The sequence below is a fragment of the Terrapene carolina genome, unplaced genomic scaffold (genome assembly GCF_002925995.2).
Source record: "Terrapene carolina triunguis isolate 2854851 unplaced genomic scaffold, T_m_triunguis-2.0 Scaffold66, whole genome shotgun sequence".
NCBI lineage: Eukaryota > Metazoa > Chordata > Testudines > Emydidae > Terrapene > Terrapene triunguis.
This window is the reverse complement of record NW_020664417.1, coordinates 26,700,249-26,772,337: the sequence shown is the minus strand read 5'-3', so window position 1 is coordinate 26,772,337 and position 72,089 is coordinate 26,700,249. Positions and strand designations below refer to the sequence as shown.

Genomic DNA, 72,089 nt, shown 5'->3' with positions numbered 1-72,089 from the left:
TGTCAAGCAACTAAGGTGGTCACCGTGAAGGTGAACACATTTGGAATTAAAGCTAATGTGTCACGCTTTGAAAGAAAGTTGTACTTGAGCACAGCTTTCTGAAAACTCAATCAGCAGGATGCAGCATGCGTTTTAAACTGTAAATTACATTTTTTTTAAAATAATGGCTTTTGGATACTGCTACCATCTTGTGGCACTGTAGGAGCCCAGTGTCAGATCACAAATCATTTTCTATCCTCCTTCAAAAAGTTCCAGCTGTCAGAAAAAAACTGTATTATCAGCGTTTATGTGAGTTCATTGTGACCTACCAAGGAAAAATGAAAACTGAGTTAATCTTAGGTATTGGTGCTGAAATTTGGGCAAAATGTTGAAGCTGGTGAGCATAACAGCTGCCCTTCATTCAGGATAAATGTAAAGAAATAGTTAATCTCCTTTTGAAGTAAGATAGCTGAAACAATAGATGCCACTACCCCAAACCCAGGCCCCGTGCAAGGCTGGTCAGAAATTGAGCTCTGTGGGTGGAGGGGTTTCACTGGGGGCTGAATGCAAATGCAGAAATCTGGGTATTGTTTTTACTGGAGGTGGGTGGGTAGGGGTATGTGTAGGGGGGAGGGGACGGGAAAGGGAGTGCAGATGCAGCCAGAAACATCACAGAAGCAGAAAGCTCATGACAGTCAGAGAAGCACTTGTAGTGTGACCCCGACAGAAAGGTGAGACAGAGCTTTTTGGGTAGAGTGCTGGCTGGAAAAAGAGGCTTGGAATGTTGAGTGAGGAAACTGTCTCCTGTTTGTTTCCTACTGTGTTCAGGGAAGCAGGACTTTGTATGTTCTTGGTAGATAAACAGGATTGCATCAAAGCAATATCTGGGTCTATCATCAACCTCTCCTCCTAATGGCAACAACCTGCAACACCCTGAATATTGGCTATCCACTTGTGTCAGAAGAGATAACACCCTTCTAGCCAGATGTACAGGGTGTGGGAACTAGGGGTACTGGGGTACGGTAACATCCCCTGGGTTGAAGTAGTAATAACCAAATCATGGTTTCCACTTTCCACACCCACGCTATAAAAATGGTTTCAGCACCCCTGCAGTTGCATGCTTTCTCTCCCTGAATATGGGAGACTAAAGGACATTAGGCATAGAAATAAGTATAAGCTAACCTTTTTAGAAAGACTTTTTTTTGGAGGCGGGGGGGGGGAGGTAGTGGCAGAAGGTCTAGCTCCTAAGAGGATTCCACAGAAGGACAAATTAATTTACCAAGTTAGCTAAAAGTTACTTTGGTGTTTTCTCCCACAGAGCCTGGTTGGTTGGGGCTTTTCATCACAGAAACATGACTGTAGTTAAATTAATTTTAGTAGGCCTTTCTCTGGCAATGATTGTCTCCTGCAGAGATCCCATCTGTGTTGGGCATGGACCAGCTGCTGGTTTTGAATTGCATATCCTCAGCCAAGCAAAGGGAGATGTTTGTTATTGGATTAGAGGTGACCACTATTTGTCTAAAACAGCTCTAGTAATTTTAATCTTCAAAGGGTCCAAACATCACTAAAAACATGAGCATATGGATCTGAATTGTCTGTCAATTATTTGTATTCTGATAAGGCTTAGCACATTGTGGGTGCTAACATCCCGTCCTCCCCTGACCCCCACAGCGACCCTATCCCAAGAGTTTATAATCTGTAGGGGGAAGAGAAGATTTGACTGCTAGGATCCAGAAGCTGGAGGGTTAATTCCCTTCCCCCCACCCCCACCTTCTAAGTGATGCCACTATATCAAACCCTCTGCCAAGATAAGGATTACAGTGAAGAGATATGGAAATTGTTAAAAATATGGACAGGGTTAGTTATTTTTCACCATAAAGGATAAAACATGCAGTAACTTGTTTAAGTGCTGCTGTTGCATTGTGAGTGATAGCCTACGTTTTCCTGTATTTCTCAAATGGATGTTCCATTTATGAATATGAATGTACAGTTTTCCTAGTTTTATGTGGCTACTTATAAATTCAAAATTAGTTATTGTTATGCTTTCCACTTGTCTGGTTTGGCAGTTTTTAAAAGTTCTCCATGTTTCCTTGTCTCACACTTAAAAAACCTACGCATCTACTCCTGGACAGCAAGTTCTAGAGCATTAAGGAAATTTGTCTTCTGTTTATCTCCTCTTCATCTGCAGTGAGTACCACATATAGAGCAACTCGCCACTATAGCACCAGAATCAGTAGCATGTTTATTGCATGTTCTACCATCCTCATCTGGGCCAATAGTGAGGTTTGAATCCAGAATCTTAATACTAAAAGCCTAAACCTCCATCACTTGTGTTATAGGACTAAATCCCACAGCTGCCAAGCAAGAACAAATTCATAAGCCTATTATATGGACTAGCCTCCAGCAGGGGACAAGTACCCTCTCCCCCTACCCCCTGATTACAGTAGGAGGCAGTGATATCCAGTGGTTAGGACATAAGGGCACTGGACTAGGGCTCAGGAGACCAGGGTTTTACTCCTGGCCCTGCTGCTAACTTGCAGCAAGTCATTTCACCTTTGTGTCCCCTCCCATATGATAGTAAGTAAAGCAGGCTGGCCACAAGGGAAGAAGAATCCTTGAGGGCTTCAGCTCACTATTTCCTACCTGCATCCAGAGATGTGCCCAGGACTGGCAGAGTTACATGCCACCCCTTACTTAAGGCTGTGGCTAAATTCCACCGTCTAGCCCTAAGGAAATAAAAAGTTGGTGTACTGGTTTCTAATTAGGACCCAATCCTGCTCTTACTGACTCCAATGGTGCAGGAGTGGGCCTTAAATTTGAATAGAACTCTGACGTGTGTTCTATAAAAGTCTTTGTTCTAGAAGCTTGTAATACTGCTTCTCATGGGATCTCCAGGGAATGGGGACACTTTTCTCTGGATCACTTCAAACTATCTGAGTGACGTATGAAAATTCAAACAACCAAAAAGCCTCCATCAAATTCTAAACCACTATCTTGAGCAGCTTCAATCACCAGCATAAAACCTGTGCAGCAGACAGGTGTTTATAAGGAGAGATTATTTTAATGCACACCGAAGCACAGCTTGATCAAAACAATCCCTATGTAAAACTGTCCTCCAAAGCAGAAAAATGTTAAACTTCTACTAAATTCCCAGTCTTAACTAAAAGGCAACAGAAAAAGATACTTTTCACACATTTTGTAATGGGACTTCAAAACATGCCTGCCAAATATCTGTGAAAGTGTTCATATAAAGCTTTCCTTCTGCACTAATTTTTCTTATGTATAAGGCGAGGCTTAATATAGAGTTTTCAGCTAAAATTCACCACCAGCATCCCAACACTTGAGTTTAAATACCGTAAAACAAATCCATTGTTTACATGCTCCAATTTTGGAGAGCGACAAAGAACTTATGCTGAACAAGCCAATTGGCATAGAGTTGCCAGCTGCTTGGCAGAACCTACTAAATCCTTAAGTAGCTTGCAAAGTATTATCTTTATTTGAATAAAGATTAAGGCAAAATCATCCCTCCCATGAAGAAAAAATAATTGTGGGAGGAAAAAAATGTGCTTAGGAAACTATAACCCACTGTCAACTTGTCACATCAGGCAGATGGGAAGGGCATTCCTGGCCTGCAAAAGCAGTGGGGGCATAGCTCTCTAGATGCATGAAATGACATGCCACAGTCTTCAGAATTTCCCTGCAAATCTGGATTATTTAGTCCACCAGGGCCCCCTCCCATACTGGCAGCACAGTTCACCTAATTTAAAAAAAAAAAATGTTTTCCCTGCAAAACCTGTTGCCCTTTTCAAATGTCTCTCTTTGGGTGATGCTTTGGGCTGGGACCCAATGGTGACAGAGTAAGAAAAAGTTTAGCGTGGGAGTTGGCCAGTACTGCAAGAAGCACTATGAACTAGGACAATTCTGAAGGCTTGCTAGGGAATGTTGCCATATATTGTAGTGCAGCAGGACACTGATTCCATTCACTCTGATCTTGCAGAACGCCAACCATGTGCTATGTCATAGTTCAAGGCTGTGTTTTTGAGCCCTCTTCCATTCTCGTTAAATACACCCTCTTAGGAGTCAGGCCTCTTGTCTCCACCTGTCCTGGATGGAAATATGCAAATCTCCCACTTTCAGCCCGTCTTCCACAAACCCTTTATACCAGCTGTGATAGCACAGCAAGGCCAACTGGATTCCATGACAGCCAGCTTCCCTTTGAGAACTGTGACCAGTAGGTGAATACAGTCACTCAAAATAGCCTTTTCAAAACCAAGTGTAGCTTAACCTCAACAGTAGGATCAAAGTGTAGTAAGAGACTATTTTAACGTAACAGTCTCCACGCATATCTATCTTACCTAAAACTTAGATAGGTCTAGCTTCTTCCAGGCACCCCCACATCTGGGGACTTCTTCCCTGCAGCCCCTGTCTCTTTCCCCTGTTCTTCAGGGGCTCTCTGTTTATCAGTCCCAATGTTCTTTGTTTGAGTTTCCTACCGGAAGTACAAGCTCCAGGGTCCCCTACCAAGCAGTCTATCTCCACAGAGTCAGAGGTAAACGTCAAAGGGACTAATGCCTGCATTGCCCCATTCACCAATACTTAAAGGGACAATATGAAGCTATTGTCTCCTTTCCTGAAGATGCATAATAACTCCTACTGGAATTAACCCCTGGTAGTCAGATAGCAAATAAAGGTGTACATATAATATTCATAAAATATTTACAGGTGTTTCCCATGTCCTTCACACGTTGCTCATGCAGGAGCCCACAGGAACTTTCTGAGGAACAGTTGCCATATTTTCTCCAATGGTAAAATAGGTTGAAGGAGAAGAGGGAACTCTTTCCATGCTAGACAGTGAGGTGGAGGAGCTATGGGAGAGTGCTATTTACCCAAGCCAGGGAAAGGAGTCAGAGTTGCATTCATCTCACTTTCCCTTTATTTTAATCTCTGGTTGTGCCTATTCTTCACCCAGCTTTGTGGGAACTGAAGTAGAATTCCTGCTTTTCTTTCCCCTCTACACACATTGCACAAGGGAAGAGGTTATGCGGGCCTAAATCAGTGTCTGTTATTTCAGTGTTTACCATGTTCAGCTACATGAAGCAATAATGAATTCCACAATGGGGTTGAGCTGCAATTAAAGTGGAAGGTGGTATAACTCCTTCCCAGAACAAAAAACTTATCATTGTAGAGTGATAAAGCTATGAAAATAGACCTATATATCATATCCACATAACACATCAAATGAGAAATCACTTTGCTAGACAATGCTGACCGTGTCATGTCTATGGGATCCCTCTCATTTTACAGGCTACCGTGAATTACAGATACTTGCACTGAAGGAGTGTAATCCTGGCCCTCATGAAATCAATGGGAGTTTTGTCATTAACTTCAATGGAGCCAGGATTTCACCCCAAGTCCTGGTTAAACATCAGACAAAGTAATTTGCCATTTTGGAGTCAGAATGCTGTATATAGCCTTCTTAGAGTTTTTCTGTGTATTTTATAGATTACCTATTTAAAAGATCTCATTTGTGAATTAATAGTGTACAAAATGTCCATCAAGCATGGCTTTTGGCAAGATTTGACTCACTAGGAAGGGAACTTTAGATACTTTACAACTTAGCTTGATTTTAATTTGAGGATGGACATGAGCACTTCATTGCCGGTCGGTTAGGTTTTTTGACAAAGGCATTTCAGCCATTCTTGCAATATGATATTTTAGTTTAGTTAGTGATCCTGTCGGTTATAATTCTGTATAAACTGCTTCATTTTTCTCAAATTCAACTTAACTGAAATGTTGTCATCTCTTCAAAAGCCATGCAGTGATGTGGGTCAATCACAGAGCTGGGAGCCAGGATGCCTGCATGCTACTCCTACCTCTATACACTTGTAGCACTTTACAAAACATAATTTAGGTAAAGAGTTAGTAAATATATTCCTATTTCACAGAGGGGGAGATGGAGGCCCAGCAAGGTTAGAAGTTTATTAATTAAATTACATGTAGCTATACACAATATACTACTGCTTATTTATATGATCAGAGCCTTAGTAATGGACTAGGACCCCATTATGCCTGACACTGTACACACTCAGACCAAAGACAGTATGTGCACTCCAAATAAGAATTTTACAAAGGTGTAGTACACAGTATGCTTTCATTAAATAAATTGTTTTTACATTAACATTTAGTATAAAACAATACACATTTTGTGAAGAGCACGAAAAACAACAACTTTGCAGTTTAACATAAGTACACTTTTACAATCAACTACAACACTGTGATCAGCCACCAAGCATTGTATTAATTTTATTTAAAAGAAAGTGGAATCCATTTGTCACACAGCAATTGTCTAGTGCACCTTCAAACTGAATTGCTTTTGAAAACAATTAAAATTGACATTTGAGTCAATTGATGGTATTCATAATTTCAGTTGACATTTCATTTTTACATCTGTAAAAAAGCTCAAGTCAGACTCTGAATTTTAATTCTGGATTAACAAGAAAATTGTAAAAGAGATATTAGAAATAGGATTTAAATATAAATGTCCCTACTGATGCAAAAAAAAAAAAAAAAAGTAAGTTTTGCTGATTAAACAAAAAGCACTAGTAGTTTAACAGAATTGTTAAAAAGTGAGATTTTTTTTCCAGATGGCAGCATCAGTATCTTGTTAACTTAGGTTATAAAAGGAAGTGTAACCTACAGAACTGATTGAATAGTCAAAAGACAGAAGGGTCTAGGACCATATCCAGATAATATAGGGAGAAGCAACAGGCAAGCATAAGAAAATCTACATGGTGCTAAGAATAATAGCAAAGATGGTAGTCCCCCACTTACATGGTTAACACTTTTTGTTTTTGCAAATGTATATATGCCGTTCATTTTAAACTTCATGTATTTCTAAGAATTGCCACACCAAGACCAATGTGGATAGAAGTAGAGAAATAAAGTTGAATATATTCTGCAAGATAGTGATAGGTGAACCCAAATTGATGGACAAATACATTTTTGAAAATAGCTGCAGTGATATATTCTCTCCCTTTTCCCCCACCCAAAAAAACCCCCAACATTATTTCTTCGGGATCCTACTCTTTTATATTATAATATCAAGTATACATATAATGTAGGACAGCAAGCAAGTCACTTAAATATATTTAAGGCAAGATTTTCACCTGGTGTAAATCAGCACAGCCCAATGAATATCCATGGACCCATACTGATTTGTGCCAGCTGAAGAACTAACCCTTAGTCCAGTAGTGACACTTAAAAGTAGTGACACTTAAATTTAAATACTAAATTATACGACAGACTCACAAACCATTTTGTGCTAGTCCAACGTTTAAGGTGAGAGCATAGCAAATACCAATTTAATTTGTGCTTGAAATTTAAGATTAAAGTGTCTTGGAATGAAGTGAACAAAAACTGGATTATTTATATATTAAAAACATTCATCCTGATGGTCCATCATCCTGAAAAAACTTTTCCTAGGAAGTAAAGCTGCAAGAGGTATAGCTAGATAGACCAGTTTAACACATGGGCTAGATGTTTCTGATAAAATTATCAGTAAGGAAATGTATAGTAACACTGACATTTCAATGTTTATAATTAGGATTCGCAGTTAATGCCCCACTGAGATAAGTGTGGGAATTCAAACATTTCATACCGTTGTTTAAATTTGACTAGCTGCAGACTTGACAAGATACCAGTGCATCCGTTTGCACTTCCATGCAATTTCCACTGTTCTTTCAAATGAAAGATTAGATTTTGCAGAACCCCAGAAATCTAGGAGAAGCCCTGTCCTTAAAATATGCAAGTTATTCCTCCATCACTATTCAAGCACCAAGAAAGTAGTGGGCCCTGTACAAGGGAAAAAATTAAGACAGTCCCTATAGAGAGATAGGAATGACTTAAAAATAAATAAATAAAAAATAAAGAACCTCTTCAGTTTGCTCTGAATAATAAAACAAACAATCATATGGTTGTAGTTTTTTAAAAAAAGGTATCCAATAGCTTCACTCTTTGTGTAAATCATTTGTCAGGACTGGCATACTGTTATGGGAAATGGGCATGAGAGATAGCATAACCACTGGATACCTCCAATTTGCCTTAATCACACTAATTTGTAAATGCAGCAGATGGACTGGAATTTGAAATAGAGCAGGTAAACACAGGCCATGTCAGTACAAGGCTCTTCATGGTTTGCCAATCTCCCTCAACCATGCCCTACAGGTTCTACTCCAAAGAGATGAGATTAGTTTAGTCTCCAAACCCATTCAGACCTTGGGCTTTCTGCTGAGGCTTATGACTGACCACTTACTAGGAATCAGACTGAAAAACCTCCAACTAACTTCACATAGGCTACTGAGGGGCACTTGCATGGTAAAGAGTTGGGGTCACTACTAATCTGTCAGATTAGAACTGCTACCTGGAAGTGGTGGTAATGCGATAAACAGCCTCTCTCTGAACCATCCAGTCTGCGAATCAAACTTCTGTAATGCTGTTCTCCTCTTTCATTATAATCATTTCAGAAAAATATCACCACCATGCCTGAGTTCCAATAACTGACATCTGAAGGACATCCAAGAATCCCAAACATAAACGGAGAGAAACCTATTCTGAAGTGGAGGAGAAATCTGACTATTGCTGAGGGAAAGAGAGGAGCTAAATTACAAAATAATCAAAGTTAACAAATCTTATTTTTAGGGCTAGATTGTGCTCCTATTCCTTGCTCAATCAACCCAGGTCTTGGGTGTGGTGTGGAGGGCAACTCCTACTCTCCAGATACTGCCACTATGGGGTGTGGGCAGAGATTTGACTCTGTGCTGCGCCCCCTTCACAGTTGCTGAGGAGTGAAGTGAGCTGCATGCTAAGGGTTGTAATTACTTACTTCCCTTCCCGCTGGAGCAAGAGGGGAGTAGGGGCAAAATTGTGACAGTCACAATTCCTTCCTGGGGCTGCCCAGTCATTCACTGCCTCTTATGCAGGGTCCAGGATGAACCTACAGGATCAAGAAGGTCTTTATTCCTACTTGTCTGTCTGGTTCAGAAAGCAAGATGTATCTGGAGATTGTGGTCAGCAGAGGCAACTCAGTGTTCAAAGAAATAAATGTTCTGTAAATTCTATTTTAGGGGAAACATAACTCTACATCAGTGACTTCTAAGATTAATAAGCAAAGTGTATCTCTGTCCTGTTTGTTAGTTTTTAATATCTGTTTATTGTTTCCAATGCCAGCAAGAAATATTGGGCCAGTTCCTCACCTGGCTTAAACCTATGTATGACATTGAGATCAATGAAGCGTTGCTGATTTCTACCAGCTGAGGAACTGGCTCATTACTGCTATGAAACAAGCTCTAAATGTAGAAGTGTTTAGAAATGTTGTGTGTTCCTAGCGACATAACTTGTACATTGTGAGTGAGGCTGGGATTAATAACTGGGCAAGCATGAGGTTAGAGACTGACGGGAAGACTGGGCCAGACGTTCAATGATTGTCCCCTCGTAGGTGTTTAGATACCCACCTCTCTCTCTCTCTCTCTCTCTATATATATATACACACACACACACACACACACACACACACACATATATATGTCAGAGCGTATATAAATTTATTGGGCTCCTACATTGGGTACTTAGAAGTGGCCACATTTCCAGATGTGCTGAGCACATAGATACAACTCTCCTTGGTTTTACTGGAAAGTCTCAGCATATCTGAAAATCTTAGACCATTTATTTAGGTGTGTATATTAGGATTTTGGTGCCTCACTTCAGGCAAAGTTTTGTGTGTGGGTCAAACTATATGTGGGTGGCTATATGAACAGACAGCAATGCAGAAATAGCAGAGACCCTGCATAGCAGGTTCTGCCTACAGTGATGAACAGAAAAGCATGAGACTTTCATCTTGACATGTCCTGCATTTCTGTGCCCTTTGAAAACAGACATTATACACTTTAATTTTGTTTAAAATCAGAAGATATGTTCGTTCATTAAGTAAATTCAGACAGCAGTGTGGCTCAGGAATCCAGGCTTGCACAATTTTTTGATTTTTCACTGGAAAACAAATTTCATCCCCAAACTGTTCTTTATTCCTTTTCCAAATATATTTTCCACAGGGGGAAAAACCCCTATTTTCTGACCAGCTGTTGTCCTAAGGGTCTCAGGAAGCTGCCTGAAGCCTGAGGTTAGAACAATATAATTCTACACATCCCTGCCACAGGCCATGGAGAAGATCTCTGCAACATCATTGGAAGGGGGGAGGGAATTGTGGGCGCAATGGAGATACAATCATACGCTTCCACACACTTCCTGATGACTTTTAGCCTTAAACCCCATGTTCAGACAAGCAACACATGCTGCTGTTCCTTAGGGTCTGGATTAGTTGCTGTAGCCCAGCTACAGAGTAGCCTGGAAGGTTGGGGCTGTGGATTCCATCCCTCTGTCCCTGGAAACTTCTGCATGAAGCAAAGCCCTTTCAGGCAGCATTTGCTCCCTTCAATTGTTTGGTTACTGGGGGGGAGTCTCACTCTATTATTATCACTACAAAAGTTTTTTTCCCCTCTCCTGCTGATAATAGCTCATCTTAATTAATTAGCCTCTTAGGCCTGGTCTACACTAACACCCCAATTCGATCTAAGGTACGCAACTTCAGCTACGTGAATAACGTAGCTGAAGTCGACATACCTTAGTTCGAATTTACCGCGGTTCAGACGCGGTCCACACACGGCAGGCAGGCTCCCCCGTCGACTCCGCGGTACTCCTCTCGCTGACGTGGAGTACCGCAGTCGACGGCGAGCACTTCCTGGTTCGAATTATCGCGTCCACACCAGACGCGATAAATCGAACCCGGAAGTTCGATTGCCAGCCGTCGAACTACCGCGGTAGTGTAGACAAGCCCTTAGAGTGGGCAACTCCCACCTTTTCATGTTCTCTGTATGTATATATATCTCCTCACTATATGTTCCATTCTATGCAGCCGATGAAGTGGGCTGTAGCCCACGAAAGCTTATACTCAAATAAATGTTAGTCTCTAAGGTGCCACAAGTACTCCTTTTCTTTTTGCAGATACAGACTAACACGGCTGCTACTCTGAAATCACTCTATTTTGAAATTGTACATGCAAATCGAGTCATAATACAATCACATGCAATTTGCACTCTAGCAAAACCTGTTTGACAACATATAAATTACCATGAATTTTTAGTATAACCAATTACAAAATGTTACTGTGACAGCCACAGCTTTGATATGGAATGTGCTGCATGAAAAAGTCTGACTATTCAGAAAATGCACAATACTTGGTGCCTGTCAACAAATGTTTAACTGTATATGTAATTTGGCAACAAACTTACATTTCTTACACTGAAGGTATTGCTCCAGTTCCAGAATAAATTGTTTGCATAGTTCCTCACAATTCTACTTCAACTGAGTAGATTTTAGAAAATATTTCAAGAATGATGCCCAAGGTACTAATATTTGCATAATTTAAATGGAACTGTAAACTACTTCTTTCAGTTAAACAAAACAAGATCATCAATAAACATTGTTGACTATTTCAACAACAAAAAGCTTTTACATTCAAAACTATAAAGTGAATAGCAGATACATTTTTTATGTAAACTGACACGTTAACAGACAACGTCTTAACAATACAAAACAACCCCCCTCCCCAACAAACCTTGTTTCAGTGATGCTATGGTTACTTTGTTGACAGATTGTTTTGCATATCAGCCCTAATACACCAGAACACACAATATATTAAAACAAGTGTACTGCCTTGCAAAGTAAAATATTAAGACCCAGAATTAACATTCCCTTTATCCTCCAACCTGCAAAGATGAATTAAAACTTATCCTGATTCAATGATAGTTTATAGACCAATGCACTAAAACAGAACATTATAAAAATTATTTGAAACCCTTTGAAGGCCAGTTTTTGTTCCTACAATCATCCAGAAAGACAACACTGGCATCTTCCAATATATTTAAAAATATATATATTCCACGCTATCTTTTACTTGTTTCAGGACTGAAACAAATTCTGCTGAATTTTCTCAGTTGGCATAAAAAAAACGAGAATTATGAATATTCGCCAGTCTCTTGTCAGAGTGAAGATCTATTAATCAGCTCAGAAAATGTCAGAGATTGCAGTCTTCTTAGAGTGTTTTTATTAACCAGTAGCACCATCTGCTGGTCCAAGCAATCCCTTCAAATTTTAGAAAACGCTGTGGAGAGTGACCCAGCCAAAATGACGCAAAATGCTACGGAGAGTAACAGGTAGTTTTTCAATCCCTATATAGTCAAAGAAAGAGAAGAAAAATGTAATATCGCTTGTTTATAAAGCAGCATTTAAAAAAAAGAGGGGGGAGTTAAATGAAGGTGAAGTTGGGTTGTTTACAGTAGATTTCATGAATAAGTGAGTTTTCTGAAATGGCATTTATCAGAAACAAATTTTAAGTGAAGACTCATAGAAAGTGAATCCCAAATTCATATAACATTAGTGCTTATAACAGAAGAGTTACTGTCTTCCAGTCAGGGAACCAAACATGATTGATGTGTCCATTCTAACCCAGCCAAACATTGCTTAAATAACGCCTATGAAGTTAATGGGAGTCTTTCCGTTGACTTCAAAGGGAACTGGCCTGGGTTCATAAAGATTGTTCACAAAGCAGCTCACTGTTAGTAATCTACACAGCCATATATGTTTTTATATGGGAATTAGTCACAAAAACTATTCAGCAAATAACTTTGAATATTTTTGAGAAATTTCATTCTACTCAAGGACAATTCTCAAACAGCAAAAGAGGCAAAATTAGTTGAATAGATTCTTACACATTAAGTGGGCAACTTGAGTTCTAATCCTGGTTTGGACACTGACTTGCTGTGTGATGTTGGGTCCGCCAACCTCCCTGAGCCTCACTTTTCTCATATATATATATATATATATATATATCTCAGACAATGATATTTACCAACTTTTCTTAAAGTTAAGCATGTGCTTATGGGTATATGCACATGGCAATACAAGGCCTGTGGCATGGTCGTGGCTGGCCCAGGTTAGCGGACTTGGGTTCACAGGGCTCAAAAATTGCAGTGTAGATGTTCGGGCTTGGTCTGGAGCCTGGGCTCTGAAACCCTGCAAGGGGGTGGCTTTCAAAGCCTCGCTGCTAGCCCAAGCAATTTTTAGCCTCACCACCTGAGCCCTGTGAGTCTGGGTCAACTGATTTTGGGCTGCAGGTTTTTATTGCAGTGTGGATGTACCTGTAAGCACATGCTTAAGTATGTGAGTACCTGTAGTCCTATTGAAGTCAATGACATTTTCATGTACTTGCATGATCTTATGTGCCAGTACCTTTAAGGATCTGGGCCTTAGGCCCTTTTTCAGCAAAAGCACTTAACTCTCATTGATTTTAATGGGAATTAGGTGCATAATCCCTCATATGCGTCTATGTGCCAATCCACTAGACAATGTGACTCATGGGACAGTGGCACCACCAGCTCTAGAAGTTTATTCAAATTTCACAAGGGTGACTTTTAAAATGAAAATGGCTTTTCAATCCCCCCCCCCCCCCGCAAAAAAAAAAAAATCAAAGCTCTTCAGTTTTATGTAAATTTCAAAAACTAAAAGCAAGCAACTGTTCAACTGGGGGGGAGGGGAAACTTATGACAAATATTTCATCCAGCTCTAATTATAGTGGTAGAATTAAGTAATCTCTCTAAACATCAGAGACTAATTTTAGCAGTATTCCCCTTTTAATCTTTCAAAATGTAGAACTTTTAAAGTATATAATTTTAAAAATTACAGCCAAGTATATTGTCTACTCATGAGACTTCCAAAATCATCTTTCAGACATCCAAAAATAGTACTCCATTAATCTAAAACATGTTATAGTACGTTGGTCCATGTCAATCTAAAACATGTTTAATATCCAAAAGGCTTTTTGTTATATTCTTAACTAATCCATTTGTTCTTGGGCTCTTGCCTCCTGATCCTGCTAAAAGTCCTTCATGCTATCTCACTGCTTTTTATACAGATATGGAATTCAAGTTTTAATTCTTCTAAAGTGAATGAAAGCTCCTCACAGTCACATCAAACTTTTTCTTAGCAAAAATACTCTGGCATGACAACGGTCCTATTGCTCCATCTTGTGACAGGTGCAGAAGTCTCATGGTGACAGCATTGTACCATGTATCCTCAAGTCTCAGGTTTCACATGCAATTCTTGAAGTCAGATACAGGTAAAAAGTTAGGACACCGTTGGACTTACCTTTATTTCTTTAAATACCAGGACTCCCCACATAGCAGCTACAAAGCCAGGGCCCTAAAGAACAAAGTTAGCTTTGTTAATATATATAGCATTTCTTAAAAATGGGCAGTTTTCTCAATACTTAATTCAGACCTTTTCTTCCTGTGTAATGCAACTGTAAATGCTCATAAACAAAACAAACATTGTTGTAAAGATTTCAAAGGAAAGGTCAGTAAATCCTGCAGGAGGAAGAAAAGGGGGAGGAAATCTGAGGAGACGGTATGATCTGGACCTAAATTAGACTGCAGAGACTGAATCTTGAACCTGCCACTATATTCATTCTTGATATTCTCCAACTAGTAAATCTCACCTCAGATTTTCATTTGCAGTCCAGGTTGGAGGACTCAGGCTTCTGCACACGATCTTAGCAGTTAGCATGGTTCTTCCTAATACTTACTTCATTATTACAACTAACTAGTTGAACAAAGGTTTCAGAAACAACAACGAGTCTGGTGGCACCTTAAAGACTAACAGATTTATTTGTATATGTTACATCTGAAGAAGTGAGGTTTTTACCCATGAAAGCTTAAGCCCAAATAAATCTGTTAGTCTTTAAGGTGCCACCAGACTCCTTGTTGTTTTTGTAGATACAGACTAACACGACTACCCCCTGATACTTGACACCATGAAAGGTTTCAGAGTGGTAGCCGTATTAGTCTGTATCAGCAAAAACAATGAGGAGTCCTTGTGGCACCTTAGAGACTAACACATTTATTTGGGCATAAACTTTTGTGGGCTAGAACCCACTTCATCGGAAGCATGAAGTGAAAAATACAGGAGCAGGTATGATTCTATGATTCTCTAGGCAAAAGAATAAATGGACACAAATCTGACATCAGGAGTCATAACATTCAAATACCAGTAGGAGAACACTTCAATTTCTCTGGTCACTCAATAACAGACCTAAAAGTGGCAATTCTTCAACAAAAATACTTAAAAAACAGACTCCAACATGAAGCTGCAGAACTGGAATTAATTTGCAAACTGGATACCATCAGATTAGGCCTGAATAAAGACTGGGAGTGGTTGGGTCATTACAAAACCTAAACTTAATTTCCCCAATACTAATTTCTCCCTACTGTTACTCACACCTTCTTGTCAACTGTCTGTAATGGGTCACTCTTTTACCACTTCAAAAGTTATTTTTCCTCCCTTGGTATCCTGCTGTTAATTGATTTATCTTGTTAGACTGACCTCACACTTGGTAAAGCAACCCCCATCCTTTCATATATTTATACCTGCTCCTGTATTTTTCACTTCATGCATCCAATGAAGTGGGTTTGAGCCCATGAAAGCTTATGCCCAAATAAATGTGTTAGTCTCTAAGGTGCCACAAGGACTCCTCGTTGTTTTTTTTAGTTGAACAAAGTTTGCCTTAAACACTTGTCGTGAAAGTGAAAGACTAAAAATACACTCTCTTTTATTTAGCAATAATCTGGATAATCCACAAGGGGTCAGGCCAGGTGGACAGGTCATAAAACTACCATTTATCAATGACGTTATACTACAGTTTTCCTAGCTGACAGCAAACTTAGTGATAATGAAGAGCACCTGGAAATACCATTCTTTTCCCAGTGAAAGCTATTATGACTTCCAATGCCTGAAGGAAAGAATTATTAAATACACACCAAGAAATCACCATACTATGAACAGAAAGATGTCACTTAAAATACACAGCAATGAATGAGTTCTCATGTTACACTTAATACATGCAAGGTGAATAAAGGGGGAAAAAGTGTCAATAACAAGTGTAGGACAGTGAGCTGTCTGGAAACCCAGACGTCAACCCCTCTAAAATGGAGTAGAGAGGCTGATTCAAACTAAAAGAAGTGCATCTCATCCGAAGCTAAAATCATGATTGACACCACAAGACTACAGTTTCTCTATACAAAAAGAAACCTACATTAACAGCATAAGCTCATTTGCTGCATCATCTCTTACACTGACACAGAGTACCTGGCAAAGTGGCCCTTTATCTAGTGGAGGATAAAACTTACCCAGCTACAAAAGACTAGCTGCTCATATGTACTGTATCATATATGTAAATAAAATAGGCAAAATTGGTCAATTGCTGCTCATCTCAGTTACACAAATAGTACCATTAATCTTTTTAACAAAGAGCATGTTTTAGGTATTGAAAACACACAAAAGGATTAGTATCTGAATTCATAACTTTATGCAAAATAAATACTAAAGACAGAAAATATCACAAATTGTGAGGAATACAGTGAAAAGTGTAACTGCCAAGAAGAAATCATGTAACTGACTGATCAGTGTCTCCTCCTCCGCCCCCTGTGCCTCATCTACAGAGGATGAGGGTCTATTACAGAGACTGACTCTCTTACTTAAAAAATTACTACTGCTTTTAGCTCTGGAGGCCACTAGTTCAACCCTTGATGCCTCCCAAGATGGTTGTTGTCATAATTATACGTTCCTAAAAGCCAAAGGCAAGGGGGGAGACACAGAACTAGGGGTCCTAAGAAAAGTTTACAGACTGGCTGTACAGCTCAAAGTTGCAAATTATACCCCAAAAGGGAAAAGAAAACCCTCATTTTAAATAATAATGACACAATGAACAACGTTTTTAAAAAAGGTACTCACAGCAGTAATTATTGGAAAGCTGACCACCGCACTGAGGTAGTGATTAGCTATGAACCAGCAACAATTGGCTATTGCCCAAAGTACACCAGCAACAAATCCTAGAAACAACAAATTCCAATCAGAAAACTATCTACAACAAAATATAGGCCACCTACAGCAGGCAGTGAAAGACATCACAATTTACTGCATACAAATGTAAAACAGAATCTGAATAGTATGTTGACGATTGATTATCTAAATCTAACCTTACAGGATAAAATCATCCTTTTCAAGAGAAATGGCCATGGAATGGTAACTCCACAGGGAGTGTTTGTGGGTGAGCAGTTAGGTGGTGTCACAATTCAGGGAAACTGCATCTGTATTTCCCCTCAGTAGTACAGCAAGGGCACCCATTGTCAGGCTTCCAGCTTCCCAACCATTGCTCTTGGATGGATCTGTGTGTGTGTCTCTCTCTCTTCTTACTGGGGAATTTCCAGGCGGCACAGTTCCCTGCCTACACTCTATTATTCCCAGCACAGACAGGCTGCCCCAGGACACCTGCTTCTTTCTCTTCAGAGATGGGTAACAGGTGTAATTGTTACAGTTACAGGGTACCACACAGTACTTTCTATGCACGCTTACTTTGTTCTTAAGGTAAAAAGCATTACAGAGAAAACATATTAAAAACAATAAAAACCCACACACATGCTAATAAGTTTACCAATGCTAACATGGATTCTGGAGAGAGCAGTTCTTCAATCTGCCTCCCAAGGGGATTCCTTGTGGTTATAAGTTCAGCTCAGAGCAAATACCCAGGAGTCCTGTCCATTTGCTGGATCAGAAAGAAGGCCCTGAGTCAGTTTAAAACCAGGCTATCAATCAAAAACCTTTTTCCTGCCTGTTGGTTCCTTCAAAGGGTTGATAATGGAGAAAGTATATTAGCATCCCCCTCCCTACTAGAGAAGGTACATACAATAACATATACAGAATCACATTTTTAATATAACATACCCCAAAGGTATTAAACCTAATTCAAAAAGGTTTAACTTTATTTATTTAAGTTTATCTTAATTCCATAAGATATGTTCAGGATATTAGAGGATATTGTCAGTCTGTCACAGCTAGCCCAGTCCTGGGTGGAGATATGGCTTGATCTCATTGTGCAGATTTTCTAAGATCAACAGTAGGATTTGACTGAAACAGTCAGGACTGATGTAAATGTATTTAGAATATTTTTCATAATACAATGTTTGCATTTAATATTGATCGTGACATTTGGTATCTTAAATGTTTCTGTTACTCCACATAAAGACAAAATATGAATTACAATATGTGCCTTAATGTTACTAGCAAAAGTAAATATTGATAGGGTGGGCTGGAAAGAGAAGAACTTCTGCTGAAATCAAAAGAATCATTCTTTCAGACTCTAGTCTTTGTCCCAGGCAGATTTAATTATTATACTTTTGTTCACATAGGGGGTGGGGAGAGGTTCTCTGCCTGAATTTCTGTAAGTGTTCTTTGCTGTAAGTGTTAAGAGAACAAAATATTTTTTTCTAAATGGTAATAACATAGTAAAATAATGCATTATTACCAAAGTGAAAGAGCACACATATGGAGTAATTAATTGCTTTACTATTATACTGCTGTTTAGGAAATTGGGTTTTGCATTCATATGTGGGTCTGGGAAATGTTTAACCTGGATTTTTATTTGTTCATTTTGCTTTGTTCAATGGGTGTTATTCATAGCATTAAATTAGAAAAAATAATCAGTTAATCACTGATCATTTACTATCAGGACAAGAGTTTGAGGTCAAAGTGTCTTTTGGTTTAAGATTATTTAAACTATATGGGTGTCACAAAAATCCTGCTTAGATATTGAGGTCTGGAAAAATAAAGGTAATCCAAATATGCTCACCACTACTGAATTTACAACTTCTATTGATTCAATTTCTGTTTATTTTTCTTACATTTGCAGTGACACTGCTTCACCATCTGGCCTTTTGCAAAGAGAATATATTTTTTTCTCCTCACTCCTTCCCCACAGAAGTACTAAAATTTTCAAAGGTTAGTACAATATGTAGGTCTCTGTTATAATTTTCTGGGCAATGTGTTCTTAGTTCTGGCAAAGTGTCAATTTCAGAACATCTTTAACATGCAACATCACATTTCAAATTGGACCACAATTTTTCATTGTCTCCCAACCTTTTCACATGTGCTCTTTCAAAAGATACCAAAAGTCAAGAGAACGTACTTCCAAGATTAACTATAATCCCAAGAGTATGATTTGGAATAATTATAGTAGTACAGTTGAAATTATTACAGGAAGTAACTTAAATTAATACCTATTTTATTGAATAGTCATACCTGGTATTATGGCTTCAGGGTAAACTTTAGGTTTATTTTTCATGACTGCACAGTAGATCAAAAAATATATGGTACTTGTGAGAAAGATTCCACTAAAGTGTGCAAAGACATAGTCTAAATCTGAAACAGAAATGGCACAGAGGTAAAGATATAAACTATATATAAACACAGTAACTATAAATATTTTTACTAAACTTATTCTATGCTGTTTCATACATAGTGTGCATAAATCCAAAAATGCACAAGGCACTACTACTAACAACTTGAAGTTTCGTCATCTTCCATCCATTTTAAATAAAACAAAAATAAGAAAAACAAAGGAAGGGAGCTTGTTGCATTATCCATGTGACACAACCATGACTGCAAATATTACTATAGATGGAGTTGCTCAATCATGCAAGTTAAATTATGTAAGGGACTTCCACTGCATTGACTATGCCATAAAATCATATAAACTTAGGATTAGAAGGGACCTCAAGAGTGTGGATCACAGTAGAGCCTAAAAGTGGGATCTGGGGGCCGAAACCTCACACTTAAGCACCAAGGTTTTTGACTCAAGAAGAAAAGGAATCCCTTGTTTTTGTTCTAATGCTGCACTCCTGAGCTTGTTGCACTATCTTCTAGGTCGGTGGGGGACAAACTATGGCCCACGGGCCACATCCGGCCCGCAGGACGCTTCCATCTGGTCCCCGAGCTCCTGCCAGAGAGTGGGGTCAGGACAGGCTTGGGAGGAGCCAGCCCAACTCCCCGGCAGTGCGGTGATGAAGAATGCAGGAGCCAAGTGGCTTGTTGTCCACCTGCCTAATTAGAGACTTTGGTTCATTATTACTGCAGCACTGTGAGGAGGAAAATTTATGAAGGCTCCACTCCGACAAGAAATTGCAAGAGAATGACAGTGGTACAATACACTTGCATGAATTGTTGGAAGATAGAGGAGAAGCAGATAGGGCTGCAAAGTAGGGAGTAGTTAACCCTGGGGAAGGATGGCTTGAAATGCTCCTTACAACTCCGTTAGTAGGCACTAAATCAGTCCCTCTCTCCTGCTTGGGCTGGGCTCATGCCCTCAACCTACTCACTTCTGATGCTGTGCTGGCCAGGCTGGAGGAGCATGGAATAGTAAGCCCTTGTATTCTCTCACACCCACCCCAGGTGGAATTAATGCCACTGGAAGCCTGCAACCGAGAGAGAAAACTGAGCTTCTTTTGTTTGGCTGCAGCTGAATGCATTTCCACTCTTAAAGCAGGGGGTCTCTATATTTTCCCATAATTTATAATTACCCCCATTAAGTATGGGGACAATTAATATAAACATCATATAAATATATTTTCTGCACAGTAAAAGCAGAGCATGAGCTGAAAAATGGATGAAGAAACCAAACATTTATATTATTAGGCTCCTTACGTATTTGGAATATTGCCTACCAATGCAGCAGTGAAAATCTATATGGCCTCACAAGAAAAATAAGTAGAAAATGTGACAAAATTTCAAAATGCTTCAAAGAAAAAACATTTTGTTGTGAATGAAATTGTGCCTAAACATCAGTGAAGTTTGGCATTCACTGGGCCTAATCGGCCATTCGAGTGATTGCATCCAGTTTGCACAGTTGTAAGTGACTACAAACGGGGCAAGGTAGTGGAGAATCATGTGCACCGACTCCTGTGTCACCACAGAACACCAGGAGGCATGGCAAAAATCACCAAATCTATTTACAAAATTAATAGGATATACAGTAGTTATAAGGTGAAATAAAAATGGCTCATTGGCCTTTACCAAATTGACTTGCTCCTGTGTATACCGTTCCCTTTCTTCTACCATGGTCCTTGATGTAGAGCACTGGCACAAAGCTGGAACCATAGAATATTCCAGCTACTACTGCTAGGGTACAGCCTCTTAAAAAAAAAAAAAAAGAGAGAGAGAGAGAGAGAAAGAAAGAAATAAAGAAATAAAGGAAGCCTTTATTAATCAGTAGACTAGATAATATACTTAAGACATAACAGGTCTAGAATGATACTATGTAAAACATTCTGCACATGCAAATTGCTAGTAATGATATAGAAATTACACCTTCTGTCACATTATTTTTATATTACAGTAGTGCCTAGAGGCCCTATCCAGGGCCCCACTGAGCTAGATGCTGTACATGCATGTAACAAAGAGACAGCCCCTGCCCTAAAGAGTGTACAATCAAGGTTAATGACAAGACACAACAATGAACTTTACTAAGATATGGTGGTAGCTATGAACATTTAGAACCACTATACAGGGTGACCCACTAAAGAGCATAAAAGAAGCAGGTAAAAGTCTCAAGAGTCATAGACTTTAAGGTCAGAAGGGACCATCATGATCATCTAATCTGACCTCCTGCACATTGCAGGCCACAGAACCTCACCCACCCACTCCTGAAATAGACCCCTACCCTCTGGCTGAGTTACTGAAGTCCTCAAATCATGGTTTAAAGACTTCAAGCTACAGAGAATTCACCATTTACACTGGTTCAAACCTGCGAGCGATCCTTGCCGCATGCTACAGAGGAAGGTGAAAAACCCCCAGGGTCTCTTGCCAATCTGATCCGGGGGAAAATTCCTTCCCAATCCAAAATATGGCGGTCAGTTAGACCCTGAGCATGTGGACAAGACCTACCAGAAAGATACCTGGGAAAGAATTCTCGGTAGTAACTCAGAGCCCTCCCCATATAGTGTCCTGTCTCCAGCCGTTGGGGATTTTTGCTATTGCCAGTCACTGATGGGCCACATGCCATCGTAGGCAGTCTCATTATTCCATCCCCTCCATAAACTTATCAAACTCAGTCTTGAAGCCAGTTAGGTTTTTCACCTCCACTGCTTCCCATGGAAGGCTGTTCCAGAACTTCACTCCTCTGATGGTTAGAAACCTTTGCCCAATTTCAAGCCTAAACTAAGTCTGTGTCAAGAGAAAATAAACACAGTCCTGCACTCAAACTGACCACAGCATCCTGTGTTTCTGTAATCTCTACATATGATGGCATAAACACACATTGGGGCAATTGAAAAGTCACTGAAAATCTATTTTAAGTAATCTCCACAAGACAGTATAGATAATTTGTAATTGTAATTAATATTGCGGCCAGTAAGAGACAGCACATTGAAGAATTAGAAGAACAAACACTGTTATCCAGTTAAAATGTACCTAAGTAGTTTTGCAGTTATACCTCTTCATTATAGTACTAACATTTATAAAAATTATCATTCGTTACAGTGTGACAATGTGCTTCATACAGTACAGAACACAGAAGTTCCTTTACTATTTTGTAGCAACTTCAAGAAACCCAGGTCAACTAGCCAGAATGAAGAAAAGAAATGGTAACTACTTACATTACTCTTTTTCGTACTGGAGAAAGACTGTCTACCCAGGAAGCATCAGAATAGGTATTTTCAGAATTGTTGACTGACTGTTGACAACAGTTACAATTTTAGTGTCAAATGTTTTGGAAACATCCAAAAAAAAGTGCATGTTTTAAAACAGAACAGTCACACATCGGGGAAAAAAATCTGAAAGAAAGTCAGGAGACATGGGTTTACAGATAGGCCCAAGCCAAAAAGATTGGCTCAGGATTTCAAATGCTTCAGGGTGTCTGACTCTGGGGCTTAACTCAACACATTGTAGAGAGAGAATCCAAGTACAAATTTGGATTTCAAAACATGTTTTCCCTTAAATTTGGTGAGTGCTACAATCCAGAGATTTTGTTTATTCTCTGTTTCCAGTGTTGTTGTTGACTGTGCGTGTCCTTTGCCATCACTAGTATCATTTCATATCCATAACTATTTCTGCTTATTTTTGCCTTCCCGTGCACACACTGAATCTATAATACAAGCAGATTCTATGCCACTCTCTGCTTCCTTTGCTCCACCCACAAATCCCCTGCTGAAGATTCCCTTGATAAGGAGGGATCCCAGAGGGCATAGTTGGCTCCTATACCTCCCACCCTGTAGTCCCCAGTTCATGCAGCATAGTGAGGGGGAGATTGACTGAAGTGTGCTGCTGTGCTCCAGTTATCCTTGCCTGGTTCATGCTCCCTAAGGGACAATAGCCATCTGGCACCAGTCTCAGATCTCTAACCTGTGCCAAGGGCAGGGTCAAGAAACAGGGAGTCATAATTACCTGCCTGCTAGCTTCCCCACTCTGCTGTGCAGCAGGGAATCTGGCTGCCAAGACACATTGTTTGCTTCCTTTTATCTAATGTTCTACTTTTACAGCTCAGTTTTAGTTCCAAAAGCTGTAATTAAAATTATTTCCCCTTTCTGACATGTGGGGATAGTCTCAATCATTTATTAAACCTGTGTGGTAATGGAAAAGGATTTGTGAACCTATACAACATGCCAAGCCAGTAACAACCAGACTGTTGCGAAAAGCTGTTTCTGTTGCTAAATGCTATTGATCTTACAAGACCCATAAATTGAAGTTCATATAAATAGGCATCTCCATTTGACCATGCATGTTGACAAATCTGGGTAACATCAAGTAATTGCTTTTCTTTTTATGCTGATGCACATTTTCAGTGAAGTAAAACAATAGTCAGAGTACTTACCCTCTCTCTCAGTAATGGGGTGGCTTCTAACAAAGTTGAAGAACTTTGAACTTCACTTTTTACAAAAAGAAATATGATAGTGCTGTGAAGAGAAAAGTACATTAACATGTACCAAACATGAGTTCATGACAACATAACATTTAATACCCCAGAGCAAAAACAAAGTAGTTGAAGGCATAATCCTCATTTTCATTTTGTTCCTTATTTTTCATCCTTTGTTTGACAATGTCATACTTTAGTATATCTTGAAATGAACTCTTAGCTATCTTGATTAATCTTATTAATTAATTTAGACACAAGTATATAATCTGATCAAATCTACTTTTAAAAATGTAGTACAGTCCTTATAGTTACCTCTTGTCATATTAATAGGATGTAAATGTCACTGTTCTGATATATCATCGCATTATTTTTCTAAAGACAGTTGTCATAGCCCAGTACTGCATTTTCAAACTATAGCAGATGTACACTGGGATATCCTAAGGGAAATTCTATATACACCCTCCATGAGGTGGGAGTGAGGGGTAAGGAGAGGAGAAAATGAATGAGACCTTCTTTCCAAAAAGCAAAAGCATACTACATTTACCAGAATTAGTGTTTCGAGAAGGTAACTAAACTGTTCACAATAAGGATGTTTTTAACACACCTTTACATTTACAGCTTCTGTGCAGCAGACTTAACAGCTTACTGCACTTCATTTGGCCTAGGACATAAACTGAGAATAGAAATTCTAGGTCCATTTTCTCAAGCAGCACTCTGATTTGTTTTGTTTTTTATAGTCTTGCATGTTTTTCAGTAAAATTCAACTGAAAATGTTAGGCCCCTGCTCAGAAGCCTAGTTCTGTGATTGGTAGGAGTAAGATTTAAACAGGAGTAATTACCAACATATTTAACTTTCAAATTTGATCAGGTAAATATGTGCAATCAGGATTGGCAGGGTTTGTTTTTTAATGCCAAGGAATGGCGCGCGTCCCCATCATGCATGGTTCTTCCCCCTCCTGAGAGGATAGGAAGGAATATTGGGAAGGGGGGGATGTCAGTCTCCTCCATGAAGACCAGGAAAAAACACATTGTTCCCCCTCCAGGCCTATGAAGCTTAGATGAAATGCTTAAACTGTGAGTTCCATCCTCTCTAAGGACATGGCTACACTTGCAGATGTAAAGCGCTTTGACAGCCTTTGTAGAGAGCAGTAGGGAAAGCGCAGCAATCTGTCCACACTGAGAACTGCAAGCGCACTGGCGTGGCCACATTAGCAGCTCTTACAACAGCAACAGAGAGCAGTGCATTGTGGTGGCTATCCCAGCATGCAAGTGGCTGCAACGTGCTTTTCAAATGGGGGGGTGGGGTGGAGTGTGACAGGGAGTGTGTTGTGTGTATGTGGGGGGAGAGAGAGTGGGTTTTTGGGGGGCTGAGAGCATGTCAGCATGCTGTCTTGTAAGTTCACACAGCAGCAGACCCACCCCTTCCCCCCGCCTCTCTCTCTCTCTCTCTCTCTCTCACACACAGCATTCCACAGTAATGGTTGCTTTGTCTCGGAGCAGATAAGCATGCCAGATGTCAGAAACGGAGCTTTCAAAGGGCATATCCGCATTCCTGCAGTTACAAAACAATGACAAGAGTGGCCACTTGACTTAAGGGGATTATGGGACGTTTCCGGAGGCTGATCAGAGTGCAGTAATACAACACCTCATTCACACTGATGCCCAGGCATTTCAGCCAGTGCACACCAAGCATTAATTTTCTTGCCGAGGTGGAGTACCAGGAGCGCTCTAGCCCTGGAGTCAGAGTGCTCTATGTGCCTTGCCAGTGTGGACGGGTAGTGAGCTACGGTGCCCGGGGCTGCTTTAATGCGCTCTAACTTGCAAGTGTAGCCAAGCCCTAAGTGTCTGGAAAGTGTCTTGCATAGAATAGCTGCTCCCATATATAAATAAAGAATTGGACGCCTTGTAGGGGCTCCTGGAGGATGCCATGGTTGGGGAATTCTGGCAGTATGGCTTCAGAGCTTTGCTGTTGGGGATTGCAGAGCCTCTGGGAGAAAGAGATGGTGTGCATGGCCCTGGATTCAGCTGAATCTATGGAGTCTGCCAGGTTTGAGGAATGGTTTTGTGGCCTAGTCTATGGAAAGGGGCAAAGAAGAAGCAAACTCCACCTCTGTGAAGGATTGATGAGAGACAAATTCCACCAGGAGATCATAGCTTTTTCCAGGGAAGGCTTTTCCCAACAATTTTCAAAGTGAAACATTTGAGTAATTTAACTATGACAATCAATCAATCTACATTTGCGATGGTATTTAACATGTTCATTGGCATAAAAATGTGCTTCTCCATTTATGAAGACCTATTTTGCCATTGAATTGGAATTAACATTTGTCTAATTCTGAAAATATTTCTCTGTCTCACTGGATAGGACAACTTAATAAGTTTTAAATGAACTGCATTTGCAAAATTCATTCAACTAACAGACATCCTCTCCTATTAAATCAATACCTCAGTAATTAAATCAAAGAAGTTGTTTATTATTAGGAAGAATATTTACCTTAACACTGAAAGTCCAGCTCCGATATAATTTAAGATGGGTTTTGATACTTCTTCTGGGTCAATTCCAAACCAGCCGAACCTGGAATATTTAACCACAATTTTATTTGATTCCATTTATATGTATTAAATTTTAAATTAGAGTCCAGCCTTGGAAATCCTTACTAATGCAAGTAGTCCCACTGAAGTCCAGATTATCAGGACTGGGCTCATGCTTAGTGAAGTTTTGCCAAAAGGCATGTTTATGTAAATGTCCAGGCTAAAAGAAATTAATTTAACCATGTATAACTATGATGATAAAGAAAACAATGAAAATGAAAACAGCATTTGACTTGGACATGAAAAATATGATTTTAATTAATCAGATGAGTGAGCATTTAGGGTCTTTTGCAAAGAAGATCCAATAAACATTTTCTTCTTATTGAGAATCTCACAAATAAGGGAGCAGAATAGATTACAATTAAGCTGAATATTTCATGGGGAGAAAAAAATCTTTTCTATTTCATATATCTTTTGCATTCATGTTGAGTGTTTTCATTTGAGTTGTTAATGAAGAAATGACAGCATTCACATTGTGTAGTTTAAAGCTTAAATGCAGTTACCTTGAGCTTGCCCAGCCAGTTAGCAAATTAAAAGAAGCCCAGATTAAGAGTCCAAGACCTAAACCAATGGTTTTAACAATGGGGACAACTGTAATGTTACCTGCAATATAGAAAAACACAAAAGCAAAATTATTTTATTGCCAAAATATTTTGGTTTTAAAATTGAGCGCTCATATTTGTACTTTGAATTTCAATATGGTTTATAAGATCAGATCCTTTGAACAACATCAGTCAATATGCAGTACATGATGTTGTTGTTAAATATTTAACAAATGCACACACACAAACACACTTTCTTCAATTCATCATCCACAATTTTGAAAGCTATTCTTGGTGTGAATTTGGTGCTTACAAAAGGAAGGTGCTGAAGGCATTGTGTGTAAAGTCTTCAATGCACCCCAACCCTACAAGAATGCCTGGTACTCTGGTCCTAAATCTCTCTCTCAAGAAGAAAATGCCATTTATGTCTAACCGTGCAATAATCATGTTTTAGGAATAGGAAGAGACCAGTATTCTTGAGTTTTTATATTTTCCCATATACTTACTAAACTAAAAATTTCTGTATTCTGCAAAGAGTTTCCCTGTCATTAAAGTGGGTTAAGTTGGTTCTACTCTGCATTTTCACAGACTCAAGTTTGAATTCAAAGTACTGGGTGCTACGTGAAATGTCACCAACTAGGTTTTAATTCACATAACCTGGGGTGTTTTTGCTTCCACCAATGGCATGAAGACACATCAAGACAATTCAGAGATATTTCTGTCCCTAAGGAGAAGAATCTGTCTGTCTTATGCAGTGATGGTTCCTATTAAAGAGCCCTGCACTGGACTACAGCTAAGACTGTCTAGTCATTTCATGCTTTTTTTTTTTTTTTGGATGTTTCTTTAAAGTTTAATTTATATCAATCCAATATGAGGACAAAATTAGGAAATACACAGTTAAGGTGACCAGATGTCCCCATTTTATAGGGACAGTCCCGATATTTGGGGCTTTTTCTTATATAAGCTCCTATTACTCCCCCACCCTCTGTCCCGATTTTTCACACTTGTTATCTGGTCACCCTATCACAATGCTTATCACCCAGCAGCTCCCACTGGCTTCAGTGGGAGCTGCTGGCTGCTCAGCACTCTTGAAAATCAGGCCACTTATTTAGAAGCTTAACTTTGGGCTTTTGAAAAACTTGGGCCAATAGGTTTCTTATAGCTATTTAAAATGTAAGCATTCAGCCATACGGCTAAAGTAACTTTAGCATCTTCTGTTTCTTCAGCCCTTCTAAAACATGGATATTATTTGGTACCTGTATTACTTTAGGTTTTTAAATAAGGCTGGTGAAGACCACTATCAATGCTAAAATTGTAAAATATCATGTTCACAGTAATACATACAATAATGGCAGAGATCCAACAGTGTAGTAAATAACAAAGATCCATTTAGTATATCAAATATTTCAATGTTATCATCTCTGCCTCCTCTGAGGAATTAGCTTTATTGTGTCTCTGAAGAAGTAGGATCTGTTCCCCATTACCTGTAGCCCATACACTACCCCCAACCATAGCAAGAGGCCAAAACCTAGGGCTATTCTGAATAAGGTTCACCACCAATGATACTATCCATATTGCAGCACAGAGAATCCACTGGAAGAACATTCCTGGAGGGGAAAACAGACAAATAAATGAATATGTAACCATCAATAGTTTTTAAAAAAGAAGATTTCTTTCAAGTACTGTATGTGTGAGCCTGTTGTTTCTTGTTCATATAATATATATCTCAGATGAAATTATACAGATACAATTGAAATCTGGTCACATATTTTAGAGAACTATCCCTTATGAAGTTTATGTAGCCACGTTACAATATTTTTAAAAGGTTATATTTTGGGGCAAGATGTTAGCAGTCAACCAGTCATTTATTTCTGGGTTCTCACATTCTCCGTACACTTGCTAACTACACTTGCTTGAACAGAATTAATACAGCCCAGATCCTCAGGTGCATATGAGCTCTGCTTAGCTCTTGAAGACGATGGACTTGAGTTACTCTCCCTCCCTTCCACTCCCAACCATGAACATGTTAGAACAGCCTAGAAATTACTCTAACTTGCACTGTGTGGGACAGTCCTGGAACTGTTCCAGTAACAAAGGATGGCCAGATTGCTGTACACTCTGGCCAAACTTCCTCTCACTCCCAGCAGATCCTGTACTTAAAGGGGCCAGGAGTGGGTGAAATATTTGCTGGCTTTATGCCCCTCCTCCCACAGGACTTCCCTTACACAAGGGAAATCCTTGGCTGAATATTTAAGCCAGCTTTTTTGTCCCCTTTGCAGTGCTGGATTAGCACAAAAAGAGGAGAAAACAGAGGCTAGGATCCATCCTCTAATGCAGATATGGTTACAGAAAAGTAATTTGGGATAAGCCTTTTTTGATCACGGGATTCTGGTAACCAATGAATAATAATATGTCTTCACATATACCTAGATACAACATGACCCCGTATAAAGCAAGTGAAGTGCTGTGGCAAAATCATAAATCATAAGGGGTTGTTTTGTGTTATCAGATTGCCAAGACAGAAGTACTCAAGTTTCTACTTTTGATTGCTTTTAATGTTATCTACAATAACGTGACTCAAGGGATGGAGATATTTAATAGATCACCAGCTATAAAGGGTAAATAATACACACTTCAGTGTGTATTTGAGAATCTGCAAACTGCGGGGGACTGAAAGGCACTTCACTTTTTGCTTTTCCATCTTGCAGCATCTTGTAGTATACTCTCTCTCTCCTAAGTGGATGGCAAGACATAAGAAGGGCTTAAAGTTTTTCCACTTCCTTGAGTTTTTATTATTGCTTTTACAAAACTAATTGTTGTGAGGAAAAAATGCTGTACTTCTTCCACCTCTCTCTATAGCTTAAGGCTGTGCTGGGTCTAATGCTGATATAGCTGGGACGTTTCAGTAACCAGCAGATTCCATATTCTCACTGAAAGTGTGTAAAACTTAAACACTGTTCTTACAAGTGGTAAAACTATTAAAAAAACAAAACCAGATTGTTTACCATCACCAGTATCAAATTTCTTAACAGGTACAAAGTTTGTCCCAAATAAAAAGACAGCTATTGCAGAAGAGGTAAAGCCGATAGTGAGATCTGTTCCATTGCTGTTGACGGAACTGTTATTTGCTGTCCAGCTGTTCATTTCTGTTCTGAAAATGCTTCTTGTTGTGGTGCTGTTTTAATGAAGATCCTTTCAGACAGCTTCTGGAAACAGAGACCAGAATTAAATAAATATATGTAATTGGATCATAGCAGTCCTAATGGGGTATGATTTTTAGTAATGTGGGGGTTTAAAAGGTCCTGCTTTCTACTTCCCAAAAGCTGAAAACAATTGTAAGGAATAATGTAGCCTAATGAGCTACCACCATAAAATTTAGATAAGGAAGAAACTAAAGGAATACACATTAAATATCTCATCTCAAAAGCAACTTCAAGCAGAAGAGCATATGGAGATATAAAACATGAGTAGTTAGAGAACAGACACAGCCATAATACAGAATTATGAATACTCAAATGTATCCAGCTTAAGGGAAGGCCTGTGCTTCTTTATGGACAGGTGCTAATATTGGAATGTTGGAATGATCCTAGCTCCAGAATGTTGCTATGGGAGACTGCCTGGAACCAAGCAGGCTGATGTCTTTTGGGTTCGCATGACAGCAAGTATTAGGCAATTCAATGCAATCATCTTCCTCTGGTGGAGGAAGTCTTGGCAGTGAGACTCTAGTCATACCACATTGCCTAGAAACCAGAATGGAGGGGAAGGTGGGCAGCAGGGCCGGCTCCAGGCACCAGCTTAACAAGCAGGTGCTTGGGGCGGCCAAGGGAGAGGGGCGGCATGTGCGGCAATTCGGGGGCGGCAGGTCCCTCACTCCCTCTAGGAGCGAAGGACCTGCCGCCGAACTGCCGCCGCTTCCCTTCAAAGGGGGAAAACAGTGTGTGCTCTTTTGAACTTCACTATGGTGTATAAAGGAGCCCTGAAATGTTGCTTTTATTATGCCAGAGGAAAAATGTGTGTGTGGGAAACAAGAGAGTTCTGCTTGTTTCTGACATTTAAAATTGTTATATTGTGTGCCCTGGAAGACTATGTATGACTTGAGAAGTATTTGCACTACACCACAAGTACAAAAGAAAGTGAAACCTCTGATTAACTGCAAGGGGAAGTTATTTTTATTCAGACTGTTTAAAACTCCCTGTTTTCCTTAAAATCCATTTGCCTAAAGCACTTAGGAGACCAGCTCATTTTAAGATTGAACACTCTTACTTCAGTTAAGGTTTGAAAAAGTTTCCAATAGTCATCCAAAGAGTCTTCCAACAACAATTACAGGAACAAAAAAGAGACTCCAATTTTGATATATACAAATTCCACGTAATTTTATGTACTTTCTTTCTTACAAAATATTTGTTGCAATGCTCTTTTTTCTAATAAATCCTGAGCTATCAACCTAACTCACATGAGCAACTTCACAATAGGTGCATCCAGGAACCAAATTCACCTGGCAAGAGGCTCTAATTCCAAAATCGGATCTTACTATGTCTCCCTCACATCTGATCCAACCAGCGTTTAAATGAGAACTAGCTAGCTGTGGCTCAATCAAGACAAGGACAACGTAATGTTGCTAGGCTGGGGGCAGCAGCCAGAAGCATTGGCAAAACTCATATTGGCATTTCTCACAGCAGGAATGTGACCTCCATTTAGAAAACAGGAACACAACTTGAAGTTGATATTGGATCCTTGGTTGATTTGCTCCCTCCCTTTAGTCGGCTGCAGCCCAGGTGCGTTAACCTCCCAAACACACTGCAAAGCTCATCTTTTCTCTCTTGATTGAGGCAGGTGTGAGTTGACAGGGATATATTTACAGGCAGCCCTTTGTTTATGATTATATTGATTTCTAATTTATGAGATGGACACCCAGAGCTATTCATGAGCACCTACAGAGATATTTGGGAAAAAAAAATCAGAGGAAGAAATACATAAAGAATACTAGTTCTACAGAAATATGGATACAAGCTGTAAATTCGGTTTTCAAACACCCAAACATTCAAGGGTGCTTGGATCCGGATTTCAGTTCAGATCCAATTTCTGATTCTATTTTTAACTACTTAAAAAAAATGCCTCTTGCCCTTGAGATGACATCCCATAGCATTTAGGTTAGCCATATATGTGTTTTATTTATATATTATATACCAGCTCCTGGGTCTAGCCTCTGTTTGCTTGGAACAGCTCAGGAGAAGGATTGCAAAAGTGGATATAAACCACCTTCGTTCTTCCAGATGTTGGGACAACAGCAGCACTGCAGTGCAGACAGCTGCTACAGTCTCTGTAGCAGTCTTCTTTTACTCTTCAGAAGAAGGGGAAATCTGGGATGTCCAGTTGAACCTGCTTTAAGCCTGCTTTGTATTGCCAGTAGCAAGGCTGATGATCTGACAGCATTGGCAAGATCCTCAGCTGGTATAAATTAGCACAGGCCCATTGATGTCAGTGGAGTTTTGCTGATTTATACAAGCTGAAAATCGGGCCCTATATTTTCATTATATTTCCTTAGAAAATAGCCCACAGTTGAGTTAATTTTCAGGCCAGGTATAAAGAAAAGGACAGGTTATGATTATCGTTTATATAGCACTTGGCTATGCTTTTTGTAGACAAGTATGAAGACAAGGATCCTACCCCAAAGAACTTTCATCTCAAGATGGATGAAGGATGCTGTTAAGACTTCAGAGAAATTGTGGCTTGCTCTGGAGTATGGAGCTTTGTTAATAAAACAGGTATTTGTAGAGACCACATGCCATATTGACAGTTCATTCCCTCTGTAATCTCTTCATTGAAGAGGGTATTTTCACTGTGATTATCATAGAATCCTTTCACATCAAAGAAGTATTACAATGAAACTTAAATGTGAGTCTGAGATTTGATTACTTGCTAAGGAAAGGTCTCTTATGCTTTCCTTTCTAAATTAAATGTTTTTGAAAGATGATTGTTCAGACTAAGTTGTCAAAAAGTTGTACTTAAATTACATAGAAAAAATAGTTGTTTGCTGTGTTGTTGTAGCTGTCTTGGTCCCAAAATATTTGAGAGACGAGGTAGGTTGGCCCAGTAAAAGACAATGCCTCACTTACTTTTTTCTCTCATAGAAAAAATATGCAGTTCAATTCACCAAGGGCCAGATTTTACCTCCCTTACTCATGCTGAGTAGTACCTTATTCCATGATGTCAAGAGAACTACACTCAGAGTAAAGGACTTCCCAACTAGAATACAGATGGCAGAATCTGGCCAGAAATAAGTAATCTCAAATACAATCACAAATGAAACAACAGCACATGTAATTTATTTTTTCACATATTCATCTACAAATATTGTGCAGCTCTTCAAAAATGTAACTCAAGTGTTAACTGAGAACTCAAACTCTTTGTTATCCTTTCCCCCTTTCAAACAAAAGCAGCATGGATGATAGTCCATTTAATAATTACAATTTTAATGGATTTGTTTCCACAGTCAGCGTTCTTGTACAGAGGACCTAGGGTGAAATTGTGTCTTGTTGGAAGTGGGCTCAGCTCTTGAGACTTCAGTGTAGCCTCGCTCATTTACATCAGCAGATATTTCACCCCTTTCATCTCATTCACTCCAGAAGCATTAACTAGGTGAATTACCATACTCAAAGGAGTATTAACATACCCACAGAAGCATTATAGGTACAGTACATCCTCTCCTTTGGGCTTTCATTCACTTCATTCATTGCCTTTACATGGTTATATCATTAAAATTATTGAAATTATTTAAAATTGTTTAATTTAAATGGCAGGAGCTTACTTTGATTTTAATGAAGTGATAATAGGGGTTTACCTATTTACTCTATCAATCCAACTGCTGCATTTAGTTTCATTTCTCTCTGCCCATTTTATTTTTGAAATTAACATCTCCTTTACTTTGTGCTTTATAAATGTTTCCCCCCTTACTATTCTACTTTTACTAGTGTATCTCTTTGCTCACATTACAAAATCCTAGGCACACAAATGGGTTTTCCTTAGTGACTTTACTTACAATTGTTTCTTTGCAGTTCCGACTTCCTGCACTGACTTGCTCTGCAGAAACTGCCGGTGCCCAGCTCCAGTTCCTGCTCCTCCTCATGTGATCAAGGCTCCCACCCACCCGTCCTTCTCTTTCATTCATTTATTATTTTTTGGGCACATTTGATACTGAAGGGAACTTGACATACTATATGTGTGTGGAGGGGAAGGGATAACTCCCAAACTGCAAATAAAGCAGAAGAGCCTTCTGATTCTGACCTCTACTCCACCTTCTTCCCTTTTGTGGCTCCGCTGTATCAGCAGCTACTTCATGTCATGTGCTTGGGTCTGATCACGAGTCCAGGGCACTGACAGGAGCAGGAGGAGGAGCAAGGGCTGCAGTAGCTAAGGCAGTTTGGGTGCAGTGTTTGAAAAGTGCAGGCTTAATTTAACTCTATGTTTTTTGGATTTCTAATACTTAAAGCTTTCTTAAAAAAAACAAAAAAAAAACAAAAAAAAAAACAACCCAAAACGTCAAAGGCTTTGAAAAGAAATAGGCACTCACACCACTGATATGTGCCTGCAGGAGCTGCAGCTTTAACTAGATCTTAATTACGTTTTTTGAGTGGTGATATATATACACACCTATCACACTCAAAAGAACATTATTGAGGTTGCAGTCAATTGCTCAGAATTTAGGAAATGCCAGAATGAAGGTTGCCTGTGCAACCTTTATTCACCCCCCCTTTGTGCCTGTGCATTACAATACTGCCCTTAATTACATGATTACATACAATTTTTTTCCTGCATCATTCAGTGCATAAGATGTAGGGTGCTCACTTCATGAGCTGCCATTCAATATTTGGTTTTCTCCTTATTGTTCAATGAGTGGCCTCAAGCCTTATTTACTGCACACTATTCAAACCCTGCTCTGGAAACAGAATTGTTAACTTCCTCACAAGTGTTTCTGTAACGCTTATCACTATAGTATCTGAATGCTTCACAAACATCAATATTTGTCACATCACTCCTTTGAGGTCGGGGGTGATATTATCCCCATTTTACAGATGTGGAACTGAGGCACACAAAGATTAAGATAAAAAGTTTCACGTACTTTTTGGTGCTCAATTTGAAATGCCTAGGACCTGATTTTTCAGAGGATTTAGCATTTTTATACCACTTCATAAATTCAAAGCACCACTCTAATCTATTTCGTACGCAGTAATGAGCGCTCAGCAGTTCTGCAAATCTAGTCCCAGGTGAGTCAAGCTTGACAACCCAAAAATGAGGAACACACAGTTAGTGATCACATGTGAAAATTTTGGTTTAAATGACTTGCCCAGTATCACTCTGTTGTGGGAGCAGGGATATAATCCAGTTCTCCTGGATGGAATTTCCTGGCTGGGATCTTGTGGAAAAAACTAGTGACTGATCATGTAATTAGAGACTGACTGTATCATAATGTACAAGGGGACAGAATTAAGGTTGTGCCTTAATTCTGGCATTTTCAATTTCCCCCTTCTCTTTCCCTTGACTCCCACCCCAAACTTCTGCCACACTCTCCCTCTGCTCCTATCCATTCCTGCCCCCACATTCCACTTTGCTGCTTAACCACTTTTGTCTCCTGTCTTCAAGTTTAAAGTATACAGTATCTTCAACTTACTTGTTTCTTCACTTATTATTTTTCAAATTAAGGTTCAATAATATTAGTGTGTGAGGTGCTTTTTAAATTATCTTATATTTTCAAAATAAAACAGCAAAGCTAGTGCCTGAAATAATTTCTTAGAAGTTGAGGTATTCATGAGCAAAATCTTGCTTGCTTTATTTATTATGGATGTTCTATGGGTTGTGGGTTGCCTGAGGATGACATGGATATGGTACACAAGCTTGCCATGGTGTACAGATATATCTCTAGACAAATGCAACCAAGAACTGTGTCACAAAACTTCAGGTAATTTAAATTCACTCACCTTTTGGAAAACTGTGGGGTTGTACCAACTAGAGGAATTTTTAAGCAAAAGTAAATAGGAATGGAGGAGAACATTTAAATAGAAACAAAACTCACTGCACTAATAACTGGCTGAATTCCCACTTGTAGTTTTGGGATATGGTATTTATAGTGAGTGATATAGCCTTTGATCTAATAGTATTTGCATTGTCACGTTGGATTCCACAGTGAAGTCATAATCCTGGCCTTGATCCTGCTCTACTCAAATAATTGGAGGCTGCAAAGTTTTCCACAAATCTTTGAAGATGTTTGCTTGTGTGTACCTTCCTCTCACCCCCTTGCAAGAAATCAGTTGAGATTCCTCCCCAAGTCACCCATACCCTTAAAATCCTCATGGACAAGAGCCAGCTGTGTGGAGATCCGGTGCCTCTACACTGGTGTTGGAACCCCAGCACACTCAACCCACTCCATAGTAATCTGGCTGTAATAGAGGAGCCATGCCATGAGGTGTCCCTTGGTTGTGACTGCCCTTACTGTTTCCTATCCGGATTGGATCCATGGAAAGGTAGTTTATCACTGTATCAACTCCTTTGGTTAATCTTTGAGAATACTTGGTGGATGATTGCATTTTCCAGCCTCCCACCCTCTTCCCCACCGCATGCCCAACTCCTAATCCTTGCTCCAACACAGACTGACCCTGGGAAATCCATCTATGTGATCACATGAAAGGATTAGGGGGATAGTGCAGTGATGTTGGCTGATTTTATAGATATACCTACACACTTCCTTCGTGGGATAGGTGAAATCCACTTGGGAGGGGCCTCCATGCACAGGTCTGGGTGAGGCTATCTGGATCCTTGTTTGGGATATTAGAATGTGATGCACAGGGAATGGCAGAGTTGTGACAAAGGCATCATTATAACATTGCTGCAGATTGAAGCAGAAAGAGAGCATGCTGTGAACAAACCTTTTGCCAGATACAAATATCTTTAAAAATTTGTAAAATAATTAGGGAAAACTATTTTTAAAATATCAAACAAATGTAAAAATAATATGTTGTACCTTTGGGCTGAGTGGTTAGTCCATATCTGAGGCCTTGCTGGGCTGTTTCCATTAGAAGGAAAAATTGATAATAGGAGTCAGGTATTTCTTTAATGCAAACTCTGCTCCCTCTCAGGCCCATGCTCATGACTGCTTTTCTGGCTTTCTTTTGGCTCTCTCTACCCAGCAACCAATCAATGGCTCAGCTCCTGCATTTGCAATCAGGCCCTAGAAAATCCCCTTGGTCAATATGGCTCAACTTCTAATTGGCCCTGCATGCAGCCTAGTGCCTTAGGTTTCTATTGTCTCCTCCTATCTTATGCCATAAAGGAGATCTATTGCATCTTTCATTTAGCCTGAATGAAGGGTGATTAGCATGCCCATCAGCTTCAACAATGCGAAACCAGCCTAACTTTCTTCTTTGACAGGGTTACTAGCCTAGTGGCTTGGGGAAAAGCTGTAGATGTGATATATCTTGATTTTTACTAAGGCTTTTGACCCAGTCCCACATGACATTCTCATAAGCAAACTAGGGAAATGTGGGCTAAATGAAATTACTGTAAGATGGGTGCACAATGGATTGAAAGACCATACTCAAAGAGTACTTATCAATGGTTTACTCTCATACTGGGGGAATGTATCTGGTGGGAACGTGCATGCTTCTGTCCTGGGTCTAGTATTAGTCAATATTTTCATTAATGACTTGGTTAATAGAGTGGAGAGTATGGAGTGGAGAGTACGCTTATTAAACTTGTGGCTGGCACCAAGCTGGGAGGGGTTGCTAGCACTTTTGAGGACAAGATTATAGTTCAAAATGACCATGACAAATTGGAGAACTGGTCTAAAATCAGCAAGGTGAAATTCAGTAATGACAAGTGCAAAGGAAGGAAAAGCCAAATGCACAACTACAAAAAGGGGAATAACTGGCTTGGCAGTGGTACTGCAGTAAAGGATCTGGGAATTATAGTGGATCACAAATTGAATGAGTCAACAATGTGATGCAGCTGTGAAAAAGGCAAATATTCTGGGGTGTATTAACAGGAGTGTTCTATGTAAGACATGGGATGTAATTGTCCTGCTCTTTTTGGCACTGATGAGGCCTGAGCTGGAGTACTTTGTCCTATTCTGGCAACAGACTTACAAAAAGATGTGGAAAAATTGGAGAGAGTCCAAAACAACAAAAAATGATTAAAGGTTTAGAAAATCTGACCTCTGAGGAAAGGTCAAAAAAACTGGGCATGTTTAGTCTTGAGAAAAGGAGACTCGGGGGAACCTGGTAAGTCTTCATATATGTTAAAGGCTGTTTATAAAGAGGACAGTGAGCAACTGTTCTCCATGTTCCAAGAAGGTAGGATACAAAGTAATGGGCTTAATCTGCAGCAAGGGGGAGTTAAATTAGATATTAGGAAAACCTTCAGAGGGTTTGCTTACAGCGCTGCAGTAGTTGCAGCTGCACTGCTGTAGTATTTAGTGAAGATGCTACGTATGATGATGGGAGAGTTTCTCCCATGGGCGAAGGTACTCCATCTCCCCAAGAGGCAGTAGCTAGGTGGATGGGAGAAGCCCTTCTGTCGACATTGTGCTGTCTACACTGGGGGTTAGGTCGGTATAACTATGTTGCTCAGGGATGTGGGTTTTCCACATGCTTGAGCGACATACTTATAATGACATAAGTTTGTAGTGTTCACCAGGACTAACGCTAAGGATAATTAAGAACTGAAACAGGCTTCCAAGGGAGGTTTTGCAATCCCCATTGTTGGATGTTTCTAAGACCAGGTTAGACAAATACCTGTTAGGGATGGTCTAGGCTGATTTTGTCCCGCCTCAGCATGGGGGGTGGGGGGGTGAACTAGATTACTTCTCGAGGTCCCTTCCAGTGCTACATTTCTATGTTTCTGTGAGTACCTATAAATCAAAGACATGCTTGATGGCAGTCATTAACATCTAATAGCAAACAATATAAAAATTACCAAAAACCTAGAATATTGGTAAATCCAGCCTCTTTCTGAAGTGAAGTGAGACAGTATGTGAAAGCAAACTGTCATAATCAGTAACTGTTATAACATTATAATTCGTTTGCATTATGGTACCACCTAGAGACCCCAATTAAGTTTGGGGCCCCCCTCCTGTTAGTAAAACTCAGAGTAAGAGACAGCCATCGTAGTACAAGTATATTTTAAAATGATCATATATTATATTGAATAGTTTTCTAAATACAACTGGCCCCCTGTGAGGTAGTATACAAAGCCTGCAATGGGGTCAGGAAAGTGCTTAAGGTGCGGCTATGGGCTCAGGATCCCTGCCCCACCACACCTACAAGCCATGTCAGGCCTGCAGGAAGGGCCTTAAGAAGGAGAAACCCTGCTTAGCTGGCAGCAACCATGGTTTCAGCTTGTGGTATACAGTGTGGCTCAGAATAGGGACTATGTGCACAACCATTGCCTGTCTTAGTCCCCTGGGGGAAAGAAGGCCAGACACTGAACTGATATTCCAGAACTCTTACCAGTAACTTGCCTGTGGGTGCTGAAATGTGCTGCGCCGTGCTGAGGGCCCGCTGAGGGAAGGGAGTTCCACAGCGGGCTTGCGGTGGTTATTTTTGTCTAATTTTTGATAACCCCAGAAAGGGTAGAGTCCCATGGGGCCCAGATGGAAGACGGAGTCTCCCACATCTGAAACTGTGCTGTTGGCCATTAGATGCCAAAGAGAGGGTGAGTACAGGGACTTGTTGCACCCCACAGGGTAGGGTTGCCAACTCTGAAGATATTCAGGGAGATTTTCCCCCCCAACATGACATAATGTCATTTTCTTAAAATATCCTATTAAAATCGCCCAGATTGCTTTCAATAGTCACTGGGAGATCGATGCCAGTTCCTGGAGACTCCAGACCAATCCTGGAGGGTTGGCAACCGTGCCACCGGGACAGTGTGGGAGGCCAAATCCATTACCCTCATCCCCCCTCAAAGTCAATACTGAAATCAGTGGCCACTATAATGTACTAAGGGCCCAACCCTCAGTTACTATCTCTTATCTGCTTCACATTCCACTTCTGCAGCATTTGAGAACAGAATATAACTCTGAGGAAAAACAGTGACCAATTTCTTCTCTCCTCCCCCATCTTCTCTTCTCCCCTCTATCAGGTGAGGTACGCTGAGGTCATTTTACTGGCCCAGCCGTCAAACATGCTGCTGAGATTATTGTGATAGTGTCGTTGGGGTGTGGTGGGGAGGTACTGACATTTAGAAATAGCATTGCCTGGAGAGGATCCTGTTGTTTAGCAGTGATATTTAGAAAATATTGGTGGCTGGGATCCCAGTTGAACCTGAGCACCAGAAACAGAGTGCAGATTTTCAAAGAATGAGTACTACTTTGAAAATCCCCCAGTTTGTTTGAGTGCCAAAATCAGGTGCTCTGCAGAGGATTTCAGCACCCTCAAGGAGGCCTTTTACAAATCCCTCTGTAAGGATATTACCCAGACCAATTAAAGCCTAGACTGTTAGTCAGCATTTTTGGTCATGAAGCAAACATTTTCCCTTTATCTTTTTAGAGTATTGTTTCCAGATGGCAGTTCCAATCAATCTCTTTAGAAATACAGCATAAACCTTCAGAAGTAAAATGTTTAATACTTCAAAGCACAAATCTACATCATCCTTAGTAATGACATACAGCTTTTCCAGCTAATAGGTCCTCAGAACCATACAAAACTGTAAGGCATAGTTAGGAGGTGGTAAATCAGTCAATTTCACCACAGTGTATGTGTGTGACACTTAGGGAGATGAAGTGGATGATGTCTCTATGGAAACAATTTAGCTGCAGTAGTGTATCCAAGAGGAACAATAGGCCACACTATAATGTTCAAATACTGTGCTGTGTGAAGGAGATAGATCTGTCTTTCCAGAGGCAGTGTTTTCCTTTTTCATTATTTTAATAATTATATTTAATGCAAAATGGTAAAAATCTTTAACATTGAACTACCTAGATATAATGCCAATCCTCACATAATGAGAACCCCTACACAAAACCAATATGTTGCACACTAGCCCACATCCTCTCCAGATGTCCAAGGTAAAAGATAGACTTTCAAGTGTCTTCCCACCTACCATCACCACTGGAACAGGTCCAAAAATGGGGAATTTTATTTGCAAATTGTTGCAAAAAAATTTATCACTAGTTTTTGTCTGAAAAATTCTGACCAGCTCTAATTCCTCTAATTCCTCAAGCCTCTTTCTTGTTTAGATTGATCCTCAGCCAGCCCCTTCTCCCCCAACCTCACTGGGTTATTTGTTCCCTGTAGCTATCATGACAGACATGATGAAATTGTGGAGCTGCGTGTCATCTGTGTATTGAATACATTACAGCCCATGTCTTCTCTCTAATCCTCCCAATGGCTTTCTATACCTCTGCCTTGTATAGAAAGGAATTTGGGGTCCTGTAATAATGTGGGTTAACTAACACACTGCAGACGCTAAGGCAGATTCCTCACAAGCACGTATTATTAGTCACAGTATACCCTAAGGCCTAGCTTACCCTCAAACCAGGGAGGGAAGGGTTTCCAAAAGATGTAAATGGTAATTAAAAGTTATATCTGAATTTTCTGTCTGTCTCATCCATGTCCAGCAAGCAGGTTAAAATGTGTGGGGGAGAGGAGAGGGGGAAGCTAATAACGACATGACCCCAAATGAAAGTTGAAACCTTAGCTCACATCACTATTTTCTGGGAATAATCATAACTGAATGTTTTGGGCTCCCTCTGCTGGTTCTACAGCAGCACTTCCCTAAAACAGCATTCCCAGGGATGTGCTGACACCACAGAGGAAGCTGTTGCACAACCTAAAGTATTAAATATGAAAAGACATTATGTATATTGACCATGTAGTTTAACAAAAACAGCCATGTGTAGTTCAGCTTCATTGCTTCTCCCAGCATCCCAGGGTTTCTATATGTGGAGAAGGGAATCAATATATGTAGTATTTACTAAAATGGAAAATGACAAAACTGGGAGGGAGTTTCCAAATTTTGAATATTACAAACAGTTCCATTTATAGAGCACCTTTTATTGCAAAGTGCTTTACAAACTAGTCAGGGATTATTTTATTCACTCTTGGGCAGAGAACATTGGCATGCACTGTGCACTTTTGGGATGAAATATGACAGCTGTTAAGCATGATAATAGTAACATTATCACTATGTAATTATAAATGGTTTCCCTTGTGCTGTTCACATGCATTTTGCTCTACAAACAGAGTGAAAAACATGCTCTGTCCTAAAGAGTTTACATTCTAAAGTGGACTAGACAAACAAAGAGAAGACATAGGAAGGAAAGGGCCACGAGGAGGGATTTAGGTGAGAAGACAGAGGAAGAAATCCTGAATGTTAAGAGGGACACAGAGTACAGACTATGGCTTGTCAGTATTTGGGAAGCTGTTCCGACCATAGGCCACATGCACTGGAGGTTTAGTGTGCATTCTGGTGAATTAATTATCACAACTTCCCTGTAAGATAGGTAACTATTTATCATCCCAGCTTTAGAGATGTGGAATCTGAGTCAGAGAGATTAAGTAACTTGCCTAAGACAACAAAGGGGTTCTGGGTCAGAGCTTTGATCTGAATGCAGATGCCTTAACATTCAGTCCCATGTCTAATCCACTAGCCTGCTACAGAAGGCTTCTGCTCATGCTATTTGAACTGCCCACAATTTGGCCAAAGGCCACACTGAGTGCCTAGTAGAAGAGTTGGTGCAGATGCAGGCCTCCAGCTGGTCGGGAGCTTGAAGCAGTCTTAGCACCAGCAACAGCTTGGGTGACACTGTCTCCAAGAGCCATAAATGGGGCTGGGTTTCTTCCAAATACTGAGGTACAGATGGTGGTGGATTTCACAAGTCAATAAACAAACTGACATTCCTAGCCACCGGTTTACATTTTGAAGGCTGTCTGTAATGAAAAGTGCGAGACAATACTTTTTTTAAAACCCCTGATATTAGCCTTGATATTTCTGAATCTCTGAAACTGGCAACGGTCGTGAACTTCTCAGCTCCGAAGGCTTCCTGGCGTCAGAAGGTACAAGCTGAGAGTGGGGATGAAAAGGATTCATAAATGGAGAGGATTAAGAGCCGGCAACAAGTGTAATGAATAAGAGGAGAGGAGATCGGGGTGAGGGCAAAATTATGCAGGGCCCTGAAGGTCTGGATAAGGAATGATGCAGTAAGTGAAAGGAAGCAACGAAGAGATTTGTGGTGGTGATAACTTAATTAGTGAAATGAGAAGAAGATGACTTCCCAGTGGCATATAGCAATTCTACAAAATAGTTTAGGACAGGAAGTGAAGATGAAGACAGAATCTAATTGAAATTTCAGGAGAAATTTAGGGAGGCAAAGTGCAATTAGCCGAGTTGGAATTTGACCAGAACACCAGTGTTAATAACTCTACTCTTTCAAATAATATTCAGGAAATATCTATGACCACAGGTGTTCAGGACCTTGGCTTTTGCATCCCAACTATAAGAAGACACCTCCAGCAGAATAGTGCCTCTTAATACTATGCTGGGGCTTTGGTTCAGTATTGATTCAGAGATGAGAGCCACCTCTGGAAACACACACAACACTTGCTACAGGGAGGAATAGCCAAAAGTGCTAACAAGATTAGTGCAAAGTTGTTAATGCACCTTGTTAGCTTGTTTGAATTAATCCTGCTAGTTTGAGAACTGTCAGTTCAAGTTCTCAGTTTAAAAACTTGAAATAGAATAAGAGAGGGGGAGTCATAAGTAGAAGGGGAAAACTCTTTTCTTCTATCTACAGATCACCTGTTCCCTTCCAAGTACAAAGAGAAATCAGGTTTAGAGGAAATAGTTCACAGGAGCATTGTCCTCACAGAAAATGTATTGGTATAGGGAGTTCCTAGCTTGATGCATAACTCTTAGACAATATCAACATATAAAGACTACAAAGGCCAAGTTAATTTAAAATAAAACCACTTCTAACCATACAATATTGTAAGTAATCTTGGAATTTATCTAAAATATATTTTCACATTTGAGTGTTTTTCCCATTATTATTAGTAATGGGAAAGAGATTCTCTCCATTATTATGAGCCATAAGGAAAATGGGAACTTGTGTGGAATGAATAAGTTTTTACTATTTTTTACAGATAGCATTAATTGTATAGGCATCTGTAAGGTCTAGTCGGATAGGGCACCAGAGGAGACATCAGAAGTCCTGGGTTCTGTGCTTGGCTCTGCCACTATCTTGTTGTCCGACCTTGGGCAAGTCACGTAACTTCTCTGTGCCACAGGTTTCCCATCTGTAAAGTGAGGCCAATGATATGTTCCCTTTTAGAACTAGAGATGAATGGCACTATGTAACTGCTATATATTGTGATTCTTATATTTTTTAAGCCAGTTACCTTTTTTGATATAAGGATGTATGATTTCTGATATGTTAAAAGATCTAGTTTTCCCCTTTACTGTGGAAGACTGGCATTTCTTAAACATGTTTGCATGCAATGCACTAGAGGGCCCTCAGGAGTTAGAAACTGCTGGAATGTACTTTTAGAAGGCATACCGTTCACAGGACTTTTCATTGCAGAATTTAAAATAGAAGGGTTTTTTATAACAAGGTTCATGTAAGTTTATAGCAGTTCATATGCAAACAGCTTCCCTGTACAGCTAGTACATTTGCAAAGAGCATTAAGCCTGCAATCAAATATCTAAAATGTGGAGCACACTTAAATCTGGGATGTGTGTTAGAGTACATTAAGAAACGCTGCTTTTACTAAGTTCTTGGCATTATCATAAGAGATTTAGCACAGCCAAGGATGGGGCAAGCTGAATAGGTAAGACTATTTCTATATCTTTGTAGTGCAATAAACTCTGCATTTATGTTTTTTCTTCCTTGAGAGGAGATGACAATGCTTTTTATTTTATTTGAAAATTATAGTCAGTCATTTAGGAAATGCTATTTTATAGCTTCACAAGAGTATAGATTTAACAATATTTTATCTTTAATGTAGGATTATGAAGCATGTGAACTGTTACTGGGCCAGGGTGTAATCATTGTTTGATAATGGAAATGTTCATATTTGAATTGGTACAGTTACTGGGCTGGTTATAGCACTATATTTTAAAACTAACATGAGGCAACAAAAGATGTGGTTTTACTTTGAGGACCTGCCTGTTATAAACATAAGAAGAGGAAAGTCTGGCTTTTCCAAGTTTTCCTCCTAGTGCGGGAGTTCAATTACTCGGGACTGTAAATTGTAACTCGTGTTCCATGATGTTGGGGTTTTATTTATCTTTTCATTTTAATCTGAAATCTCTAATATGGCATGTCTCTAGATCTCTACCTTTTCTTTAGATCTATACAGTGAGAAAGAGAGATGCCACATTCTATATCCATGTGGATAATGAAATATTATTTGCAATTTTTTTCCTTTCACAGCCCACAGAGGGGACTCAGACATTTTGGATCCTGACTCGTTTAACTTTGTTTACACAGTTGACTCCATTCATTCTCTGAAACAAGTCACTTCCCCTGTGGTGGCTGATAAGAGTTTAGCAGCTTGTTGAGGTGGAGTGTCAGAGTCATTAGTATTAAACACATTCCCAGCCACACCACTGGCCCCTGTGCACCGCTTGCACTGGAAGCTGTTTGGAAAAGAAGAAATAGAGATCTGTGAAGGGAAATCATGCATCATCCTCCTGGCTGGAAACCACTGAAGACTATAAGCTGCTTTCATCATGTGGATTCACCGGAGAAATGACCTTCCTAGATCAGCCAGGCCAAATCATAAACTGGTTTGTTTGCTCGCTGTGCACCCCATGGGTGCTGAGGTTCTGCAGGGGCAGGCGTCCCAGGACCAGGAGGAATCTGCTGCTGGGTGTAGCCTGTGTGCTATACCTGGGGTTTCTGGTCAGTCAAGTGGGTCACATTTTACCCCAGCACAGAGGGGGACGCCAGAAGATCAGTTCCAGGAGTCTTCAAGATGCTGGTCAGACACCTTTTCTGGGGATCCCACTGGATGGCACTTTGTCCCCACCTGATCTCCAAGGGCCCCAGATGGCTGGCAATGGGACCTCAGTGCCACCCAATGTGGTGTACATCACACTGCGGTCCAAGCGCAGTAAACCCACCAACATCCGAGGCAGCGTGAAACCCAAGCTCAGGAAGAAACATGCATTCCCTTTGCCCTATGGGCAGCGCTTTCCAGTAGGTGTCACTGGGCAGGAGGAGGCCTTGTCCCAGCAGCAGGGGCGGACTAGCTACTCCATGGGTATAATGAGGGCAGCAGTAGTTCCAGAGACACCAAGGCACCAACTGAAGAAGCACTGGGATGGAGAGAGGGAGGCAGTGGGCAGGGGACACCGAAGGCATAGTGGGGTTTCAGGAGGTGTAAATGTGCAGCCCCAGGCTCGGGAGAGTAATATCAGGATATACAGTGAGAGGTCCCCCTCTTGGCTGAGCAAAGATGACATTCTAAGCATGCGTTTGCTGGCAGATTCCCGGATAGGCAGTATCCGAGAAGCACCCTCTCAGCATGGAGTCCTACTGGTGTTTGAGAGGAATCCCAGTGCCACAGGAGCAGCTTGCAGTCAAGGGTACTGTGGCCTCATCAAGAGACCCCTTGATATGAGCGAGGTGTTTGCCTTCCATTTAGACAGGATCTTGGGGCTGAACAAGACCTTGCCTTCTGTAAGCAGGAAATCGGAGTTCATCCAAGGTAACAAATTCACTTGATTTTTTAGTTTCCATCTGGGGGACTCCAGTGTTTCGTATTTGGTCAACAGCAGGCTTTAATTTCAGATAGTCTGAGAACTAGCTTTACAGAGCACAGTTATAGGGAACTTAATCTGGAATATGTGTTAACGTAATTTCAGGGTTCCTCTGCAGTGTAATAGTTCTGTCCTGAAGGATGTAATACACCCAGAGTTTATTAATGCTTCTGGCTGCCTTATAGACTGATAGAGTTATTGAGAGCATACAGACAACTTCCTTTCCATAGAAGACTAATTTGAGTAAGGGGGAAAAGGGGGTGATCCTTTTTTACATATTCTTTGTAGTGAATATGAAATTATATAGACCGATCAAAATGAAACTGAAGAGGGCACAGTCTGGAAGTCTCTCAGCACAGTACTCTGTGCTTCAGAGGTTAGTTTTTACTCTTTCACCTCCCCTAGATTTCACTTTTACAAGATATTGTGGATAACCAGCTCTGAAATTAATTTGCCACGAGTAGCGGATGGGGAGACATTTCTGTTAGCCCAAGCACCTATTGGGGGAGGTCTTAGAGCTCCTTCTTGAACTGCTTTGGCATAATCCCAAAAGCACAAATGCCTCTGGAAATTAAAATTGAAATTGTGCAGTCACTGAAGTCTCAGTGGATTCTTCTGTTTGACAACTTAAAGCTCATGACACACCTGTGTCTAGCTAAAAAAACACACCTGCTATAGATGCTTCATTGTGGTTGTAGTATGTACAATGCAAATTGCTTTTAACAGAATATCATATTTTTCTTCATCCTAAAATGAAACTAAAATTAGATTTAATAGACTTATCAACTTAGATTGAATCTATCTTTGACATTACTGTCTTGTTAAATGTGTCTTCAGCCTAAATGCTATTTTTATATACACACAGATCATAAGCTGAAAGGGCTGCGTTATATTTTACTGAATCATTGCTATTTGTTTTTGCTGTTCATTTCTTAGTACTGAAGAAGATTATTTTATACAAAATATTTTGTATATCAGCCTGTATTTTATCAAAGAAAAGGTAAAGCAAAAATGTCCTTGCAAAAGTTGATGGCAGGAAAAGAACATACTGATCTGTGATTTATCAACACTGTGTAAGCCTTCTCTCTGGCAGTCTTTACGACAATATGAATGAATCTCTAGGAATAACAGTTTGGTGGCTTTTGAATATTATTCATAGTAGCAGAGCATGGAAGATGCACTATGCATACTCTATTTTTAGGAACAGGATTTATTGCTATAGAGCTGTAATAAGGAATTAAGGTAGTTCAGTTTCAGTTCAGTTTCAGGAATTCTGTATAGTATGGCTGCACAGATGACAGAGGGCAGGCCCCTTGGAAACTGCTGTTAGGTTAACTGTAGACTGAATTGCTTAATGTCTTCAGCCTGCAACATCTTTTGGATTGGCTGGGAGAGAGATTCTATTTTCGTCAGCCTCCTTTTCCCTGTAATTGGTTTTGTTCATATAGCATGAAAAGTGTTGCTAGGTAATGAGGAGAAAAAAGTCATTTTTCCTTTTGGGTCTTGTTTCATGTTTTCCAGCTAAACGGCGAGTTCAGCTTCTGGAACAGCCACAGCACCTTACCTCTCTCCATTTCATTAATCTTGAAACATGCTGGATTTCAGATGCCTGCCTTGGTTGCCATAGTTACTTGCTTGAGTGTATTTGGCTTGGATTGTTAATTAACTACACAAATTTCAGCAGCGAACACCTCATCTGTTGTTCTCTTCTTGTTTAGAAAAGGAATGAAAAATTATTTTAGAAAACAGGATGAACAATTAATGAGCCTGCTCCTATAGCCTTTACTCATTTGAGTAATCTGTGTGTGGGCTGCCCAAGTGATTTCAGTGGGACTGTTTGTGTGAGTAATTACTACTCATGAGAAAGAAAGCAATGCAGGACTGGACTCCTCGATAAGGTCTAAGCTGACACATCCCTTTAGCTTACCTCAGTCATGATGTAAGCAACGTAACAAGACATGCTTGATGTAGCATTAAAATCTTTTAAAAAAAAAAATAGGCTCCTCAAAACCGCCATTCATTTTGTCAAAAGCATTTTCAAAGAGGCGCTTTGTAAACCCCCAAACAACTTGGGGTTTATTTTTTGTTTCCACAGCTCCTCCCTTAATAGGTGACAGAGAGGCTAGCAAAATGCTGCACCAGAGCTCTCTGCTTGCCACTCCTCTAATGAAAAGTGAACCATTTGCCACAGGTTTAAATTATTCTGTGACATTTCTGCCTTGCCAGTATGGAAAGTTGGGTCATGATAACTATTTCCTCAATATTCTTTGCCAGTGACTTATCAAAAAATAATATAGGCATAGAGACTAAAGGTGGACAAAGCCTTCCATAATTTTGATTTGAAAACCAAGCAAAAATAATTCTATGCATATGCAAATATTTGACAGAACAAGGAGTAATGGTCTCAAGTTGCAGTGGGGGAGGTTTAGGTTGGATATTAGGAAAAACTTTTTCACTAGGAGGATGGTGAAGCACTGGAATGGGTTACCTAGGGAGGTGGTGGAATCGCCTTCCTTAGAGGTTTTTAAGGTCAGGCTTGACAAAGCCCTGGCTGGGATGATTTAATTGGGGATTGGTCCTGCTTTGAGCAGGGGGTTGGACTAGATGACCTCCTGAGGTCCCTTCGAACCCTGATATTCTATGATTCTATGATTCTATTATATATATACCACTTTGTTCCCAGTGTTCAAGCAGTAACTGTTAGCTGGAAGAACTCCTTTGGTACTGAGATATAAATGAGCAAAGCAAGGGCTGCAAAGAAATGGGAAAATGTCATAAATGTGTGGTAAGGGCATTGGAGCAAATGGTGGATGATCTTCCTACATCCAAGCCTTCTGAACATGAACATCCTAGGGCTGGAAATCTGGGCTTTAGGGTCTGGTAATGTCAGCATGGAGGTGTGGAATTAGGGAGTATCTCATTTACATCCATCCAAACCAAATTGATTTGCAAGCAGAAATCTGTATAGGATGTAATTCCTGCCCGTGGCAAACTCCCACAGGTCCACCAGAATGGATCTGGATTTCTGCAGGAATCCTTGGACTGCACGGCCTCAAGGCTACATTTCTAGTCCCTCTGTGCTGCCTCAAAACACTGTCTCGTATACAGGAATGACTTAGACGCTGTAAAATTTAACTCAGAGTTTTTGGGACACTTCTTCCTCCTATTAGTTTTTCAGTGGGAAAGACAAAATGTACAAGAGTTTGTCTTTTTAGAAAGGTACCATTAATGATTCCTGCAGAAAGATAGGAAGAGTCCTGGAGAAGGCCACATCACTTCCAGTGCATATGCCGGCTACTCAGTAGATCAGTAGCTATTCCACATGCTGCCCTGAGGTTTTCAGGTCATTCCTTGCTCATATCCTGTGCCCCCTTACCTGCAAAACAGGCAGGGATATCTATTGGGAAGTTGTTTGGTGTCAGGGCACAGCCCATCTTACTGTGCACTTTGGCCAAGCAAAATCGCTGCACTGCATGTCCATAGTGAATTTCTTCACCTGTAGACTAGATATGTCTGTACTGGCATATTTAGGACCTAATCTGTAGTGAAGTAGCAGGATACAGGTAGATTATGAGCTAAATTGTCTCCTGCTCTGGAGGGGGCAGCATTAGAGAGATGGTTCTGGGGGCTTCTTGGATTTCAGGACCAACCCCAATATAACTTAAAGGTGCTGCTGAACATCTTTGTTACAATTCTTGCTTAGGGTCTGAGATCCCTATTCAGGATTGCAATGATGGCAACACTCCCTTCTCCACCCCAGATTTTCTGATGTGCTGAAACGGGTCCCCTATCTATATGTGTGGGCTTGATCCTCATATGGCTTGAACTGGCATAGCTCCACTGAAGTCAGAAGGGCTATGCCAGTTTATACCAGCTGAAGATCTAGTCCAATGAATTTTACAGAGTTGTTTTTGCAACAAAAACCTATTTAGAGTGCAAAAGTATTTGATTTTGAGTAGCATTGTTTCTGCTCACTTCATCACCGGTTATGTGCAAATGGATGCTGGGAATTTGGCACAGATGTGATAGAAAGTTCCATTGATTAGAGTTGTCATGTTTCTTTACTGACCTCTACACAATAAGAAAGATAGCCTCAGATTTTCTCTTACACCCAACATATTTAGCATGCTCTTTCCATCACACCAAAAGATATGAACTTTCAGGCACACTCGTTATTAATTATTAATGTCAAGGCAATGAGAACTCACTCTTACTTATGCATTCAGCAGCTTTTAAATGATGTCTCTTTTTTGTGTGCCCTTTATCAGAGTGAGTTGTGCTGTGAATTGCTTGCTGTCATATAGCTGGATGTGAGTGAGAGACCAGAGGTCATATTCTCACAACATTTTGTTACATAAAAATCCAATACTTATGCACCCCTCACAGACTCCTTAAAATCTACATTCACACACTGAAGATTTTCTTCCCTTCCAAGATTTCTCCAAAGTGTATAATGCTTACAGCTAAGATGTGGAAGAAAGAAGGGAAATACTTTAGTCAACACTTTTGAGATCTGTTTAAGTGGCTTACACCATTTCTTTATTGTTCAGAGGGCTACCTTACACAGAGATGGCTTTGCCAGGATAGCTCTACTGGTCCCTAGTGGACAGTGGTGAGCTGGAGCCGGTTCGCACTGGTTCGCGCAAACCGGTTGTTAAATTTAGAACTGGTTGTTAAAGGGGTGGGCAAACTCCGGCCTGCGGGCCACATCTGGGCCGCGGGACTGTCCTGTCCGGCCTGCCTGAGCTCCAGGCTGGGGAGGCTCCCCCGGCCCCTCCCCCACTCTCACAGAGCCTCAGCGTGCCATGCCGCTGGCGCCAGAGCACTGGACTGCTCCTGGGCAGCTCTGCAGCTCCTGCCGCTTTGAGCGGCATGGTAAGGGGGTGGGGCTGTGAGCTCCAGCAGGCCGCGCAGCATCCATACACGCTGCCCTGAGCAGCATGGTAAGGGGGCTGGGCCAGGGCTGGGAGGAGGGGTTGGATAAGGGGCAGGGAGCGGTTGGAGGGGGCGGAGGTTCTGGGGGGGGCAGTCAGGGGACGGGGAACGGGGGAGGGGTTGGGTAGGCATGGGAGTACCGGGGGTCTGTCGGGGTGATGGTGGATGGGGTCGGTGCAGTCAGGGGACAGGGAGCGGGGCAAGTTGGGTAGGGGGTGGAGTCTTGGGGGGCAGTTAGGGTGGGGGTCTCAGGAGGGGATGGTCAGGGGACAAGGAGTGGGGGGGATTGATGGGTTGCGGGTTCTGAGGGGGGCAGTCAGGGGCAGGACATAGGTGGGGGTTGGATGGGGGGGACAGGCTGTTTTGGGAGGCACAGCCTTCCCTACCCGGCCCCCGATACAATTTTGCAATCCTGACATGCAGGGCTGGCTTTAGGAAGTGCGGGGCCCGATTCGAACAGTTTCAGACGGGGCCCCGGCAGGAATGACTAAAAAAAAACATGTAAAAAACCACGTGGGGCTTGTACTCACCGGGCAGCGCTCTGAGTCTTCAGCGGCACTTTGGTGGCGGGTCCTTCACTCGTTCCGGGTCTTCGGCGGCACTGAAGGACCCGCCGCTGAAGTGCCGCTGAAGACCCGGAGCGAGTGAAGGACCCGCCACCAAAGACCCGGTAGGGAACCAGTTGTTAAGTTTTTGGCAGCTCATCACTGCTAGTGGAGACACAGCTTATACCAGCAAAACAAGGTGTGGGTTTTTTGTTTGCCACTGTAGTTAGACCACCTTCCCTAATGATATAAGCTAAACTAGCAAAAGGCTCTTTTGCTCATATAAGCCGTGTTGAGGTGTGTGTCCCCCAACTTTCATTCTGTTTTTTTTTTAAATTAACAGACCTTGGGGCATGCCACATACATCAGTCTGTGCCTCCATTACTACTTCTTTTCCTCATGTGGGCTTGGGAGGATACATTTTAATTATATATATATATATATATATATGAGAGAGATTCATATACTACAGTGATGTGGAGCATAGACATCTCTGGAGAGGATTGCAAGGAGTAGCAGCATCACTGAAAGCAAGAAAGGGGTTCTAACTTGCCTCTCTGCAGCAGTATCTCTAGGAATGGTTGGGAGTAGGGGCCCAGCAGCAGTGGGAGATAATGGGCTTGATCCTGGAGGTTTCTCAGACCTCTCAGCTCCTACTGTAATCAACTGAATTTAAAAGCACTCAACAGCATGTAGGGTCAGGCCTATAACTACCTTTTGTTGTTATTCAAATTGGGCCAGAGCCTTGCTTGGTGTAAGTTGGCATGCTTTAATGAGGCTATGCCAATTTATACCATCTGAGAATGAAGCCCCTTATCTTTTTTTCTCACTGCCTTCACATTTTCCCTGCAGCAGCCAGCAATCTGGGTTACTGCTCTCTACTCCAGCTACAAAGACATGCTCCAGTACTTCCATTTCTATTATAAAGTTGAAATGTTTTGTTTTGGTTCATCTTTGTTTCCTGTGAATCACAAACATTTCCTGTGTTTAACCTTTTTACAAATCTGAATGGAAATTGGCATGATATTGTCATAACATTAAAATAATAAATAACAGTGAGGTGGTGGTTGTTATGCTGAACCTTTTGGGTGCGCAGGGAAGCGTTTGCTTTGTTTGGAGAGCACTGATATATCTGCTTTGGGGAAAACCCATAAATAATTACATGAACTTTGATTATTGATAGAAGGAAAAATAGATCAGATTTAGGGCCCATCAATGTATAACATATTTAACTCTGATAAAGAGCTTTTTTTCTGTGGGTTTCAAAGTGCTTTACAAAGGAAGGTAAGTATCACTATCCCTATTGCACAGATAAAGAGAAAGCATCACTGAGAGATCATTTGACTAAAGTCAAGAGGTAAGTCAGTGACCGTGTCAGAAGTGGAACCCAGAATGAGAGAGGCTGGGGGACTGGACTGCATATGGAAGATTTGGGCCAAGCTTTTCAAATGTAAATTCCTGAAAGTTATGCTCCTAAATCCTTATTTAGGCAACTAAATAAGTGTCCTGCTTTTTAAAACTGCTGAGCACCCATAGACTTCTGGGGGAAAAGAACAGCAAGAAGCTGAATATGACAGGGGAGGATGGTGTAGTTATCAGTGATGGTAGTGAAAGGAAGGAGATGGGAGGGCATAAGAGGAAAAATGGATTCTGGGTTGGAGATGCCTAGTTTAAGAAAACAGGCAAACAGGAGGACAGTTCCAGAGGTGGTTGGAGCTGTACACTGGATTCATTTGAGTGTGATCACCTTGTGTGTGTGTGTGTGTGCGCGCGCGCGCCAGGATTTGGCAAAGTTAGAAATATATCTGATCTTGGTGGTACAGCCCATTCTTCTGCACCTCAAATTTCTGAATCCAGTTGAGCAGGTTTTTATTCAGTCTAGGTTTGCTCAAGGTCATTCTGTCCTGGGAGAATTCAGTAGTATGAAAAGTGCACTGACCTTGTTGGCAGATGATCGTTTGCTAATAATGGGCAAACATCAGTTGTCCTTGCTGATTATTTTAGGTCAGTCAGCATCTTCTGATGTTTTACTGACTCAATTGCGGATCTTGGCAGGACTGGATAGACTCATTCATAAGTAGTTCTATTCTTTGCTCCCAGAGAGATGCTGAGAGTGCTATTGGACTCATTGTTCTGAGAGTACTGTCATGTGGGGTGCTGCAAGTCTCTTTTGCCACCTCTCCTGTTCAATATGTACATGAAGGAAATAGTGAGATGATTTGCTCTGCAATGTAACACATGTCAGGGTGGTAGCAATGTGATCATTTGGATGTAGCATAAAATTTGACCACTTTGCCTGCACTTTTTTGCTCACTGATCAGGACTACCATACAAAAATTCCAAACCTTTGATCATATTCCAGTAACTGCCATCTAATAACTTGCCATATAAATGTTTCCTTCTTTGCATACAAACATGTAAATTCCCTGCCCTCCTCCCTGCCACACGTCAAAAAAATTACTCTGCTCTGAAGTGCAACATCAATATTCAGCCCTGGTTCAGTGACAGGTTTAAGCATCAGGCAGGACATCAGAGTTAGCAACAAGAACTTTTGTATCATTGGAAAGAAAATAATCCCATTTTTTCCAATAGGATACACACCACTTACTTATAGCCCTGGTGCTGTATGTTCTGAGATATATGACTCAAATATAGTGACATTATTATATAGCAAACAGCAATTTTGGGTAATTTTTAGAGGTTTCTAAAATGTGGTGTGTGGTGGATTGAGGACTGTGTTGGAATTGCAAGCTACCATTTTAAGAGCATAGGTGGGGGTTTCCCGGTCCTACTTGTGGGGTAGGGTGCTCTGTAACAAAGCATCCTATCCGATCAATCTGGAAAGAGCCAGCTTAAAAACAAGGTAGTGACAATTTTGCCTCACTGCATTAGGGATGAGCCTGTCTTCTCTCTCTCTTGTGTGTTATCACTCGGAATTCTAAGAATTAAAGTAGTGTTACCTTAAACCTTCCAACAAAAGTATTTATTTTTTCATCTAGCTTCTCTGTGTGTATGCAATGAACATAACATGATGATTATAATTTCTCTCTCTCAGCCCTGTACAGATGGATTCATCATATCTAAGGCACCTGGTTTTACATCCGGAGGGATAAGACAAATATTATTTATATACATTTTAAAAACTGACTAAAACATTTCTAAAATGGATTTTCTGTAAAATATATATCGTATATGAAGAACATATGACACTGTGGGGTGGAATAAAGGTCTTATCAGCACTACTCTGGGATGATCTGTATGACTCATTGGCAAGAACATATTGTTCATGAATGATAAAACCAAAGTCATGCCACACCATCATATAGTCTATCTATAAACTTTCTATTTGCAGCTGTGAAATATTATATCTGTAGGACTAAAACTCTAAAGATGACAAAATAATTCCACTTTTTGACTGGACTCCAGGATTTGCTCTCTTTTCATATTTGCCTTAGAAAGGAAGAAACACTGGGCTAGATCCTCAGCTGGTGAAAATCAACATTGCTTCATTAATTTACCCCAGCTGTGGATCAGATGCCAAACTTTTAAAATTGATTTAATAGATAGCCTCCAAAAGTAGAGTGACTTTTAAGCAGACAGCTCTTGTTGCAAACAGAGAGCATTTCTTTTCAGACATTGAAGAGAACTATAATGTCTAGGGTTTTTCCTTTTCTGTGGTGGCTGTTTTCAGATGTGGAATATGACCACATAAACCAAAGGATGTGAAATTATTGGGGCATGGTAGCTTTTTCCTGCCACATCTGAAATGTCTTCTTTAAAAACAAGTGCTGTAATTAGTGATGCCCGAGACAATGTCTAAAGAATGATCAAATTCTTTTAGTTTCCAATATAAAAGAATTATTCATATATGGTACTGATTCTATTTTGCCTCTTCTCAGATGGTCTGCCATGTCCTGTTATTCTCTGGGATTCCTCATTGGCTCCGACAAATAATAGGACCCATTCTTCAGTGAGGCTAAATTGGGGGGCCTATCAGCAGCTATTGAAACAGAAGTGCTGGCAGAATGGCAAAATGCCCAAAGCTGAGTGGGGCTGTACTGAGATCCATCACCATGAGTGGTCCAAGATGGCACTCTTTGATTTTCTTCTGCAGGTAAGGTACAAAGAATACCAACCTTTGCAAGATTTATTTGACCACCAGTCTGGTTAAGGATAAACCATTTTCACAGATATGTCCAATGATAAAATTCACTCTGGGTTGCAATTTTGCAGAAGGGGAGTGTTTAAAAAGATGGTTTTAGTTTTTGTCTTTAATGAGAAAGGTATGTGCTTGTGCTCCTTTGGCTTGTTTCTGGTACGCTGTACAACCCCAAAAGATAAAAGACAATAGGTTGTATTCTGCACTGCTTTGCACTTTGTGTATTCATTTACACTTGTGGAAAGTGAGTGTAAACTGCTGCCATTCTGGTAGCATTTTACACCCACTTTGTACAGGTGTAAATGAATATACAAGGTGTGAGGCACTGGAGAGTCAGGACCTCTATTATTAAGTCATGGGGACAGATCCTTAGCTGATGTGACTAATTTTCATTCCATTTAATAGACCTTATCTGCTGAGGACCTGGCCCTAAGTTATTTTGCAGTGCCAGTCTCACATACTCTTGGAAAAGGCAGAGAATCACCTGCAGTGACACCAGTTTCTTCATTTCCCCTTCTCCAGCAAAAGGCTGCTGTTACTCAGCCATAGATGTGAGGATCTCATTGATCTTATATCTTCCTTCTTGTTAATGTTTTAAAAAGAATAAATGATATTCCTTCATCAGCACTCTTCTTGCCAAGAGGACATCAAGTGATATAACATGAGCCTCCAGTGTGAAGGGGTGGCCAAAATGGCTAATGCTGTCTTTGGATGTATAAACAAGGGCATATTGAGTAAAGATATTTTACCCTGGTATTTGGTAATAGTGCAACCACTGCTGCAATACTGTGTCTGTTTCAGGTGTCAACAAGTCAAGAAGGATGTTGAAAAATTGTAGGGGGCTCAGAGAAGAGCAACAAGAATGATTTAAAAAATTGAAAACATACCTTATATTGATAGACTCAAGGAGCTCAATTTATTTAGTTTATCAACGAGGGACGATTAGGGACGATTTGATCCTGACATATAAATACCTCTATGCACAAAACTGAAATTTGATAATAGAAGGCTCTTTGTAGCAGGCAAAGGTATAACAAGATATAACAGAGAGATGCCAAGAGTTGAATAGCTGGAAGTTGAAGCAAGACAAATTTAGACTAGTAATAAGACACATATTTTTAATAGTGAGGGTGAATAACCACTGGAACAATTTACCAAGGATTGTGGTGGATTCTCCATCAATGGAAAATTTTAAACCAAGATCAGATATTTTTTCTAAAAGAGATGCTCTAGTTCAAGCAGGAATTAATGCAGGGAAGTTCTATGGCCAGTGTTATACAGGAGGTCAGACTAGAAGATCACAGTCGTCCCTTCTGGCTTTATAATCTATGTATGTAAAAGTTTGTATGCACTTTTCACACATCCCTAGGATTTCACAATCAAGTGCACAAATACAAAATGGGAAGCCAGCTATGAAGGAGCACTGCAGGAAAGGATCTGGAGGTTATAGTGGATCACAAACTAATTATGAATCAACAATGTAACATTTTTCTAAAAGAATGAACTTCATTCTGGGATGTATTAGTAGGAGCGTTGTAAACAAGACAAGAGAAACAATTTTTCCACTGTACTCAGGACTGATTAGGCCTCAACTGGAGCATTATGTCCAGTTGTGGGCACCACACTTCAGGAAAGTATCAGGGGGTAGCCATGTTAGTCTGTATCCACAAAAATAACAAGGAGTCTGGTGGCACCTTAAAGGTGCCACCGGACTCCTTGTCACTTCAGGAAAGATGTGGACAAATTTGAGAAAGTCCAAAGGACAACAACAAAAATTATTAAATGTCTAGAAAACATGACCTACAAGGAAGGATTGAAAAAAATCAGGTTTGTTTAGTCTGGAGAAGAGAAGACTGGGATGGCAGGGAACATGATAAGTCTTCAAGTACATAAAAGTTTGTTATAAAAAGGAGAATGATAAATTGTTCTCCTTATCCACTGAGGACAGGACAAGATGTAATGGGCTTATGTTGCAGTCAGGGAGATTTAGGTTAGACATTAGGAAAAACTTCTTAACTGGAAGGGTAGTTAAGAACTGAAACAGATTACTTAGGGAGATGAAGAATCGCTGTCATTGGAGGTTTTTAAGAACATGTTAGACAAACATCTGTCAGGGCTGGTCTAGATTATACTGAGTCCTGACTTAGTGTAGGGGACTGGACTAGATAAATAGTACTTCTAGTACTACATTTCCATGATTCTATAATTGTCCCCATTATTTTGCTAAGTAAGATACTGCTATGAGCTAGACCCAGTTCTTATTACATGGTAACCAGAAAAGTGAAACTTGAGTAATTTCTACTGGCATCAAAAGTGTTTATTGCTCCTACTCATTTTCCTTGCAGTGAGCTACTTGTGGAGTAAGGGACTTAATCCCATGAGTTAATTTGATTACCACAAACCCCTTTGAAATCAGTGGAAAGGCTCCCATTGACTTAATGGGCTTTGGATCAAAACTTCAGTCTCAAAGATTTCAAACCTATTCTAACAAGTGACTGAATATTTTCATAATCAGAAATACATGTACTCCCAACATCTCTCTCCCTTTCATTAATAGTTTGTTTCTTCTCAGAAGTGATTTGAAGTTAAAATAGAAGACTGGGGTAGGTTTCAAACACCTAGCACCAAATCTTGCTCTTAGCAAAGCAGGAAGTAGCTAAGAGTGGACATGAACCAAATTTACAAACCTGATTGCCAACTCTTCACACACAGCTCAAAGGTAAACTGGAGATAAGGCACCTGATAACAAAAACATAAGCATTATGTAAGCCATGGTTTGTCAATGGAGATCAGGCAAATTACATTACATGACTAAGGACTGTATAATCATAACCTTAGTCCTTAATGCAGACAGGCACAAACACAAAAAGAATAGATGATAGGAACACTTCACAGATCAACCCATGCCTTTACTTAGTCCATTCACAGCAGTCCATGTCTTGACTTAGTCCATTTACTTCATCTTTGTAGCAGGGCTACTATTTCCTCCCCTTAAACCTGGTCCCTCTGTCTATTTTTTTTCTGCCATGTAACTTGATGGATCAAAAGGGGCTGGCAGTTTGTTCATACTGACTGAAGTCTGGATGGTTGTAGATTTTTCCCAGTGTGAGAAGTCCACTTAAGACCTTGATGGGTGAATGAAGATTTGGGCTTGTGTGAAGAAACAGGACAGCCGCTAGCAGTTATAACAGGGGTAGTCTGAAAAATGAGATTGCCCCACTTAAACTCGGATTTAGGGCAACATCCTAACCCCACAAAAGACTAAAGTTCTGATCCATACTAGTACACCAGTGCAAAATAGTACTAAAGGTATGTGTATCCATCACCACCACAACCATTTTGAAAAGATTTTCTTACATATATACTGTAGGGATCAATCCTTGCATTAGACCACCTAATAAGTGTTTTCCATCTCTGATTTCTGTGATTCTTTTTACGCTATGCAGAACAGGCTGCTCTCCATAATTCTTCCGTCCTCAGTATGCAACCCATGTAATCCATTGAAGAATAGTTTGGTCAACTATATTTTAAATTCATACTTTGACCAAATATAATCTCATGGACTAGGCTATAATTGACCACTGAGCAGGTGTGCAAGGAGTAGGAGGGCTCAAGGAGACTTACCCCTGCTTATGTTTACCCATTTTAGGGTTCAGTCATAATCTCAGCCCTTGCAACCAGTTGAGCACAGTGAGAATTAGGGATAGCAGCACTAGATACCTCAAGACTATACTTTCCCACCCATTCCTTACATTGGCAACAGAGCTGCTTGGATGTGGAGGGAACTTCATGATACACCCTCTTACGAGTGGGCACATCTTTCATTTTCTCCTACATAATATGGAGATGTGGGTACACTGTTTCTCCAGGAGGTCCTGTTAGTTTAGTGCATGTCTGCCCTGCCCCCACCAGGCACCTGCATCTAGAAGCTACGATAACCCCCGTTTATATGCAGAATTTCATCTCTCATACAATTCAACATTCTAGAAAGTCATGTTTTTTTAAAATGTAGAAATCATTGCATTTGATTAGACACAGTCTATCTCTGTCCTTCACAAGTGTTTGTTTTTGACCAGGACGAAATGGATGTTTCACTTTTTGAGTTATATTTATCCAACGCTGCTTCTGGTAATTATAGAACGTGAATTTTCTGCCTAAAATAGGTTGTCATTTGTATAATGACCCATCTCGGTCCTACTAGGAGTGAGTAATGCTTGTAATCTGATATAAAGTCATATGTGGATTATATTGATCCTAAACATAGCAATAACCCTATAGGAATAGCACAGTGTGTGTCAGAGCATTTTAAATGGATTTTGATTTGTTAATCTAAAAGTGCTAATGTGTTCGCATTTAATGGTGTAAAAGATAGCATGGTTCCTGTGTTGATGCACAGAAGTATCTATTAATTTTTAATTTTAGTATCTTGTAGAGTAAAGACAGCAATTTAGCAATGAATATTATGTTATCTCTGCTGTTATCCAGAAAGAAATGTTAACTACTAGATGAGATGCAGCAGGCTTGAGCCATTCATGAAATAAAAAGGAAGCAAATCACTTTTACAAGGCAGGCTACAAATCTGGGGTATCCTACACTTCCAACAAATGCCCTGCCGCTTGTCAGAAGTGTATGCCAAGCAGCTGAATATGTGTTTGAGATCTGCTCATTCTGCATGATTCATACTTTCTCAGGATGTACTTGAACATACAGCTATCTTTAGAGACATTTCAACAGGAAAACACGGATACATGAAAAATCCATAAAAAGGGACAGATGAACAAGGGAACCTGAGGTGACATGACCAACATAATGGATTGTATTCATCACTAGTAAAAGTGATCAATGTATTGCATGTAAATGGACCGAGAAGCCTTCAGTTGGCTAGTAATTCTCTAACCACTTTGCAAGTATTGCATCTGAGTATTAACCTCTGAGCTATTCCAGTACTAGTAAGCAGATTGGTTTGCCTGAATAACTTCAAACATGTTGATACTCACGTTTTCTAGTTGTGCGAGAGATGGTGACTGGCTACCCTTCATTCACTTTGAGGTTTTCCTGATCCTAGCCATTGCCAGCTAGCTTGCCCTTGTTCCCTCTAAAGTCGGAAATCTTCTTACTTTGGTTATAGAAAAAAATATCTTAATTAAGAGCCTGATCCTGCAGCCTCTTATTCACCTGAGCACATCATATAAATCACACAGATAGTCACATGCACTCTAGATTATGGCATACCCGTGTAAGGACTTCCTGGGTTGAGTCTGAGGAGAGTAACTAGTAGCACAAGTGGTACTAAAAATCAAAGGAGTAAATTTCCGTTTGTGGGAAGATTTTGTGTAATACTGTAAGTTTGAGTTTGAACTGAGATGAAAGATGCAGAGAATTTGGAGGGAATTCAGAGAACAAGGGACAGTAGTTGAAGGGATTAATGAGGAAAGATTAAAATAAATAAATATATGTAGCCTAGTTAAATGATGACTAGAGAGGTATGAGGTATGGTAACAGGTTACAAGTAGCTGAAATGTGTAAATGTCAAGGAAGCAGGGGGATTATGCAGGGTGGTCCTGGTAGATATACGAAGGATTAATAGGATGACATTGATCAAAGAGAAAAATAATCTGCATATCAAGAAAAGTGTGGTAAGAGTGCAATCTGCTAGACCATGGAATAGTTTTTTCAAGTAAAATCTCCACCATGTCAGTTATTTAAAACTAGAGAAATATATTAAATACACAAGATATAAAAATACATCAGCTACACTAAAACATTAAAGTTGCAAAGTCAAGCAATCAAAAGTTAGGACATGTCAGATTTAGAGTTGTCTGAATCTTAATTCAGACCCCTTGTGCATATGCATTTTGATACAGTCTGTAATTACATAAATAAATTACAAAATAAATGGACATTTTTTAACCTGTACCTCAGTTCCCCCTCTGTAAAATCAGGAATCAGGATAATAATATCACCTCACCTCACTGGCATGTTGAAGATAAATGAATGTTTTGTAAAGCACCATGTCCATGAGGAAATTGATAATTCTGTATTCACAGCAGGGTTTGACTACTGTGCAGCAAATCAGGTTGAGGGCCGCAACTTGAACAATGATGATAAAACTAAATATTGAATAGGTACTCATTTAACTGATCACCATCTGTCCTGTGCACTGAATGAGACAGAGGTCTTGCAGAAAAAATAGCATGTAGAAGAAGACTGTATCATAATGCATTCACAAAACAAGGCTGAATTAAGGCTGCACAGGCAACCTTCATTCTGGCATTTCTTAACTGTTGAGTACATTACTTTGCCTATAGCACACTATATGATGCAATCCTTTCCTTAGTGTACTTAAGTCTGTATCAGTTCTATTATATTCCAGCTCAGAGAATTAAAGAAGATGCTGCTTTCTGAAAAATCTTGGGTTTGATTTCCCCATTGTGTTACTCAGGTTTGACTCTGCTGTCACTCCATTGATTTTTTTTTTAATAGAGTTACACTGGTGCAAGACTGGAATAACAGAGGAGTGAATCAGGACCTATGGGTACAACATGGAGACTAGGAATGGGTTTTAATAATAGATGAATTGTGGAGGATCAATACTGAGCTCTTCCCTCTTCCCCCCCCCCACTGATTTTAATTAAGTTTGCTCTGTATTCATGAACCTGGGATGCTGTTTAGTAAGGAATGATAGTTTTTTCCAGACTCCGACAAGTCTAAGTAATAGATGGCCTGGATCCACAACAGGAGTTAGGTGTGGTGATGCTGAGCATCACAGTGCCTAACTTTGATTTTCTAGATGGCTAAATGTGATTCACAAAGTCCAAATTTGTTACCTAAGCTCCTATACAATGAATGGGGAGAGATAGGTGCCTTTATGTGATTCATAAAAACCATCAGATTAGGTAAGGAGACACCTAAGCTAGCCAATGGGATATGCTGACAAGAGGGGTGTGTGGTAAGCATTCCCTTCCCCATGAGATAGAGGCCTTAGTCCAGGCTACAGGGAAGCACCTATCGCTACTAGCATTTCACAGCTGGGGAACCTCTTTGGAATTAGGTGCCTCTGTCATTTTTGCAAGAAGCCGGTGTGGTGGTGGTGGGGGGGAGGGGGAAGGAGGCCAACCACTCCCTTCCCTCATAACTCTTAGCTTAGTGCTTAGGGTACTCATATGGGATGTGGAAGGCCTCTGATTCAAATCCCCCTTCCCCCACACCTGTGGATGTGCCACCTCACAGGTGAGTGCTCTGACCATTGGCCGTGGGATAGTCTGATGTGAGGCTCCCTTCGTCTCTCCTGTGATGTTGTTGCATTCTAGATTAAATAATTAAAGAGTCATTTGGGACAGAGAGGGAGAGCAGAAACGTGAGTGACTCAATAGCTTGGTGGTTAGAGTGCTCACCCAAGATGTGGGAGATCCAGTCCCCCTGCTTCAATGATTCTTTATTTAGTCACAGTGGAACACCTTCCACAGGGAGAATTACTGAGGGTGCACCACCTCAGCATAGCCCAGTGGTTAGACCACTCATCTAACAGGTGGCAGATCCCTGTTCAAATCCCTTCTCCCCTTCATGTGGCTGGCAGACTCTGATTGGTGGTGTCCCATATCCCAGTGGGTATCATAACCAGGGCTAAAACTTATGAGGGAGATCTTGCTTCTCCCTCCTCCCCCCATCTGTATTGTGTGAACTTGCCTAAGTGGTCCAATCTGGTAGGTGTGCTCAGAGTCACCTTCATGTGATTCCGTTGATTGAACACCTGGCTTCTCCTGGTTTGTGAATTGCTCTGGGGCTAAGGTGGGAGATAGGCACCTGGATGCCTAAAAGAAAGCAGCAGTGTGCGTGCTCAGAGGCAGAAATGTAGGCTTCTGAGGACCTTCTATTGCAAAAGTTTAGGTGCCTACAAGGTTCAGTGGGCATTTTGGTCACCACAGTGGAACCTAAAACTGGGACTTGGGCACCAAGCTCCTTTTGTGCATCCAGGCCAGTATAGCTAAGAGTCAAACTTTGCACCCTGTTGCATTTCATTTTGGTCATATGTTATATTCATTTCCAGATCTACAATCGACTGGACAGAAATTGCTGTGGGTTCAAACCTCGCAAGGAGGATTCCTGTGTTCAGAAAGGACTGAAGCTGAAATGTGAAGATCAAGATTCTGTTGACCTGACACACATTATTCAGAGAAGGCATGACCCTAGGCACTTGGTCTTTATAGATAATAAAGGTTTCTTTGACAGAAGCGAAGACAATCTGGATTTCAAAATATTACAAGGAATCAAAGAGTAAGTTTTAGGATATCCCTACAAATTTGCATAGGGTTCAATAGGCTTTTCCTAGCTTTTCATTTAGGATCAAAGTCTCTCCTCTCTCGCTCCTCAACACATAGCCTGAGTGAAAGGGCTGTGCACTAAGGATGTCCCCAGGGGTTAGGAGGTTGTGAATGGGATGAGGAAGCTTTCTTTTCTTTCCCCACCCAAAAAAGAAGACATTGTTGCAGTAGCCCCAGTGTCTCTTTTATGTCTCCTCCATAGGGAAATTTGACTAAACTAAGGTACGGGTATACATACTTTTGTGTCTAGGCAGATATTATTATTACTTGGAGCATCACACGTATGCTAGGTGCTTTATAGAACAGATACAGCAAGATCCTTGCCTCCAAAGGCATGACTGACAAAAGGGAGATGAAGGAGAAAGGCGGATGGAGGTGTGAGATCAATAAGCCTATCTAGACTAGGAAAATCTGTACCAATCTAACTTCATTGGTGTCATTACACGGTGGAAACCTCTAATGTAGACACTCTGCAGATGGGTAAGTTACTGCAGTAAGCCCCCAATGCAGAAACACCACATGCTGTCAGTTACTGGAATAAATTGCATCAGTGCAAGCCCCATTTATATAGGTTGCCATGCATTTACACCTGGAGTTCACACTGCTTTTAAAAAAAAAAGAGGAAAAAAAACATTATAAACAAGGGCCCTAAAATGCCATGATTACTTAGTTAGGGCAAGTGTTTATCGTGGTGGAATCATGTTTCTTCTTCACTTTAAAGCAATATAAATAAAAGGTATCTTTGACTGACTTCTGTGGGTATTTCAAAAGAAGTTAATCTTGAAGGGGAAGCTGAATGAAAAGCGGGTGTACAGTGGCTATTAGCATTTTTAACAATAGCTAATGATTTTTTTGCTGAGTTGCTCTTGGGCCAGTTAATGTTTTGCAAATATGTCCAGTGTACAGTTATAGCTGCTATTGATATGTGAAATTTCAAACAATCTAGACATTTTTTTTAAAAAGCCTGGAGATTTTAGGATAGTTTTGGAGATTTTAGGATACTTTTGAGTAATGTGGGCTTAATTCATTGGCACATTTGGGTAACTCCTGTGGTGGAAAACTTGCCTTAACTGGGACATTGGCGAGTCTGAATAGGGGTCTCATTTGATGATATAGAGTTTCCATAGCAGCTCTTACATCCCCCCTTTCCTGGCCACCAGAACGCTGGGTATGGTCAGGATATCTCTGTGCCTGATTGATCCCTAGCAGCCCAGATAGTCCCAGAATCTGGGTGTGCACCCACCTATAAACACCCCATCCTGAGCTGTTCAGCTGGTCGGCTAGAATGGAGAATCAGTGCCAGGATCAGTGATTATGACCCCAACTCACCGAAGTGCTGTGGTGTCTAACTTTAAGCATGTCAGTAGAAATAAATGGGACTGTGTACATACAGATAGGCATGCACTGAAATACCTTGATGAATCCATGGAATTGGTTGTTAAACCAAACCATAATATTGTAGTTCAGAGTGATGCCAAGGCTGATAAACTCCTTCACACTTTTTCAGGTTCCCTGAATCTGCAATTTCAGTGCTGAAAACCCAGCGCTTGCGAGAGAAGCTTCTTCAGTCTCTGTTCCTTGACAAAGTATATTGGGAGAGCCAAGGAGGTCGCCGTGGAATTGAAAAACTTATTGATGTGGTAGAAAGGCGTGCCAAAATTCTTCTTACCTATATAAATGCACATGGAGCCAAAGTATCACCCATGAGTGAATGAAAGTCTTTTTTCCCCCTAATTCTAAGAATTACAGTTATATAAGGCAAGAACTGATGGCAAAATTGCTTTTTCTTTTAAAATTCTTTTAATTTCCAAAACATAACAGTAACCAGGTAAGCCTGGGTTTTTTTAGACATTTGAAAAAAATGTTATATAGTATAAAAGTGCCAGTTCTCTAACTTTCTCTAAAATCATTCTTAAATGCATTTATTGCTGTGTTCTTCTAACAAAGATGTCTAAGCAGTGTAATAAACAATGCAATAATTTAATACAAATATTGGATTCTCAATCTTCTAAACTTTCTTTTATTCTCTCAGTTAAGGACAGATCTGTCTCCATTGGATTCTTTTACCAGATATTTCATAATTAAGAGTGGGGTTTTCAAAAGCACTCAGCCTTGGACAGCTGCTCTTACCGAAGTCAATGGAAGTTTTAACATTGATTTAAATGGGAGCAAACTTAAGCCAATGCTGAGCACTTTTGATTGAAAGTCCCAGTCTCAAAGTATCACCACACCTCTAATAGAGAACATTAATTCATGGAGTTGCATTCTTTCTTTTTTGTTTCTTTAGAACACGCAAACTTCCAGTATCTCCCATGGCTGGTATTTTTTTTTTATTGCGTATGCGATATTGTGAAATCTAGGGACCAAATTCAGCTCTTTGGCAAGCAAGTATAACTTCCATTGTCTTCATTTGGCCTTGTTGACACTTAAAACAGGACAAAGAAAGAATGTAAGTTTTGCCTGGAAACAAGAGTCCCATGACACTTTGCAGTTAAGCTAACTTTAAGGAGTGAAATTTTATTAAGCAGTAATCTTTAGCATATTTTGAAATTGCTGCAACAGATATTTTAGTAACATTAAACACAAAAGTGTGCAAGAGGTATAAGAAATATCATTACCCCAACAAAGGAAATAAATAATAACTAACCATAAGGTGTTGAGGTAGTTGAAACATTACAAGGGAATAGGGAACTTAGAAAATAACCTGAGATAAGAAGAATATACCAAAAGGAATAAATAGATAAGGGTTGGAATGATAAACAATAGAGTAATAAGGATATAATTACCCTAAGAAATCAAGAGAAAGTAAGACCATCTGGAGATTGAACGCAGACTGTCAGAGAACTACGGGCGTTGGGGAAGGTCTTCTGCAGTAATCGGTAACTATGCCTCTCTCTGTGTGTGCTGTCTTTACTAACTGTTACATCAGTAAATCCAATCAAAGCTGATTTATTGGAGGTTTGTTAATTATTAAACTAATCCAGATTTGAAAGAACCCTTCTCATTAAACATATAGACATAAACATATAATCATAGTAAAAAATTTTATCAGTTACTGGTAATCAATTAATAATTGATCAATAACCAGTTATCAATAGCCTGCTTATGCTAGCACTTGGAAAGGACAAATACATGGTTTGAATCCAACAGAATATAATACGCCAAGATTAAAATTATAATGTGGTAACAAACATGAGAATGCCAATGTTAGTGTGTGAATAAACTCATTTTTGAACAATTCAGTTCAGACAAATACTTCCTCCCTAATGATTTATTTGGACCAAATCTGACTCTCTTTTTGTCCCCAGATTGTCCAAATTGGTCTACAGATTGTTTTATGTGCCATTTTTTGAGTGTAAAAAATATTTGCCATTTGAATTGTTTGGTACTTATGGATCACATGATAGGTTTCTGTTCCCTGTTGGACTGAATCCAACTCCAAGAATCAGATTTCCAGTGCAGCTAATGGTGATTATAAATTCAATATTAACTTTGTGTATATTCTGCTATATTAGAGTAATGTTTTTGTTTCTGCAAACATTCCTGGCAATAAACTCATTTTCTAGAATTCTGACAGAAAGCAAACATAGAAGGGGAATGAATGTTAAAATTAGAACAGAAAATGTTGTTTCTAGTATTCTCTTAGCGCTAAATGTAGCCTCTGGTGTTCCATTAAGAATGTCCACTGTTCTTCAAGAAGATACTTTGTCGTTAGATATGGGACAAATCACAGAACATCAATGGCGCATATCCTCAACTGGTTTAAATTGTTGTAGCTGTGTTGACTACTAAAAGCTATGACAACTCACACCAGCGGAAGTATTTCTGAATAGAGGGGTATTGGGAAAGTGAGACATTATCCACTATTCATCTTGAATAAGACTTTTCCTAGTGGTTAATGTGCTTCCAGAAATAAAACATAAATCAGTGTTGAATACCATAAAAATATAGCTGCCTCCTAGTACTCAACAGACATTCAAGAAATTTTTTTTCTTTGGAAGTGAAAGAAGATAGTGGGCATGTTTCATGTTTCTATGCGTACCTATCTCTGACAATATATGTACAATAGTATTTTTCCATTGTGAGAAATTTAAATACAGTTGTATGGGGTTTTTTAATTAAAAAAATTTTAAATGAGTTGAATTCCATCACTTACAGCTGATGCTACTCTCATTTAACAAAGTGTAAATCAGAAGTAATGCCAGTGGAGTTCTGCTGGCATGAGAGGAAAATCATGCCTTCAATTATGCATTAACTTCTGGACCAAATGATCCAAAGCCTAGGGAAAGGTAGTGATCAAGGAGGAGAAATAAATGGAATTCAGAGACGATTTTGATTTTTTTTAATGGACTCATAGGTGCTGGAACAAGGGACGCTGGGGGTGCTGGTGCAACCAAGGGTGCTGAAAAAATTTGTATGGGGGGAAGCTGAGAGCCAGTGAACCAGACTGTAAACCCTGTATATAATGGAAACAATTTCAAGCCATGGGGTGTGGCAGCACCCCCAGCACCCCTAATTCCAGCACCTATGGCCACACCCCCGGCTTGAAGTGGTTTCGATCGTATACAGGGTTTACAGTTTGGTTCGATGGCTCTCAGCACCCCCGCTATACAAGTTTTCCAGCATCCCTGAATGAACTCATCGTGTTTTTTGCTATTGCTCTCTGTATGGTTCTCTCTTTCCCTGGATACTATCCAGTGTGTGTGTGTGTGTGTGTGTGTGTGTGTGCACGTATGTGTGTTACACATTTGTATATTTTGCCAAATGCAGTGCCAATACCCTAAGCAGCTTCCACAGGGTGTAAGGTCTCTGTGAGGCTAATGACACTGCAGTGCTAACTTCTCCAAGGGTAAAGAAGGAGGATAGAGAGTGAGTGGAACCATGGCTAGCCACACAGGGGAAAAGAAATTACTCTTTCCAAGGGTGATCAACAGCACTCTCTGAGATGCAGGGATTCAAATACTGTGTCTACTTCAGCAATAATTCTTTCTGGCATTTATGTAGGGCGGTGCACCTGCACATTGTTCCCCAACATCACTGTGCCTTAATGTTTCTATATATAGTCCTTCCTTCAGCTTAAGGGCCTCATCTTGCACCCCATATTGAAGTGCATACCCATTACTCATGCAAATGCTCCCATTGACTTTAAGGAGTACTGATATGAGAATGGGACATAAGATCAGGCCTTGAACTATTACTGATACGGGTGATGATAAATACAAACCCTGGGAAGCAACAGTCATCTGTGGTATTATTTGTCCTATCATTGCTTAATATGATGCTGAGTAAAGTTTTGTTAATAATCCAAAGAATAATGATTGATACAGGGCATAAGAATATGGAATAGCTGAAGTAAGAATAACTTTGAGTTTTTAATTTACAAAAGGTGAAGGATTTCTCAATAAACAAAAGAATTCGGAACATTTCAAGTGCACTTATATAACTACTTATGCAGTGGTTTCAGCCAAACAAACGTTCAGCATAGTTTATTTGCTGCTAATATGCTCAGACAGAAGAGATCTGCTCTCACCTCAACAGCTGGGATAAAGCTTATAGTTAGATTAATTTACTTCATTTTTAAAACAACAACCTGACAATGAAATGACACTCTTGTCTGAAAAACAGAATAAAATGAATCCATTAAAAATAAGCCTTGCTATGCCTGTGTTAGGGATCCACAGTCAGCAAAGAAACTGTGGACGCTTGCTTCATTCATTCATTCCTACATCATCTGTGCTGGCCTTCCTTCCATTTATGGACATATGGGACCAGACATAACTTCATGTTCCACATTAGTTGGAGGGGTGTAGCCAATGGCAGGAATCCAAGGTCTGTGGGTGGAGGAAGGCGATTGTGTCATTCTTGAATCTGTCTGAAAACCAGAACCACATAAAATGGAATTATAAAACAAACTAAGGAGACTATCACAGATTTAATAGTATTGAAAGACAGATTACAAAACAAGTAGCATGGCCACAGATGCCTTGAATCTCCTCAGCAGTGTGCCAGCATGTTTAATAATCTTGATTCTTTTCAGAAGTACAGAAGATGAGAATTTTTGCTCATCATAGTGGGAGCAATATTCCTCCTTCTTTTTCATATTATCTAAAATACAGGATATTGCTCAAAAACTGTCCATAAACTACATGATTTCAAAACAGTGTGTATAGATGTATATAGAGAGAGACTAAATTAAGGGACACATTTCCAGTTGGCTTGTACCTGTACATTCTGGGAATGCCTCTTTAAATATATGTAAATACCTTAGCTTGTTTCTAAAAAGTAGTCAGCTGTGCACACAAATACTGATTTGTGTGTACAGTTTGGTGTTTACATGTACAATTGCCTGATTTGTGAGTACTAATGCCAATTTGTGTACCCATGTGTGGGTTGACAAATTGAAAATTTTCCTCTAAAAAGTACAGTATCTCCCTCTGATAATTATTTCTGTATAAGAAATCTTCTAGTTATTAAATGAAGCAAAAATGACAAAATGCTTGTTATCTGAGTGTGAATTGCCAGAAGCTGGGAATGGGCAACAGGGGATGGATCACTTGATGATTACCTGTTCTGTTCATTCCCTCTGGGGCACGTGGCATTGGCCACTGTCAGAAGACAGGATACTGGGCTAGATGGACCTTTGGTCTGAGCCAGTACGGCCGTTTTTATGTTCTTAGTTAACAGTAGAATATTAGTTCTGAGATGGTTGCCTAGCACTGTAAAAGTTTATATTTAGTGTTACATCCAGCACTGAATCTCTTTTCTCTTTGACTTTGAATATTTTAAAAATGTCATTGTGGTGTCTTTTTTTAATTAACACTAAAAAAATTGTCATGAGCAATGACTCATTTAGGCAATTATTTCTGGTGTGTGTGTGTGTGTGTGTCCTTGTGTGTCCTGGACTATAAAGAATAAAATGAGTATGTTCACTGAGATTTTTAGTTGGGATCCCTGTAATTTGCAATAGTACCAAGATCTGAAGTAATTATGACTCTTACAGTATAGTATTGATGGGATGGTCTTTTAAAAAGAATTATAGCCTTGAAGATGCTTCTTTCAAGAAACAATCCAGATGAGATTATGAAGCTTTTCCTGTGGAAACATTTTCTAGCCATTTATTCATGAGACTTATAATTCTTTCTTACTAAATAAGGTTGACTAGCAATGAAGCCTGTGAGTACTGTGGTGTTACTATAGCCTAGTCTTACTCAAGCATTTTTGTTTGAATATTTTTTTTAAATTTGAAAAGAAAAACCCACATCCATTTGTGGTGATGTTCTGATGTCAGAAAGGGATAATTTCTAGTGGTTAATTTTGTAACAGAATGAACGGGTTTGGGAACAAAGGGCTGAAATCCCTGTCCCATAGCAGCTAAGCGGATAAAGTAGCCCAAGAGTTTTTATTTTTAAAGTCTCTGGAGAG

General features: G+C 40.1%; 2 protein-coding genes across 2 annotated transcripts; one reads left to right on the top strand and one right to left on the bottom strand.

Moving 5' to 3' along the window:
- Positions 1–11,007: 11,007 nt before the first annotated feature.
- On the bottom strand, positions 11,008–34,166 carry TMEM144 (transmembrane protein 144). Its single transcript, XM_024211552.3, is given in 13 exon segments — positions 11,008–12,257; positions 14,233–14,286; positions 16,873–16,970; positions 19,216–19,335; positions 20,986–21,104; positions 22,566–22,642; positions 23,780–23,861; positions 26,316–26,396; positions 26,917–27,016; positions 28,440–28,562; positions 29,961–30,131; positions 30,134–30,161; positions 33,995–34,166. Coding segments are annotated over 13 exon segments (1,266 nt in total). The 5' UTR covers positions 34,124–34,166; the 3' UTR covers positions 11,008–12,173.
- A 10,352-nt stretch (positions 34,167–44,518) lies between these two features.
- Positions 44,519–68,781, top strand: GASK1B (golgi associated kinase 1B). The gene is made up of 5 exons (XM_024211562.3): positions 44,519–44,771; positions 45,377–46,655; positions 56,087–56,301; positions 64,394–64,620; positions 66,175–68,781. The coding sequence occupies exons 2-5, from the start codon at positions 45,695–45,697 to the stop codon at positions 66,380–66,382; spliced, it is 1,611 nt and encodes a 536-aa protein (XP_024067330.2). The 5' UTR covers positions 44,519–44,771; positions 45,377–45,694; the 3' UTR covers positions 66,383–68,781.
- Positions 68,782–72,089: the final 3,308 nt, after the last annotated feature.

Coding starts and splice junctions, on each gene's coding strand:
- GASK1B (XM_024211562.3), top strand. CDS start 45,695: ATGACCTTCCTAGATCAGCCAGGCCAAATCATAAACTGGTTTGTTTGC. Junction 56,302..64,393: donor TCTTTGATTTTCTTCTGCAG/GTAAGGTACAAA, acceptor ATTCATTTCCAG/ATCTACAATCGACTGGACAG. Junction 64,621..66,174: donor ATATTACAAGGAATCAAAGA/GTAAGTTTTAGG, acceptor ACACTTTTTCAG/GTTCCCTGAATCTGCAATTT.